Here is a 72,089-nt window from a genome sequence, read left to right as displayed (position 1 = left end):
ACAGGGAGCCCATCTGGCCCCGCAGCTTTACCTCTGCTCATTTTTTTTAGTTGATCTCTGATCTCCCCTTCTGAGATGCTAGTTAATAGGTACAGCCTGTCTGTCTCAGACAGGCGAGGGAGATCCCTCAGGTTCAACCATGTTTTGACTGCATCCAGTCTATGAGCAATGTCTTCCTTATATAGATCGTACAAAAAGGATCTAGCCTCCTCCCTGATCTCATCTTCTTCCTGCAACAGAACACCGGACCCTCTTTGGACCAGGCTCTTGATATGGTTCCTAACCCTATCTATTCTGGATTTCCAGGCCAGCAAAGAACCACATTTTTCGCCATAGGCGAAATGCTGTAGTTTACTGGCATTCCATTTATCCTTCACCGTTTTATCAATCCTGGCTTGGAGATCAGCTTGCAGAGAAATCAACTCCCTCTCTAATTGTGGCATAAGACTTCGGGAAGTCAGAGCTGCCTGTTGCAGTTCTTTCTCCTTTTCCTTAATTTTCCTAAGGCTATCTGTATCTACTTCTTTAACTATTCTACTTTTATTTAAGGGTGGGCGCTTTGCTCCGCTCCGTGCACGGAGTGTGCGTAGTACTGCCCACTTCACGCTGCGCAAAGTAGGCATAGCAGGGGCAGACTACGCACACCCCGCGGCGGAGCAGAGTTGCCCGCCACCCACCTCCCTCCCGCCCTCATTTTACAATTACTATAATCATTAGATAAAGAAAAAATTACTTACCTGCGCTGCCGCATCCCGGGGCTCCATCTGATGTTTCCTGGATAGCTTCCTCCTCACAAATGCGCATGCGCGGGCGCCCGCGCATGGGCATTCGTGAGGAAGAAGCTATCCGGGAAACATCAAGATGGAGCCCCGGGACGCGGCAGCTCGGGTAAGTAATTTTTTCTTTATCTAATGATTATAGTAATTGTAAAATGAGGGCGGGAGGGAGGCGGGCGGCGCGTAGTGGGGCTACGTGAAGTGTTTGAGACAACCACTTAACACTGCGCCCATCGGATCAAGAGTAGCTGAGAAGTAACCAATTGGGTGCTTAGTCTCCCCATTGACTTGCATTAGTACAGACAAAGTACACCCATCTCTTTCATGACGAAAGAGCCCAAACTCTTACATATAGTCTGGCATTCCAAGAGTGGGCGTGCTACAAAGCTGATTTTTGAGCTCCTCTAAGACTTACATACTTTCATCATCCTGTGGTACCGGGTCATTGTCTTCAACGTGCGTCAGCCTGATCAAAGGCTTCGTCAGAAAGGAAAAATGTGGGATCCATTGTGGGCAGTAGCCAACCATGCCCAAAAACATCCCCACTTTTTTGGGAGTTTGGAAACTTTATCTTAAGGACAGTCTCAATGCACTCATGGGACACTCTCCATGCTCCCTTCTCTATCTGATGTGGCTGGTACATGACCTCCTTCTGACAGTATTGTAATTTCTCAAGTTCTTTTTAAGTATCTGATTAAAGTCTGGGGGATTAACTGGAAAAGAATCACCTCAGGCTTCCGTACCATTGGATAGCATTGAATGACAATTTGTTTAATCTTTTGGAGATCTTGAGCGATCCGCCGCCTCTTTTTGGACTTCTACACTGCCGTGATTCTGGAGTTACAGGGACTCCATATAACTTCTTTCACAATGCCTTGTTCTATCATGCTCTCAATGACATGGGTGTTTCCTGCGATAGCCTCTGGGAACATTTTGTATGAGTGAGTCTGGGAGTAAACAGTGTTGGATCAGAGGGTAATCTTTAAGGGTTTAGCATCTTTGATTAATCAAATCTCGTCTCCCGTAAAATCCCAAACCTCTTCCTTGGATGTTTTCCTTAAATCTATTGGCAAATCTTCAGCTGTGAGAACCAGATATAGCCTGACGACAGGTTCCGGGGATTGTAATTTAAATTCAGCATTGGCCGCTTGGGTTTAAATTCTGACCATATCCTGCGAATAGTATATGACGCAGTTGAGTTTACAAAGGAGGTCTCGCTTCAGCAGGATTATGGGACTAGATACTGATGCTGTTCCCTGATCTCTCCTATTTTCACTGATAAAGGGGCAATAATTTGATTAGTGCTTGGCTGATTGGTGATGCTTATGACTTTGAGGTTTCCAGGAAATATCTTAAGCAAGTAGATATACAGACAGATTGTGGGCACAAAACACAACAATGACAAATGAATAAATTGGCAAGACAAATAACAAACACTAAACACAACACAGGAAGTTGTGTGTATTTATGACAAAAGTAGAAAAATATATTTGATTAATGAAACATGATATAGATTTAAATACATACTCTAAACATCGTAAGAATGTTCATCAGACATGCTCACACTCATACTTTCTAACATCATTTATTCATCATGCTTAATGTCCATATGCATTTTAGAGATACAATAAATATTTATATATTGAGTAATGCAGAATTGGGCACAATGTTCACAATGATCAATGATGCAAATTCATAAAAATGTGATGACCATGAGACATAATGCTGAAGGGCTTTTGATGTTGTACTCGCGTTTCGGCATAGTGCCTTCATCAGGAAGCCATCAGGGTAATGTCTGTGGACAAACAACAAAAGAAGGGATACCTTTCATCATGTAGTTTGCCTACAATTGGATACTTTATGCATACAGTGGAATTCTAATCTTCAATTAAAAATGGTTTGTGTACCATTATACACCTGCACCAACAGGTCCATAGGGAGTGCACTATATTACAGTTTTCATGGCAAGTGGACAAGTGTGAAAATGGCAATTAAAATGCTCATGGCAATTCATGCAAAGTGGTCTATCAGAACGAATTACTAGTGGATAGAGGTGCGGCAAAGTAATAGACTTATCGCTATCAAAAAGCTTTTCACGATGGGAACATTGCAGCATATGCTAGAAAATAGATACTAGTATATTGAGTGCACCCCATGCGAGGATTATGTTTGGCCAATAGTGCACAAGCGAACAAACAAGTGAAATTAGTGTCTGTCATGCTGGAATAAAGACAAAACTGGCACCTGTATTTGTATACAAAATTCCATAGTTCTAACTCACTGGTTTATGGAGACCAAAAGAAATGTCTGTACTGAGATCTGAATAAAAAGGAATGATGAATGAAGATAAGCCAGGTGGGCTGTAATGTGTGACTACATATGGAAGATTTGAAAACAAGCGGGCATACCAAAAGATGTAGAAGACAAATTAGTCAGTAAAAAGATTGCTGTCCTAGCGTTGTCTTGCAGGTTGGCAGCAAAACTACTAAAAATGTAACGAATACTTCGTAAACTATAAACCTTAGAATAATCTGGTTAAGGCCGCAAAAGAATACATATAAAAAATCTTACCGAAGTGTAAAAGATGCACCAACTTGTCTTTAGATTAAGCGGCACATGAGCAGTTCAAAGTTTGGTGAAAGGAACCTTGAAGGTGAAGATAATGAAATTCTCAATAACCTCTCCATCCACATATGGACCACTCTGATCCACTTCCAGGACTGTGCCAAGTAGGCACCATCATTGGCCCTGATTGAAATCTGAGGAAGTCTTGAACATCTTAGGAACTGGACCTCTGTGGGTCATTATTGGGTTCTGGGGTACCCTGTGGTTTGGTTGGGGATGGTGAGTACCCCCTTGCATCAGCAGCGTGGTAAACAAATTTGGCAAAAGTCCAGATTGTGGGACTTTTGGGGTTGCCATGGTGGTTGGAGGTATTGGAGGAAGCTCTCCCTGTCCTGCTGAACTCATTCCCTGACAATCCGCCACAGTCCAATCCGGGTTGTAACGGTACTCTGGCTTCAAATGCCCTAACCTGTTGCAAATGTGACACTGTGTAACCTTCTTCAGGGCGCTTATACCGGTTATTGTCTCATTTCCTCCACCTCTCCCTATTCATGCGACATTCCCATTATAGTTCAAAGAAACTCATTGCATCACTGCTACAAAACTGGGGTCTAACTGTAGTTCTTGGAATGGAATCCTAAATTCCATATCCACTCCATTCTGAGCTGTGTCTAGACTATCATGAAATTCTCCTTAATCCCTTTGCATTTGGCTTCTAATGTGTCACTGCAGTACTTTGTGTACTGTAAGATCTCATCCACTGGCTTGCTCTGCTAACAAAGGACACCCTGGATGATTTGGTTACTAATCTCTGGCCTTAGACCATACACAAAGGATGCTAGAAACGCTTCCATGTTCTCTTCCAGTGGATCATTCATCCCGCTGTGCTCTCAATACACCTGCATCAGTCTCTCAAATTAAGCATGCACTGACTCCTTCGGGTCTTGAGAGACTCTGAAAATGTTAGGCTAGTTCATCTCCTTTCGGGGAACTTTTGTTTTCAAGTGATTTTTGACCTCCACGTACTTGGTTTTAGCAATGGATGAAGGACATTTGTCCCTCCCACCCAAGGTGCTCCTTGTGTAGGCCAATCGACTCCCAAAGATCCTTTGAGACTGCCACCTCAAACAACACATCCAAGTCTTCCCACAGACCTTGGAGATGGAGATGGTCACAATATGCTCCATCTGAGTACACCATTTACCGGCAATCTTTCTGGAAGAGTATTTGTGAAATGGAAAACATCTGAATGAGACCATGGGACCTGTACATAGGATCCTTCCTGCACCTCCTGCAATGGAAACTCATTGGCCATTCTCTTCTGCTTTTCTGCAACATCCTCCTTCTCTCTTTTACTTTACCTTAACCTTCTCTTTCTTTGACCACAACTCCCTGAATTTCTCGGTATCACTCCATTCCCTAATATTTTCAATCAGTTCCCTAACCTGGGTCCTCAACCTCTTCAATTTAAATAACCATGGTTCCTTTATGGTTCCTTTTCAGTCATCGCCATTCTAGCATTCTTCCGCAACTTCTTTCGCTGGGTTATGTCCACTCCACATTTGTCTGCCACCTTCTCCATCTGTCCTTGTGCCTCCCTCGCCACTCTCACAGCTTCCTTGCTCACATAAAGCAGCTAATTCTCTCCATAATATCCTAGAAAGTCCATTTACATATTTCTCTTCACCATTTCTTCAAACTCTGTTCATTTGTGCAAGTAGTGAAAGATTTATTTGTTGTGAGGTCTGCCCTACACCTGGTGAATTACTTGTCAAGTCTGTGAAAGTGGTTTAGCTCCCCATCGAAACACTGACTGAGTTCCCCCCTTATAAAGGAACTAACGCCATCCCTCCAGGCCTCAGTGCTGAGTCCACAGGTATACTTGGGATCAGTTGATTTTGGATGGTACTGACGCACGCCTCAGCCGTGGGGATGATCAGAGTGCTTGCTGCAGGGGCGTAACACAGGCCCCCGCATCCCCCGCGGTGCGGGGGGCCTCCCAGCTGCAGGGGGCCCCCTCAGCACAGTGCTGGGGTCTGAGCGCTCCGGATAAATGTGGAAGATACCAGTCAATGGGAATCGGAACTTCCCATCCTTGGATGTATATTAGTGCCATTAGTTAAGCCACATGCACATGTGTAACCGTTTCTTCGCTGCCATTTCCCTGGTAGGAGTGTTTTCTATTTATATCTTTCTCCTTTTTTGACAAGGGAATCCCCATTCTAATAATCTCTCACTCGCTCCTTAGTCCAATTTCTCCCCCTTACTGCACCAACATTCTCCCAGTTTGTCTACCAATCCCAGTGCATCTCTGTCAAAGGTCACTCTATCACAGCATGACCACAGCGTTCCCTAGCCGATCATTGGGCGGTGCCCTTGTGACGCAATGTTCTGAGACTGCCTGAACACTTCTTAAACTCCTTTCTACAACTTTTTCATCATTTGCCTGCCTCAACTACACAAAAGATTCTGTAACAACAAGAATGCTACCTACTTTCGCTTACTCGAGAGCCCTAGACTTGTGAAGGTCACTATGCTCGGCGCGTCCAGTCCCCGTGCACTAGAGAGCAAATGACCACCAAGTTCTGTTAGTACATCCGTGCAGAAAAGGTATTAGGTCCCTAATATGGTATGACTGATAGTGTCTCACAGTACACCTCCATAGCAGGAAAATTCTACAGTTCAGTATTCTGACCTGTGGTACCTCTCTCACAAGTCAAAGAATATCATCAGAAACACAATAACTATTGCTCTGATAAATCTGACTATCAAAGCCAAATAATAATTAACCTCAAATCCCTTCCGCTGCCTTCCACCTCAATGCACCTATTACAATTCCCAACATACACTGTTCCACAACTAATTCATTGTCGCGCTTTGCATGCAATCCCTATTGATACTCACATGGTCGCTCTCCTCTAGTCACCTTGTCTTTGCTGGAAACAGGATTGGTTTGGGCCTTGGTCAATTTAGATGTCAGGGCAAACATCTGGATCATGAAGGTGCAGTACCTGGTTCTCTAGCCAATCAGTTCGAGTCGGCCCCTATCAGAACCATCACCTCTGCTACTAGATCTGTTGGTGTCCTCCCTGTACCAAGTGGCGTAACAAACCGTGAGGGGGCTCCCCGGCAAGAGATTTTGAAGGCTCCGCACACTCATATCAGTAGGGGCTTAGGGGGCTGCCTCCAGTATGGGTCAGCCTGGGCCCCCCGGCACCGGGGAGCTGCGGGTGGCCTTTGTTACGCTCCTGCCCGTACCCCAAATATCATACATGGAGCCCAACAGCAACTAGGACTGAGCACGGTGTAGTTTCAATAAGGACTTTGGTGCTCCCCGACTGGAGCTGTCAATCTGTTATCTCAGTAGCAGGTGAGACGCATTGAATAGCAGATAAGGGTAGTAGGCTCAAAGCTCTATATAAGTAAGTATAGCCAATTTACATAATATATCATTAAGGCAATTTAGCCGCAAAGCATATAAATCATAAGTACAGCAAACTGAGGAAAAATTTGAAGAAATCCGGCGTAGATTCGCGTTCAAAAAATGGTATAGGGGTTCTCTCTTCCCCTCAAAATCTACAATCTTTTATAAACCTTTAAACAAAGACATTCTACATGATAACAGGTTTCTCAGGCTATGCACCAATAGAAAACGGGCAACAAGAAACATTTTACAACAGGGTATTCTCATAGGAGCGTTGCACTGAAGGAATGTGCAGACATTCTCACAGTTTGTTTGGCAGTCCAATAGATATATTGTTTGCACAGAGCCAGGGACAGTGGAGGCGTCCTTAAAAAATAGCAAAAGAGGACCCAGAGAACGGTTTTCAGTTTGTTAGTGTGAGTTTTGCAAATCTGTACATGTAGCAGAGTAAACGACAACAAATGAGATGTGATCTAGATGATGTTAAAACAAGATGGAGTACACTGTAAACATAACTCGAGTTAGTATAAGCTAAAACTGCGATTCATTTAAGAAAAAGAAAATCAGCTCTCACAACAACAACGTCCACACGGTCTCCTCACGCGCTGAAACTACATGCACACTAGCAGTCATGCTAGAGAAGGGCACAAGACGTTGCATGTCTGCTCCCGAAGTCAACATACTTTTACTCCCTCAAACCTCCTTCCACTCATCAAGTGATGCAATACTGGGCACGCTAAGGGGACACAGCTTAACCCTTGTGGGCAGCCATATTCATAGTAATTACTGAATGAAGCGAGTTGTCGGCTTTCTGTATATTGCTTTCCTTCCTCTGTGACAACTGTTTTTTCCATCAATTTCTCTGGCTATGGTACACTCAAGCATCGATCTGGATCATTTAGGGATCTACCAAGTGCTATCCTGTTCACAAGGATTTATTTAATTGTGTTTTTTTTACCTTGTGACTTTAAAATGAGGGAATGGTAATATTAACCTTGAAGTCAAAAGTACAGTGCAGAAAATAACTTTATTATGTCCTTTCTCACTGAATATTTCGACTGTGTAATTCACGCTTTCAGTGGAATCGGTGGATTTCTGAGTGTAAAATATGCCCTTCTCAGACTTTCTTGTTGATTCAAGACTGATTTGCATATAGCTGGGTCTGAACTGGGGTGGTGAAGTGAGCTAAAGAACGATGATGGATTCAACCCAGATCTGTGATTGGGGGCGAATGTCTGAAAAGTTTCAGCGCTCCGTCCATCATCTCTTTGTGTTTGCTTTATTCTTGTTGACTCCACCTCAGCCCTCCCTTGGGACACCAAGAGATCCTCCTACTAAATGGCACAGGTGGAAGCATTCTTTTTGAAAAGATATAGATACTATTGATTATGAAGAACTTAAACAAGAAAACAAAAATAAAATACTTTTGCTTTCATTTGGACCACAAGATCTTAAAGTATACAACAGGATTTAAAAAAACCAAAAGAACAAGACCAGCTTCTGAAGGGATTTGTTCTGGATGAATATTACTCACTGTCTGTGTCCATCACAATAAATAGATTTAGAGGCAGAAATATGAAACATTTATACAATGAAGTGCAGCAAGGCAAGTTGCTGCACTGTGCTGCGTGAATGGGAGAGAGGTGAAAAGCGCCATATCTATCATGATAGGGCAATGTTCAGATCTCTCCCTGTGGTGGTGAACTAGAGGCTGCCTAGTGCCGATGCAGCAAGACAGCCTTGCACCATGGTGCAAGACAGCCTAGCACCATGGTGCAAGGGTACCTGCGTTATGGCTAGGATTGTTTTTATGCAGAAAGCAATACCTTCCTGCACAAAAAAATCTAAAGAGACATTTTCCTCTTTCTATGTGTCCTCTACGTATCTCTGCGGCAGTTGTACCAATTTCACACAATTCCAGTTTTACAAACCATAGTAAATCTGGAATTGCAGAAATCCATAGGTGGATGCACAGGAACGTCCATGTTCCACCCTTGGAATGCCCATCACTCAGAAATATAACTTAACGCAGTGCCAGCTGCTGCGTTGCGTTGCATTTCTTTACAAAGCCACGCACAGCTACGCAAATCAGGCCTTGAAAGACTTTGTAAATTCGAAATAAGTCTTTCCATAGCCCTGCATCGCCTTGCATGTCGCATGGGCGATGCGAAGGCTGAGTAAATCTAGGCCTTAATTTGTTTAGTAGAAAACACCGTAAATTGGAACCTGATGATGAATATTTTAATCACTAAAGAAACTTGTGATTACATGAAAGTTTGGGGCACGGCATAATGAATTAACTAGTCACGAGACAATAATGCATGTGAACAATGTATATGTTCTGGAAAGATTAAACCTCATGGTGATTTCCCGCCATATTGAGGGAGTGGTCGTGGTACACAAGCCGACCCTTTCTAATAAATACAGTAAAGCTGCATTATCAATTTCAGGTGGATCAAAAGAAGTCGCTTGTAGGGTTAAACAAATGAAGAATTCAAAAACTCTAAGTGCATCAGCCCCAGCCCAAAATGAACTTAAAGCAAGCAAACAAATCACAAAGAAAAAGGAAACAATAAAATTACGTTTAGCACTAAAAGATGCTGTAGATGTGGGAGTCATGATCATCTTGTGTCGAGCAAAATTTGCCAGGCATTAAATCAGAAGTGCTGGGAGGATCATAGTGTGGTATGGACTGGAAGGTAGTGAAGCTATCACTAGTGGTGTGTTGAAAGTACATTAGATTCACAGTAGTAATGGAATGGGTTTTAAAAAGGTTGGCCTATAACGAATTTGTTGGATACAAGTTTTTGTAGCTTCTGGGTAATGTGTGATGAACTCTCTGTTGTGGTGAACAGTTAATGCGAGGTAATGGAGTGGCTCCTCCCAAAGGGGTGAGAAATAGAATAATGGAATTGTGTCGTGAATGTTGCCGGGGCATTATCAGAAGCAAGAGAAATGTTAAGGGATCTTTTTGGTTGCCAGGAATGGATGTAGAAGTTGAGTGGTTTGTGAGTGAGTGTTTAGAATGGGTGAACGCAGACAAGTCATAAGTCACACTTAAATGCTAACTCCAAGCATGGGGTGGGAGGTGGCTGTTATGGTCCTTTATAGAATGGGTAGTGTATGAGGAAAGTAGAATGGATGATATTGTCTTGAGAGAAGGTTTACAAAGACCAGTAATTACTGCCAATGGTGTTAAATTTAAGGCAAGAGAAGCAGTGATGGTTTTCCAGACAGCATCATGGTATAAACTATGAGCTCACTTCTTTATATCGCCCAGAAAGAAATGGTGAGATGGAGAAATTCTCTTCTTAATATCGCCCAGAAAGAAATGGTGAGATGGAGAGATTCTCTTCTTTATATCACCCAGAAAGAAATGGTGAGGTGGAGAGATTCTCTTCTTTATAACACCCAGAAAGAAATGGTGAGGTGGAGAGATTCTCTTCTTTATATCACCCAGAAAGAAATGGTGAGATGGAGAGATTCTCTTATTTATGTCACCCAGAAAGAAATGGTGAGGTGGAGAGATTTAATCGTATAATTAAAGGGATTTTGCAAATGGTGAGGAGTAGGATACCAGGAGAAAATAGAAGAAAAGGTCTGGATGTATAATATCATACCTACAGTAACTGGGTACAGTTCATTTCACTAAGGACATCCTTTCACTAAGAACACTCAGGGTTGGCTGTCAGGTGTAAGGTTACGAGAGTGTCCCCCTACTGTGGTGAGGGACAACGTTAAAATATAATTGGGGATTTATAAAAAAAATGTCATTAATGTGTGAATCCAAAAAGGTCCAATTTGAATGTGGAGAAATGGTGTGTGTAAACAAGCATTGGCATAGCCAATAGGTCTCGCCTTTGGGACCTTAGTGTTTAGGCAAGCAGCACATAATTCCCCACAGGGCAAATTTCGCTAATGGAACTAGTGCTTATGTAAAGTGCTTTGATACCTTTATTTGCACTATATAAACATGCAAAACGATGCACTCTGTAGAGTGATTAAATAAAACATGTTTGGATGTGAGGGCGATTTGGCTGGTGATATTGGGTTATTGGGTGAGCAGAAAGAGGGAGTGAAAACGAAAGCACAAGAACTTTGTGGAATGCTTAAAGCAACAAACCTCACAGTCACTTTCCTGCGTAAGTAACTGCATGCCAAAGATAAGTAGGATGGCTTTGAAGAGAAACAAGCTTTGAGGTGCTTGAATCCACCCACCCTGCTGCTGCATGCTGACCAATGAGGAGCTGCTATAAAAGAGCAACAAATGCTTTTTAAAGATGCATCAATGTCCAGATGAGCCTCAAATGCTTTATCTGTAGATCACAATCCGTGTATCTTTTTACTGGCAATAAGGCATCAGGCTATAACATTTTGAGCATATGTTACAATAAACAGCTTTTCCAAAAAGTAAGTTGTCATTAAAATCTTTAAACACATACCAACTCTTCCCCAACAACAAAAAATCCTAAGCAGCACAGATAAATTAACTAAACAGAATGTAGCAAAATGTATTACATGCAAAATATAGAGTGTACAGCTAGTTTATTTTTCTGCAATCTAGGCTACCAAAACCACACTTATTTCAGATTAACATTAGTTATGATTTTAAAGACATATTAACCAGGGAACAGATAATGTGGCAGAAGCAGCCAAATCAGCAACTAAGACAAGCAACGCAATATTTGTATGATTTTTTGACTTGATGTATGCTGAAATAATAGCCAAACAGAAATGAAGTTGCTGGCTGTAGTGCACTCGAATAAACTGTATGCAGGTATATGTTTAAACATATTAATAAACTTTCCAAAGATGAGTTAACTACCTGTGACACAAAGGTAGTGTGTGCTACTTTGGTAACAGAATGCATCTTTTATCAAGACCGGTACGACATTAAATAGTGTTGGATTGGGCTTTGATTTATAGTCAACATCTCTAGTTGATGAAAAGAACAATGGCTCAAAAACACAGTAAACCATTACAACGATGTCGACAAAGCAAAAATATTGGGAATGTTAAGAGACAAAACAAAAGGGAATGAGGCAAATATAAGGCTGGTAGCAGTGTGAAAACAAAGGCATGGCACAGGCTGGAGCGGTGGTGGCTATCGGCTGTAAAACACCATGTGTTCATCTTTGCGGAAGCTCACAAAGGAATTTATCACTCTGGCTCTAATTAACAAAATCCAAGTAAATGGCTCTAATTACCAAAATCCAAGTAAATGTTAATGACCGGCACCAAGAACGCCGCTCTTACATTGTCCGTGCTTCAGTCTTCATGAGAGGGAGTAAACCATTTATTTACTTGTCGAGGGGAACAACAAACTTTAAAAGTGGAAAAGGGTGATCTAAATCCGATCTCCAAGGAACCATTGTTCCTTGTTGTGCAGGAAACGTTTGTGTATGTGTTGGTTAAGTAAAATTTTGTAACAAAACCGTGATTTAAAAATAAACATCAAACTGTGGCCCGTCTGTTCTTTGGTTTAAGCGATACCTAGGCTTCTTTGTCCCGGGAGCCGATATGCTGCTCTTTGCCACGCCTATCCCTCCTGTGGCTACCACATTTTTTGATCATGGCTCCTGGACCATTTGTGACCTTCCTCTGACCAGGAGAAACGCGAGAGGCTCATGAACACTGGCCACCAGCCACAGCTGTGCAAATGTTGTCAAAGTAAATAAATAGCTGGTGGACGAGTCCCGCACAGTAAAAGCAAAGGTGCGCTGCTGCCAAGCTTAAAGATCAGCAAAACACACAAGATGATGAACGGAATGTTGCACATTGGCAAAACATTCACCCCCAGTCGCAGATCTGGGTTTAATCCATCGTTATTTTGCTCACCACACCACCCCAGTTCAGACATGGCCATATGCAAATCAGTCTTGACCCTGTGCCTCATGGGAACAGTCCAGCCCGAACTGCCAAGCCATGTCTACCCTGGACCGGAATCAAGCATAAACCATGGATTTGAGCCCAGATCTTTGTGCTGGGGTAAATGTATGACATTGTTCTGCATTCTGTCCATCAACTGTTGTTTTTGCAAGCTTAAAGTTTAAGCACACAAATAGATCGCAGTGTGAGGAGCGAAAGGAATAGAGAACTAAACGCACAGCCCACACGCAAGTAGTGCTAAAACAAAAGTGCAGACGGACTCGCACAGCAAAAGAAAAGGTGCGCGGCTGCCAAGCTTAAAGATGAAGCACACACATAGATCGCGGTGTGAGGAGCGAAAGAAATAGAGAAATAAACGCACAGCCCACACGCTAGAAATGCACAACCCACACGTAAGTACTGCTAAAAAAAAATACAGATAGTAATTATGAAACCCACCGTCTCCCACCGCCAGTAAAAGATCCAGTCCCAGTGCGCGTGGCCTAAAGAGGACAGGGTGGCAACAAAGAGGGACTAAAGAGCCTCCGGTACAATCAATGAAGTATGTTCAGAATAATCACAGACGACAAACGACGCACGCCAATGAAAATTGCAGGCGGAGCTGAGACACGACTTCTGGAACCGTATTGATTCCAAGAAGCACTTGCATTGCGAGTGCAGCGCATGCGCGCTGCTAACGCCAGGCGAGACCTAAAAACGCAGGAATAATAAGGAAAGGCGGTAGAAGATTTTTCTCATCATTAGAAGTTAAGAAAGTTTTCTTAAATTCTCCCAAACTTAGTGATGCCATGTGCAGCATATGAGCAGAATTGCGTAGTGTAGAAATGTGAAGGAAAGGAAAGTGGAAGGCAGTATAAAGGAAAATTATAACTGGTTGAGTTATGATGAGACTAGTGAGGGTGAAGAGGGAAGAGGCAGGATGGATGACCATGTAGAGAATGTGGCAGGTGGCATAGTGAGTGAATACAGAGGAGATGTTTCACAAAAGTACAATTGGATGTAATATCATGCGACCATCTCTTGATTTTGTATCTTAAGTTTTCCTTTGCGTTTATAGGGCTATACATTTTATGAGAAGCATTTCTTTTGTGTTCAAGTATTTTTTTTTATAATCCAGTTCATGTCTCTTTTGTTGTTGAAAGTATAGCATTGTAGTTTATATTTGTCCTTTAATAGGGATGGGGTTTAAATTCCAAGTTGATGTCATTTTTGTAATGCGAGCACTCGCATATTCTCTTCAGTGTGGAATGTAAATGGGGATTTGAGTGCAAGCAGAGAAGGCTGACGAAGATGGAGAAATGCTAGCACTGCTCAGGATTTAATAAAACAACAAAGTAACCTTTCTGCGTGGAAATCCTTTGTTGAGACTGCAGTCCACTTAATTACTCACTGGCACTGCTATTTGCCTGTTGCCAGGACCAGAAAAGAAAACAAACATCTGTTAGTAGGAATTCTATATTCTTCATATGTCCCAGGTAGATATACAATCAATAAATGTTATCCTGATACCAGTGCTTAATTTGAGCCAGTGGTTTCCGGTGTTCGGCACCGGCACTTAATTGTCAATACTGGTGCTTGTGACAGTCTGCCACAAGGGGGCTCTGACTGGACAATTCAGAGATGACCACAACAACAGTTAATTATTAATTCAATATACATTAAAAATGACTTTTACTCCTGCTCTGCTCAAAAGTGATGATGAAGAGAGCAGGCCTGAATTGCCTTGATTTGTTTGGGCCTTAGGAATTTAAAGTTTTATCATAAGCATAAGCAAGCTTTACGTTCTGCACAGCACAGAACCACATTAAGTTCCAGTTTGAGAGACATGTTATACAATCCACATATCAGCCATGGTAACATATTAAGGGGCAGATTCATCAAACTTTCATGTAGCACAGCAAGCCACCTAGCTGCTCTGCATGCAAGGGAAAGGGCAGGAATTTGCCGTATTTAACTTCATACTGCACATTTCTGTCATTTTCTTTCGCTGGCGCCCTTTTGGGTGCCTAGTGCCAATGCAGGACCCTTGCACCTGATAAGGGTGCCTGCATTGTAGGCAGGATTGTTTTTGTGCAGGAAGGGGCACCTTCCTGCACATAAATAATCCTCAGAGATATTTTCCTCTATCTTAGTGTGCTGCAGAATGCAGGACACTTAGAAAGAGGAAACAATGAGGAGCTATAAAGATATTCCTCCTCACTGTGCCTCCCCTGGGGAGGTGCAGAATTTTGATGCATTCCCAGGTTTACCAGTGTTGGTAAATCTGGGAATGCACCAAAATCCATGTGTGGATGCAGAGGAACAAACATGGTGCACCCATGGAACGCCTCCCGGGGGTTGAGTACCGCAATGCATCGATTTCTGCTGTGTTGAGTTACTCTAAATTCATCAAGTCAAAAAGGGCCACCTAAGGTGACCTTGCACGGGTTGATAAATCTGATTTAGTAGTTGTGTGGCCCTGGCGCCCCCTTGTGTGGAGAAAGGGTGATGCAACTCATTGATTAATCTGCCCCTCTGGGTGTAGCACTTATAGACAGTGTGGAAGAAGAGTTAAAGTCAACAGGGAAAGAATGCCACAGGCAGTGCTCTCTGCTGCTGTCTAATTTCAAAGCATAACACAAGCGTGTGAGACACATTTCTCAATTCAAAGATTAACACTATGTCATAACGTAAGGCCAAATACTGCCAAGGGCTGTTACAGTATCACTTCACAGCCATTTTGGGTGCTGTGCTGAAGACCTCCAGGCCTCCAAACGAACATGCCGAAAACTGGAGAAGAAATGTCTCAGCGAACGAACACCGGACAGCCACGCAGCCCACAATAACACCACTCGCAGGCACCATCAACTCATGAGAACCTGCCAAGAGGGCCTCATTCAAAGACCGCCTAGATAACAACGCACACAACAGCAAAGATCTTTTCAACATCGTGAAAGAACTCTCTAACCCTAGCTCCAACACCAACGACATCCCGCCCTCGCAAGACCTCTGCGACTCGCTGGCCAACTTCTTCCACCGCAAGATCGGCCACATCCACAACAGCTTCAACGCCACGACCGCACCCACCTACCACCGCCACCACGACCACCACCCACACCAACTGCCTGCTCTCCTGGACCAGCATCAACGACGAGGACACCAGCGAGATCATGAACACCATCCACTCCGGATCACCGCTAGACCCATGCCCTCACCACGTCTTCAACAAGGCCTGCCCAGCCATCGCACCCCATCTCCGGAAAGTAATCAACATCTCCTTCGAGACAGCAACCTACCCGAAAAGCTGGAAGCACGCCGACATCAAAGCCTTACTCAAGAAACCCAAGGCAGACCCCAAGGACCTGAAGAACTTCCGAACCATCTCCCTGCTCCCGTTCCCGGCGAAGGTCACCGAGAAAATCGTCAACAAACAACTGACCCGCTACCTCAAGAAGAACAGCATCCTGGACCCATCCCAGTCCGGGTTGCACAGCAACCACAGCACCGAAACCGCCCTCATTGCCGCCACCGATGACATCAGGTCCCTCCTTGACAACGGAGAAACAGCGACCCTCATCCTCCTGGACCTGTCAGCTGCCTTTGACACGGTCTGCCACAACACACTACGCACATGCCTCCACACCGCCGGAATCCAAGAGAAGGCCCTGGACTGGACCACATCCTTCCTCTCCGGCAGAACCCAGAACATCCGCCTCCCCCCCTTCCGCTCCAGGGCCACCAAGATCATCTGCGGTGTACCCCAGGGCTTTTCCCTCAGCCCGACGCTGTTCAACATCTACATGGCAACCCACGCCCACATCACCCGACAGCACAACCTCAACATCATCTCCTACGCCGACGACACTCAACTGATCCTCTCTCTCACCAAAGACCCTCACACCACCAAAACCAACCTCCACGAAGGCATGAAGGCCGTCGCCGAATGGATGAGGAACAGCCGACTGAACTCGGACAAGACGGAGGTCTTCATCCTCGGAAACACCCCTTCGGCCTGGGACGACTCCTGGTGGCCGACCGCACTGGGAACCGCCCCAACACCCACCGACCACGCATGCAACCTGGGGGTCATCCTCGACTCCACCCTCTCCAGGACTAAACAGGTCAACGCCATCTCCTCATCCTGCTTCAACACCCTCTGAATGCTCCGCAGGATCCTTAAGTGGATCCCCACTGAAACTCGAAGAACAGTCACCCAGGCCCTCGTCACCAGCAGGCTGGACTACGGAAACACCCTCTACGCAGGAACGTCGGCCAAGCTCCTGTGTCGACTGCAACGCATCCAGAACGCCTCAGCATGTCTGATCCTCGACATCCCCCGCCTCAGCCACATCAAACCCCACCTGAGAGACCTGCACTGGCTCCCCGTCAACCAGAGGATAACCTTCAAGCTCCTCATCCACGCACACAAAGCTCTCCACAACACCGGCCCAGCATACCTCAACAGACGCCTCAGCTTCTACACCCCCACCTTTCAGCTCCGCTCCGCCGCCCTCGCCCTCGCCACAGTCCCCCACATCTGAAGAACAACCGCCGGCAGCAGATCCTTCTTCCACCTCGCCGCCAAGACCTGGAACACCCTTCCCACCAACCTACGGCAGACCCAAGACCTACTGGCCTTCAGAAGACTCCTCAAGACCTGGCTCTTCGATCAGTAGCAGCACTTCCTCCCTCCCCCCCAGCGCCTTGAGACCCTCACGGGTATGTAGTGCACTTTATATGTATCTTGATTGATTGATTGATTGTGTGAAACTCTGGGCCAAAGTGTTTATTTGTACTTACAAGTTACATAAAATGTTCAAATACCTAGGTAATACTAAACCCAATAAGGAGCTGTTCATGTTTCCAGGTGACCATTCAGGCCCTTCCAACAGACGCTAGTGCAGTCAAGGAAAATTCCTTACAAGCAATATTATACACAACATAATTTTTGAAAATAAGATTATACACATAAAGAAACATTCGTACCTTATATAGTCTGTTCCTTTTCATTTTTGACTTGACAATATTTTTGACACAATATTCTTGCAACTCGATATTTTTTAAATGATATTTGTGTCATTCACCGAAAGATCCTATAAGGTATCTAACTTTGCTTCAAGGTAGGCACACATGCTACATAAATGGTGCAGTCCTCACTTAGAGATTTCCAGGCTTTAACTGAAGAGTATCAAGAGGGAGTAGACTGTACCTCTATTCTTTCTATTAAAGAATATCATGTCAGATTTGTGCCGAAGCTTCTTCATTGGGCTCATCAATAGAGCAAGAAGGCATATCTAGATGAGGGCCTGGAGGACCCAGCATTCACAAAAAGCCCTGCAAAGCCATCTCCCATGCAACAGCTGGAATGCCTTGCTAAAGAAATCCATAGAGCATTGCAAATTGCTGGTGCTAATTCAGCCTCCCTGTAGAGGTAGAGGTAGGGGAATGGGGTTTGGGCATTCTTTTGGTACGCCATCCACTAGAGGGGGCTGGCTAGCTCTTTGGAGGCAAGGATTGTTGCTAGGTATGCTACATCTCTCCCTCTGCACCTATAGTTCAGAAATCATGACTATGAATAGACAATGGGAAGATCTCGTAACAACCTTGCAGACAACAGTGACGGACACCTGGGTACTTCAGACATTCAAATCCTTTTGCCTTACCTGGTTCCAGGAGTCTCCAGAAGGTTTCTTCTCAAAGAGGTAGTTGTTCCTCAATAATGTTTCTGGTGCAGAAACCTTATAGAGACTTTTGTTCTATCTTATATTTGAAAAGGGTAAATAATTTGGTACCAACGATCCAAGACGGTCAGAATGCAGAACATACTTACTTTCATTTTTCCCAGGCTTTTCTAGTCTTTCTGGGCCTGTTAGATGCCTTTTTGCACTTTTTGGCTCATCCAGATATTCAGAGATTCCAGTTTCGAGCACCGGCTTCCAGCCTAGCTCCGTTTGAACTGTATTTACTAAAATGTTGATGCCTCTGGTGGGAAAGTATTATTCTCAAGAGATATTAGTTTCCCCACACTTGGATGACTGATTAGTCTTTGCTTCTTCTTTTCCACAGGATGTGGAAGCTGGCGATCTCGTCTGCAAACCCCCCTATGTGTCATTGACCCTTACTCAACCCTCTAGGTGTCATTGACCCTTACTCAACCAAGACAAGTCCCATTTGCTGCCAGTACAGTCCTTAATGTTCATAGGAGCCCTTTTCAGGCCAGATTTGGGGCCTGCATTTCGTCCCCCAGAGACAGGTGAAGCTGTATACCCATCTAAAGTCAGTCCCTTTTCGGTGTAACAAACCTCCTGCTGGACAGTAAGGGGAGCATGGCGGCTTCCTTTTTGTCAGTTCAATGAGCTTGTCTTCACTTGTACCCTTTAGTGAATCATCTGTCTATTTCGGATGCCAAGTTGGAGAGCTATGAGTTGATGGTCCTGGAGTCCCTTGCAATTTTGCAGAAACTACAGTGGTGTTTAGGCCCAGTCCATTTATCTAGGGGCTCCTGCGTGCTCCTCCACCATCTCTGGTACTGACAACAGATGCCAGCAGCAAAGGGTGGAGAGCCAATCTAGGAGATCAAATGGTTCAGGGTCATGGGGCATAGGATGAATGGGGAACCACCTCCATCTGGAAGAGGTTCACAGCAGTTTAAAAGACACTTGTGTCATTTTTCCACCCGATATGGAATTAGGAGCTGCAGATCGAAACAGACAACCAGGTCCCTTGCCCTTACATAAATAAAATAAACACATTTGGGCAGTTCAAGGGTTTGGGAAGGGAATCTCTTGCCTGCATCAGCAATCTGCCTACCAAGGATTAAAAATGGATGTACAGACAGGTTCAGTCAGATTTTCCCGTCATCATTGTCTCTGTGTCTTTGCCCCAGTGTGTTTCTATCCATCTAAGAGTGGTTTGGGACACCATGGATCCATATCTTTGCCTCCCCAGTGCTGTATTCTGCCCGTTTTCTGCTTTTTCATTCAATCTCCAGAGGCATTCAGGTAGATGTGAGGACCATTCAGTTGCCCAGGGATTCTAGGTACGGTTTCGCCCCTTTTCCTCATGTGAACCATGTCTTTCCAAAGATCAGAGACGATTACGCAGAGAGTCTGCTCATTGCTTCCTCTTGGATTTGAAGACCTTTGTTTCCGCATCATCAACAATTTGAAAATCCCACTATATATATGGGGCAAGAGGAATAAAACAACTGCTGCCAGCTACTCAAATGACGATAGAAGCCTGGAAAGCGGCGGAACGCCAAATGAAATGGGACAGGAAATACACAAGAGAAACACCACTATGGGAAGGGACGTGACTGCCAGAAATAGCCAAATTGCAGGGTTGCAGATCCTGGGATATTATAGGAATCTCCAGACTCGGGAACATATTAGAGAAAGGTTCCCTGATCTCATTCAACTCACTACAACGCGACTATCAGCTGAACAACACTCAAAAATATAAATATCTCCAATTCCAGCATGCATGGAAGGCAGGGAAACTAGACACATCCGAAATCCCAGCATTCGCACCACTAAAGGGTAGACTACTGCAGGGCGAAATTCCAGAGAAATCCATCACCTGGACATACAAAACCCTTATCAATAGCATGCCAGATAACCTGAGAGCTCTTAGAGTGCGGTAGGAAGCAACTATAGGCGAGATGGGAGCGGCATTGATGCACCCAAGGGAGGTAGCCACTAAATAGAGGCTATGCCTAATACAAAGATCTTACATAGGGCCTATTTTGATAGGGTGCGCTTGCACAAAATAGGCAGGCCAGAGACACCAGAATGTATCCGTTGTAAGACAGAAAATGGAGCGTATATCCATACATTATGGGAATGCCACCCAATAAAACTATACTGGACCCAAATAATAAAGGAGATGGGGAGGGTAGTGGAGACACAAATACCATGGGATCCCAAATACGTCCTGTTAGGCATCCCCGCTTAAGTGGATCTCCCATGATATATAACTCTTGCTGTGCAATCTAGGGCTTATTGTAGCCAAGAGAGATATAGCCAAAAACTGGGGGGGCTCACTCACCCCCCCCCCCATGGAAGATTGGCGGAAACGTATGGATCTGTACATGGGGGCAGAAAAGGTGGTATATCAAGCAAGAGGGTGCCTAAAGAAGTTTATAAAGATCTGGGGTCCCTGGTTGAGCTACTATGGGTTAGAACTGGGGAGCGGGACAGTTGATTTTGGGCCAGACCTGGGATCACTAGAAGGACAAGATGCAAGCTCCTCTGTTCCCCGCGACACATGCCAGAAATCAGTTTGAATTTCCAAATCCTGGAATGTGTGACAGGCAAGTTGAAAACTAATCCTGTTGTTATTGCCGTCAGCCAGATGTAAATTCTGATACCCTATGTTTTCTCTTCATCAACAGCATGAAAATGGGTTTAAGTAATATTTTCAAGAAAAATGTATCAATAAAAACAGCAACAAAAAACAATTTGAAAATCAACTTCCTTGGAACTCTCCTGTTTGCCTGTCTTTGTTCAGGGCCTCTGACCTATCAGAAACATCCAATCAGTGATAGGTGCAATGATTAGACCTGTACAGAGCCCACTTAGTTCATTTAAGATTGCTAGGAGGCACTACAGTATTCCAAAGGGATTAGATTGGATGCTCTGGAGGACAGGGAGATGGAAGGTTACCCAGATACGCAAAGATTAGACCGTTGACGTGCTACTGAACATCACATTTCCAGGTTTGAGCAACACTTCCAGGGCAATAGTGGCAGTCAAAATAAAAGGCCACTTTCCTGTGCATTCTGTGGTTTGCATTTTTGCATGGGTATTCCGCTGCTGTCTCAGTTTGCACCTGATCGATCGTCATTCCTCCACGTTTGTTTTGTTTTCTTTTATCAGTTCCCTCGGTTTCCTTCCACCTTCCCTACGCCATACCTTGTTGTTGTGTTCCCTTTTGAGTGGGTTCCATTCCACTTCTGCTTATTACCATCCATTAGAGGGTTGCTAGTTTCCCACATTTCTGTGGACGCTGGAAATTCTCCTGGTTTTTTCAGCATTCATCAGCTGCTTGTCCCTTGTTGGAGACCAATAAGCAATATTTCAGTGGTTTGCTTTATGACTGTAAAGGTCACTAGAAACTTCAGTAATCCAATTCTCCTCTGCAGCAGGATGAAGATAGTGTAAAGGCCTGCCTTTCCTACACTGACATCTTACCTGATGTGAGAGACATCACAACTGAACCTGCACCGAATAAAGTTTATTCTTTCTCTCTCCACCTTAGCCTCGGTTTTACCTGGGTTTGTTTCTGCGATAGCAAGTTTCTTCTATCAGTTCAGAGAATCAGGGAGGGTGATGGACGCTAATTGAATTCATGGCTGACATTTTGGAAACCTGACACATCTCTTCAACAACTAACTCAGGGTGTCTGGCACGTTCCTCTGCAGACGTTGATCTTTTCATCTGTTGCAGGGATTCTGCTTATACACAGAACTATGCACAGGAAACCAGGACCTCAGTGAATTGTGGTGTACCAAAAACTCACCTCAGAACCCAGAACCCCTTATCCGCCCAGCATCAGTGTCCCATTCGTTATCCGAGTTTTATCTCGGCGGTCCCAATGTATAGACAACCCAGAACAAGCGACTTAGGGTATTCTCAGGAATGGTGGGAATCAGAAATACCTGTTCGTAATTATTCTCATATCAGTCCACAACAGAATAAACAGAGACACGGTAAAGTTTAAAGAGTTTATTTTATAAACCTCGTGTCCTAAGATGCAGTACTTTGGCTAACATAAGCAGACAAATGATTAAGATCAAAACCATCAGCATAGTTACAATGCCATAGAAAATGAAAGGAGTAATCATAATAAAATGACAGTGGATAACAGCCACCTTCCTTTCGCTAGTAAGCTACTATTATTATTATTAGACTAATAAAAGGTCTCTAGGCTTGAATGGGGAACCCCATACCGTAAAGATCAGCTTAGTGGAATCACATCACAGGATCAGCTAGACTCTGCTCCTGGGAAAGCTCTTCTTCCGAATGTGTCTAAAGCATGTTGCCTGCAATATTAAAAGCACTCGACTTTCAGGTATTTGCAGCTGCGTGCGTGTTATGGCTAAATAGTGGGCCGATCAACCTGAAACCAACAACATGCACCGTCTAGCGACCCAGACTGTTTCTTTACACAATGTTCAGACCAAGGTCGCTACTCACTGTTAGGCATGTGAACAACAGACAGTTCTCATGTGAAGCAAAGGCGAGCAAGCATTTCTCAATTAAGAACATGTAACTACAGTGTTGTGTGCAAAAGCAGCAAAAGCGGCAAGATGGCTTTCTAACATCTAACGCGGTTGTGCTAACTTAGCATTGTACGTATATATATAGCAGTCTTCACTTCACATCCAGATTTCTGAAAGACAGAGTACTCTCACGAAGTATGCAACACACTGGAAACATTTTGACTCTTGGTGTTTTTCTTGTAGTTTTCATCAGGCCATTTCTTATGATAGGTCTAAGAATATAGAACCATTATGAGATGGGTTTCTATTAGACCTCACTGTTTCTGCTGTGCTCAGCTAGTGCCCATCATCAGAGCTCCTAGGGGTTATAGTCTTGCCCCTTTTGATGTTTTGCCCTACCATCTTCTGAAACGCTTAACAGAGGCTCTCCCCACCTAGGGAGAGCCCTCGATATGCCGAGTAGCCAGGGGCCAGCGGGTCGGACGGGGAGTGGTCGTCCCGTCCTTCCAGCTACTGAGGGCGCTGATTGGTTGTCGTGCCCGCTGTCCCGGAAAAACTAAAGTACTTCAGGTGCGGCTGCTGTTGATCCCACCCTTATTTAAGTGCCCATGGACTGCTCAGTCTCGTGTGCTTACTTTGATGTGTTTAGTAGCTTTTTAGATCTCGCCTGAGCCAGCACATGCGCTGCTTGGCGAGACATTTAGTGTGTGGGTTTTCAAAGTGCAACCACACGCTTTTGGCAGGCATAGAGTGTGCGGTAACGCGCACAATGACGAACAGAGGCGCCATATGGCTTTCCTCTCTCATCATGGTGCGCGCACATCGCACACCACTCGCCAGCCTGCTTTTGCCGTTGCACGCATTCCTCGTGGCACCCTTTCCTTTCACTTGCTCTTCCAAGCGCCTCGTTCTACCCCTCCCCACCACAGTGCGAGTCCCTGCGATAACTTTTGCTTGATCGCGTTCACTTTCGCTTTTGCGGCCTGATTCCATTTCTTTTATAGTCCTCTGTTTAGCTCTATCACACGTGGTTTACGTTTCCGCTTACACTCACTTTTTAACTTGGACCGATTACCGAGTTCCGTGTTTCCCATAAGGATGTACCCGAAACGCATTCACTCTACTTGCAGGTATGCACCGTCCGTTGCACGCGTGTCTATGCTTTGAGCCTATCTTTTGTTGTTTCCAAGCACTTAGCTTTGAGAAAGTCACTTCGCTGACTTTCTTATCATTTTTTCAATCAGCCTTTCATATTCTGTCACAAGACTTGTCTGGTTCTACGTGCACTTAGTTTCTGAGTTTAACTTCCGTTCTTTCCGAGCACTTAGGTTTGAGCATGTCACTTCGCTGACTTTCTTACTGCCTCTTCAATCAGTTTTCCTCATTCTGTCACGATAGTCTGGTTCTGCTTGCACTTATTTCCTTACTGTGGTTTAACGCTTTTAATCTGATACCAACACCTCGTGCACTCCTTATAGTGACGCCGATCTATAGCATTAGAACACGGATCAACAGCACTGCTTTCATTTTTTTTCCTCTTCATTTATTAGGCTGAAAGGATGCAACAACGGAGCACTTCTGAACTTCACACAGGTTTCTCCAACACCGCTGTTCAGCGAGATATATCACGTTTAACTGCTGGCATGTTTCACATTTCTTGAATGCAGCATGACATGAACAGATGTTTCCACCATATCGGAAGTGTGTTGAGTTAGTTGATCACTATTAATTTTTTCATGTGGTGCTGCCATGATTGGTAGCCCAGCTTCCTTTTGCGCTTCATTTCACAGAGATTAACCGTGCCCCTGATGAAGGGCCAATCCTGCCCGAAATACATTGGATCTGATACATTGTGATACCAGGATGCATGTATTATGTTAATCCTTCATTAATTAAATTATCGAGATTGATTTTTGGTTTGGAATCTATTTAACGTGATAAATCCATTCATTTGGACATATTAAGCGGTGCAATATGGGGTTGTCTCCCTGGTGGGGAGACGCTTTTTCTTCATTTGTCTTCACGCGCCCGTGGACCAGTGGGCGATACCCTTTATGCACGCAGATCTTGGTTAACATTTAAAACAGAATACAAAGGCGTGCAAGTACCACTCTTCTCATTTCATAAATTATTTGTGCAACACTTCAAACGGGTAAAGCAGTAAATACACCACACAAAAAAGATTCCACACAGGATTAGAATGACTCACTCTCACTGACTGACTCACTCTCGCTGACTGACTCACTCTCGCTGACTGACTATCTTACTGACTCACTTTCACTCACTGACTAACTGACTCACTCTCTCACTCTCATTCACTCTCACTGACTGACTCACTCTCTCACTCTCACTGACTAACTCACTCGCACTGACTGACTCACTCAGTGACTGACTGACTCTCTCACTGACTGTCACTCTCTCACTGACTGACTGACTCTCTCACTGACTCTCACTGACTGACTGACTCTCTCACTGACTCTCACTCTCTCACTGACTGACTGACTCTCTCACTGACTCTCACTCTCACTGACTGACTGACTCTCTCACTGACTGCATTGGCATAGCCAATAGGTCTCGCCTTTGCACTGTCTCGCTTTTGGGACCTTATAAGTGTTTAGCCATGCAACAGCTGGTGTTGTTGCACTAAGGATATTGTGTTGCATAACCGAATACTTATAAGGTCCCAAAAGCGAGACCTATTGGCTATGACAATGCTTGTTAGAATGGGCATTTAGAAAGAGATCAGGACATCGTTGAGCACTTCATTACTTGGATGACTTCCTCTTCTTGGGAGCACCTGGCACAGATGACTGTGGGAGTGCTTTGCAGTGCTTCCAATCAATCAATCAATCAATCAATCAGAACATTTGTAAAGCGCACTTCTCACCTGTGACGGTCTCAAGGGGCTGGGGGGGATGGGTGCTGCTACTGCTCGAATAGCCAGGACTTCAGTAGCCTCCTGAAGGTTACTAGGTCCTGGGTCTGACTTAGGAGGATGAAGATGGTGTTCCAGGTTTTGGCGGCGAGGTGGGAGAACGATCTGCCGCTGGTGGTTGCTCTTCAGATGCGGGGGACGGTGGCAAGGGCGAGGTCGGCGGAGCAGAGCTGGCGGTTTGGGGTGTAGAAGGTGAGTCGTCTGTTGAGGTATGCGGGTCCGGTGTTGTGGAGTGCCTTGTGTGCATGCGTGAGGAGCTTGAAGGTGATCCTCTTGTTGACGGGAAGCCAGTGCAGGTCTCTCAAGTGGGGTGTGATGTGGCTCTGGCGAGGTATGTCGAGGATCAAGCGTGCAGAGGCGTTCTGTATGCGTTGTAGTCGTTTCAGGAGTTTGGCAGAGGCTCCTGCGTAGAGGGCGTTTCTGTAGTCCAGCCTGCTGCTGACAAGGACCTGGGTGACTGTTCTTCTTGTTTCAGTGGGGATCCACCTGTAGATCTTGCGGAGTTGAAGCAGGAGGACGAGACGGCGTTGACTTGCTTGGTCATGGAGAGTGTTGAGTTGAGGATGAACCCCAGGTTGCGTGCGTGGCCGGTGGGTGTCGGTGCTGCTCCCAGTGCAGTCGGCCACCAGGAGTCGTCTCAGGCCGAGGGGGTGGAGCCGAGGATGAGGACCTCCGTCTTGTCCGAGTTCAGCTTCAGACGGCTGTTCGTCATCGACTCGTCGACGGCTTTCATTCCTTCATAGAGGTTTGTTTTTGGCGTTGAGTGGGTCCTTGGTGAGGGAGAGGATCAGCTGGGTGTCGTCGGCATAAGAGATGATGTTGAGGTCATGCAGTCGGTGATGTGGGCGAGCGGTGCCATGTAGAAGTTGAATAATGTCGGGCTGAGGGATGATCCTTGGGGTATGCCGCAGATGATCGGTGGCTTCGGAACGGAAAGGGGGAGGCGGATGCTCTGGGTTCTGCTGCAGAGGAAGGAGGTGGTCCATTCCAGAGCATTGTCTCGGATCCCTGCGTTGTCGAGGCGTGTACGTAGAGTGCGGTGGCAGACAGTGTCGAAGGCGGCTGATAGGCCCAGGAGGATGAGGGCCACGGTTTCACCGTCCAGAAGGGCCTTGATGTAATCGGTGGCGGCGATGAGGGCAGTTTCTGTACTGTGGTTGCTGCGGAACCCGGACTGGGACGGGTCTAGGATGCTGTTCTCCTCAAGGTAGCTGGTCAGTTGTCTGTTGACGGTCTTCTCGATGACCTTCTCCGGGAACGGGAGCAGGGAGATGGGCCGGAAGTTCTTGATGTCCCTCAGATCCGCCTTGTGTTTTTTGAGTAAGACGTTGATCTCGGTGTGCTTCCAGCTCTCCGGGAAGGTTGCAGTCTCAAAGGAGATGTTGATTGCCTTGCGGAGATGGGGTGCGATGGTGGCACTGGCTTTGTTGAAGATGGGGTGTGGTCATGGGTCTGACGGAGAGCCGGAGTGGATGGTGTTCATGATTTTGATGGTATCGTCGTCGTTTATGTCGGTCCAGGTGAGCAGGGGATCGATGTGGGTGGTGTCCGTGTGGTCAGAGGTCTCGGTGGCTGTCGGGGCGGTCAGGTTGTTGAAGCTGTCGTGGATGTCTATGATCTTGCGATGGAAGAAGGTGGCAAGGGATTCGTACAGATCTTGCGATGCTGGGATGTCGTTGGTGTTGGAGCTGGGGTTGGAGAGTTCCTTCACGATGTTGAAGAGCTCTTTGCTGTTGTGCACATTGTTGTCTAGACGGTCCTTGAAGGAGGCCCTTTTGGCGGATCTGATGAGGTGATGGTGTCTACGGATGGCGTTCTTGTAGGCTGCGTAGCTGTCGGGCGTCTGTTCGCGGTGCCATTTCTTCACTAGTTTTCGATAGGTTTGCTTGGAGGCCTGGAGGTCCGCGGTTTACCAGCTGACTTTCTCGTTGGTGCGACTGTTGGAGGGTTTCTTGACCGGGCGAGAGTGTTGGCGCAGTCATCGATCCACTGTCTGAGGTTGCGGGCGGTAGTGTCGGTGTCGTCGATGGGTGAGCTTCAGGCAAGGGTGGCGTTTAGCTGGTCTTCGGTGACTTTGCTCTGTTGAGTGCGGTGGTGCGTGGTGGATTTCCGGAAGGTGAAGTGGATGCAGCGATGTTTGGTCCAGTGGAGTTCGGTGGTGTGGCTAAAGGTGACGTGGGAGCTTGCGGAGAAGATGGGGTCAAGCGTGTGGCCGGCGGAGAGGGTGGGTGTTGTGACGAGTTGTCTGAGTCCGAGTTTGGCGAGGTTGTCAATCAGGGTAGTGGAGTTGGTGTCGTTGTTGTTCTCGAGGTGGAAGTTCAGGTCCTCGAGGAGGATGTAGTCTGTGGAGGCAAAGTCGTGCGTGCTGACGAAATCGGCGATGGAGTCGCTGAACTGTGGCCGGGGGCCGGGGGGGGGGGTCTGTAGACGAGGGTTCCTCTGAGGGTGGTGTTGGGATCAGTGTGGATCTGGAAATGTAGGTGTTCGGCGGTGCTGAGGGTGTCGTCGGTGCTGGTCGAGACTCTGAGGGTGTTTCTGTGGACGATGGCGATTCCTCCTCCTGTTCCGTTGGTGCGGTCCCTGCGGGTGATCTTGTAGCCATCAAGGAAGGCTATGGCAATGTCGGGTGCCGAGGAGGTGTTCATCCAGGTCTCCGTCAGGAAGGCGACGCCTGGGGAGGTGGAGTTGAGTAGGTCCCTGAGTTCGATGGAGTGTTTGCGGGTGGACGGGTGTTGAGTAGAATGCATCTGAGGTGGTTGCGTCCTTTCTCGGTGGGCGGTTTGGCAGCTCAGAGGCTGGTGACGCTGCAGCTCCGGCAGGAGAAGGGTCCTTGGGTGCGCTTCGGGGCGGCCAGGAAGCAGGTGTGTGATCATTCGGTGTTGAGTGCGTGGAGGGTGCTGGCATCGTAGCGGTGTCGGGTGTCGTGCAGTTCGCGGGGCCAGGGGGTCTGGCGCTGGGCGCGGTCCAGGCGCGGATGGGCGCAGACGGGCTTCCCTTAGGTGCGCCTTTGGCGTGCCAGCGGTGCGCCTGTTGCACGACCGCACAGCGACCGCCATAGAAGGGAAGGAGGGAGCGGGAGCGGGGCGGTGGATGGGCGAACAGGGGGGCGGGGCCACAGCAGCAGGAAAATGAGAGGGTAGAGTGGCAGAGGATACAGAAGTCAAAAAAGGGTACAATAATAATACAACAGTGCAAAAAAGGAATAAAAGGCGAAATATAACTAATAACAATACAGCAGCAGGAGCACAATTACAGCAAGGCCAACAGGGGGAAAAGGGGCAGATCGAGTACAGAGAGCTTGCGACCTACCACTGGCCACCAGGGATGAGGTGCAGGTAGTAGCCTGCGGGTGGAGGCGGGCCTCGAACTTCCAGCAAGCGGCAGCAGCGGGCTCAGGGACATGGACACACAGGTGGTGCTGTGTGGCGTGGGGGATGACCTTCTTGAGAAACAGGGTCAAGGGTCGCTCTCCTCACTGCGCAGTGCCGCCATATAAGGGGAGGAGGGAGGGAGGAGCAGCTGGGAGGCGGGAGCGGGGCGGCGAATGGGCGAGCAGGGTGGCGGGGCCGCAGGACACGTCGCGGCGGGAAAATGAGAGGGTAGAGCGGGCGGAGGATACAGAAGGCAAAAAAGGGTACAATATCAATACAGTAGTGCAAAAAAGGAATAAAAGGCGAAATATAACTAACAACAATACAGGAGAAGGAGCACAATTACAGCAAGGCCGACAGGGGAAAAAGGGACAGATCGAGCGCAGAGAGCTTACCGCCTAACACTGGCCACCAGGGATGAGGCGCAGGTAGTAGCCTGCGGGTGGAGGCGGGCCTCGAACTTCCAGCAAGTGGCAGCAGCGGGCTCAGGGACACGGACACACAGGTGGTGCTGTGCGACGTGGGGGGAGACCTGCCTGAGAAACAGGGTCAAGGGTCGCTCCAGGAATTGCTGGGAGGTTTGGGATGACACTGGCGCAAGCAAAGACCTGTGGACCAACAACCACAATAGAATTCTTGGGCATAGATTTGGATTCCATGGCAGGGGTATCCAGGCTTCCACAAGAGGAGGTAAGAGGTTTCTCAAAGGCACAGGAAGAATGCCTTAGGGCTCAAAATATAACGTGCATCAGCTACAGGTGGTGGTGGGGCAGCTGAATTTTGCACTCCATATTATACCCATGGGCTGCTCATTTTCTAAGTCTATTATACAGGCCATGTCAGGTCTTAAGTCAAAGCATCATCATACAAGGCTGACAAGTGATGTCCGCCAAGACATGAGAATATGGGACGCATTTTTGAGGGACTTTAATGGGACAGTGGTATGGCCAAGCCCTGCTAAGACCAATGAAGAGTTGGGTCTATTGCCAGATGCCGCAGGCAGTACAGGCTTTGGGGCCATTCTGGGGCCAGATTGATGCACAGAAAATGGCCAGTTGAATGGATTGAGTCTGACCTTGTAGCGAACATTGGTTTTCTTGAGCTTTTTTCCATCTTAGTAGCACTCACGATATGGCCAGAACCGTTTCGCAACCAGTCAGCGGTATTCTGGTCAGATAATATGACGGTGGTGGAGTGCATAAATCAACAGGATGCCAGGTGTAAAATGATCTTACGATTACTGAAAGAGATTGTTTTGATATGCCTGAGATTGAATGTTAATTTCAGATCAAAACACGTGCCTGGTGTACTGAACAATGCAGCAGATGCTTTATCTCGTTTCAAGATGCAGGCATTCAGGTATCACCGCCCAGAAGCAGCGGAGCTCCCCTCACCAGTCCCGGAACATCTATGGGAGCTAGGTGCCCCAGGTTACCAGGCCTTGTTTCGGCCAGCTTAGCGCCCAGGACAAGGTGCTCCTATGAGGGAGCATATGGCACTTATCACAGGTTTCAGGAAGTACAAGGGACGGGAGTTGGTTCTCCCAGGAGTCAGTAATTTAATTCCTGGGGTACCTGAGAGGGGAAGGGAGACCTGTCTCCTATGCCAAACACCATATCGTGGTAATTTCATTTTTTGCAAAAATGTTGGGGTACGCAAATGGGACAAAAGCATTCCTGGTGCAAAGGGCTCTGAGGGTATGGCAGCATTTGGAAGGGTGTATATCAGACTCCAGGAGCCCCATAGACACTGCAAAATTGGCAAAGATCATGGCATCTCTTAAAATGGCATGTAGATCATCGAATGCAGTTCACCTTTTTAGGGCTTTATTCGCCCTGGAGTTTTATGAGGCATTAAAGGTAAGTGATTTGGTGGCAAAGAACAAAAAGGATTGGAAGGGGGGGCTTACAGGTTGCAGACATACAATGGCCAAATGGCTCCCTAGCGATCACCATTACCCTTTCTAAAACTGACCAAGGGGGTAGAGGGGACCACATATTGCTACACAGAGACCCGGGGAGGGGCTGTTGTCCACTGGGGAATTTGGAATCCTTTTTGGCTCACCATGTACAGGGTGCAGGAGGACCTCTGTTGTTACATCAAGATGGGATACCACTCACAAGGTTCCAATTCACTAGGGTACTCAAGGGGGCGTTGGGGGCTGCAGGTTTGGATCCTGATAAATAAGGTTTGCATTCATTTCATATTGGCGCAGCAACCACTGCCGCAAGTATAGGGTTGGTCGGACAGACAGTTCAAAGGATAGGCCAGTGAAAGTCTGATTGCTACAAGTGCTGTGTGAGATTGAACATGCCGTGAGTACCACCTTGTTTTGTGTTAGTGCCTTACCTTATTCTTCTATCAATGCAGGTGGTGGAGAGGTTAGGGGGATCCAGCCATTGGATGCTTCATTGCCTGGGGTCTACGCTGGAGCAAGAGATGTCACAGATGTGCTGGTGTTGGACCATTCCTATGTGAGGCGTGCATAGAGTTTTTATCTAGCAGGCAACTACCTGGCACGAGCAAGGAAGGATGGATATCAGCTGACTTTCTGTGGTCAGGGAGGGCTCACTGGAGAACTGCATTGGACAGAATGTTGCCCCAGAGGCTTACGCTTCCATGGGTTATAATTGTACATATTGGAGGCAATGACCCGATGGAGCTAGGTCGGAGACAATTGTTTGAAATAATTGTTTCGGAAATGTGTTGGCTGGTAAAGAAATTCCCAGAGGCCACAATGGCGTGGCCCAATATTGTCCCAAGGTCGGAGTGGAGAGGTGGTAAGTCAGTAAGGCCATTAATGAGTTGTTAAAAAGGTTGAATCGGAAATAGGGTAAGTTGTTCAGGACTGATCAGTTGTCAGCCATACCTCAGGGGTGCATCAAAGGGGAACGTTTTCTATTACAAGATGAAGTGCACCTGTCTAAAGAAGGTAACACACTGTTTCTGGAAAATCTGCTGGCCTGGCTAGGCCAGCGTCCACCTTCGGTCAGGGGTGGGCCAGATAGTCGGTGAACTATGCTGGCCAGTGGCGGGTGACGTCAAGATTGGGGGGACACAGATGGCCCTTTAGGGCATCCTCTTTTACCAAATTTAACATCTGCATCCATGAACCTTTCAAGGGATGCTGCAACCAGGTTGGAAGGAGGGGGCGGGCGCTGGGGTTTCTGGGCGGTCGCTAAAGCGCTCCTTTACCTATCAACCTCCCGTGCAGGCGCATTTGGGCACAACCTGGCACTGGCCCGTGGGGGACGACAAACCTGGGTGTAGGGGGTGACCGCTGTAGGTTTCCTAAGGAACTGCACATTGCCGGTTGAAACGTTCAATGAACATTGTCTCTGCCACGGATTAGATTCATTGGTATCCTGAAGGATCTTTTCAGACCGTTGGGTCATTTATCGAATTTTTGTATCACATCAAAGTCATACAGCAGCTCCGGGCTTGTTTTCCCCAAAAAATGGCTTAAATTGAATGAGAGGAGACAGGTCAACTGAGGCAGTTGCCTCACTTAACATCACAGGACTTCTGGCCATCTACATATGGTCTCAATTAGAGAATTTCGAAATTGTACTCATTGGTGAGCCGTCACTTGTGTCTTGGTCCTGAAGAGAACCCCTTTGCTCAAACAAATTGTGGGTTCGAAACGCGTAGACCTTTTTCTTCTGCTATACCAAACACTGGTTCAAGTTGTTGTTTTTTTTGCATTGTGTAAAGAATTATGTGTTAAACTTTAGAACGTATTACCAACAGTAGGATTTATGCACATCAAATTAAGTTGGCTAACCCTTTTCCGTGTTTGGTGAGGTCTTTGGTCCATTCAAACTGTTAATATAGGTAACCAAGGATTGAATATATGAGTGTGTGTGTTTTGATGAATGAGGAGTGGTGTATGAATGATTCAGTTTGTATGTAAATGGTGAGATTTGCCAAATTGGCAGCTAGTCATTGTCGTCAATACTTTAGTACGTGATTTTTGTAAAAATTCATCATGGTGTTTTCTATTTTATGTGCGTTCAAATCATCCATGGATAAAAATTCAAATGAACAAAAAAGAAGTTCTTCTAATAAATACTATTAATTAGTACTGACGTGGTGTGTTTGAAGTTCCCCCGCGTGTTCTTTATTATTCAAACTGTTTATCAGTATTGGTAATCAATTTGTTTTTTATGTAGGTTTCCTAAGGGCATCCGGGCCCCCGCACAAGAATTTGCTGATGTTGGAGACCTCCTCGTAGGGAGGGGAGAGGGAAAGCGGGCTCCTCCCATAAGGAGGGCGCCCGAGGGGGTAAAAGAAGTGACAGAGCCAGTCTTGATCTCACTCGGAATGATTACGGAATAATTTTTGCTCGTTACCCAGGAACAGACTAGTTATGGTTAGGTTATTCCCATGTACTAGAGTCTCTGTTAAGGCTAGGTCCCAAAATGTAACCTGGAATGTAAATAATGTGGTTACTGTGTAAAAAGTTATAAAGTGTGTTTTATTGAGTGTGAAATGATGATAAATGCGGCCATGGGTCTTACGACCCCTAACCAAAGGAAATAGAGAAATGGACTTGTTGCAATGTTGTGTCACGGGGTTTGGGTAATGCTAAGTATACACATTCCTGGGACATCGGCGACTCTCTGGCCAAATCTTTTTGAGGAATCCCAGATATATAGTCTCTGTTTCTGTCTTTGGATCTTCCTTTGGTGCTTCACATCCTGCCGGCGGATAGGTTTGAACAATTACAGTCTATTTCTTTAATGTTTTTGGTGGCCATCTCTGATCATAGATTGGGTGGTATTGGAACATTGCTCTCTCATGATCCTTTTATAAAGGTTGTTTTCATTACAAAGTGCTTTGGGGAACAGACTGTTCCTATCTGCCTAAGATTCTTTCTTCTTTTCATCTTTCTTATGATTTTGTTGTTTCTCGTTTTGTTACTCCTCCTTCTTTGTGCTGGAGGTTTTTTGGCATTCCCTTGACCTCCATAATATGTTATCTATCTGTCTAGATTGGACGTATTCATTTTCCAAGGTAGATTCTCTTTTTGTCATTTTTTGTTTGTATTGATATTGAAAGATGCAACTTTCTGGTGGTGTAGCCCCCACATGCACTGAGGTGGCCATAGGCGTAACATAGGCCCTCCGCAGCCCCCTGAGCACAGAACCCTGGCCTGAGACCTCTTGACTGAGTCTGGAAGGAGGCCCTCCCTGCACTTTGCAAGGGGACCCCCTCAAGTTTTATTACGCAATTGGAGGTGGCAGATAATTTCCACTACCAGCGTTGTTACTAGGAAGCATGCAAGTGCGCATACTCCTGGCTTTTTTTTTATTTTTTATTTAGAGTGCATGGAAATAGAGCCTTGCTTCCTTGCTTTGTTAAATTCAGGGTTGGACTGGCATTAGCGGTCATTGGGTGTTTTACTGACAGGCTGGAAGGGTGGGGGCCGGTTTTGCAGAAGTGGGGGCCAGTTTTGTTACCGGGGAATGGTTTTGCAGCGGTGCTGCAATATCGGCCCCCAGTAACAATAGAAGCAGTGCTTCAATCTTGCCCCCCCCCCCCGAACTGCAACGGGGGCTGGTTCGACAAAATTGCCATGGGTGCTTTGGGTTCCCAGTCCGGCCCTGGTTAAATATGCCATCACACTTGCTTCAGTAGTATGTTCTAAATGTAGAAGGTGGTTGGTGGCAGTGCTGCAAACAGTAAAAATGTTATTCTGGAATCCCAAAAATTTGGGGTGGCCGCAGATAGGGGGCAGAGTCACAAGGGGATGATTCGTGAGGAGTGGAGTCTGGTTTACTCAGTTGCTCATAGACTGCATTTTAAAGTAACTTATGGGGTTAAGGCAGCTGCTGCTGAGATATTTGACTGCCCATCAAGTTGCAGTACATAATAACAGTAATCTAGCTATAGGTACAATGGTCTTGCTAGAGAAATGTGTGTGTAGACCAGTCACAGGTTTGACTAATCACAAAATAACAGGCAGTTAATGTGTAGTGGGCTGGCCCCACGTGTGCAGGATGAACAAGTAGACGCTGTAGACGTGGCCAGGTAGGAGTAGATGAAGTTTATTGAGATCTTAGGTGTAGAAGTAGTAAACCCAGAACAGGCACCAGATCAGGCTCCACAATAGGCCCCAGGATAGACCCCACCAGGAGCAGCATCCTAGCTGCTCAGCCCATCTTCCCAACTGTCTCAGTCCCACACAGGCATCCAAGCATTCCACCCACACTAACATTCTACGCGGAACACTAACACTGGCTGAGCAGCTAGTTACAGAATGAAGGGAACATATTAACATAACCTGAGGATACTACATATCCTCTTCCTTTACACTGAAAATTAATAAAACCTAAAATAAACCCAAACCAATAAGCAAACAAATAAATACAGTAATGTACAATAGATATGATGAGTCCATAAACCCAGGTATGCATGAAGAAATACATAACGAGAGGGAAAACAGACACACTAAGGAGAAGAGAAAGATGCAAGCATAGATCAACACACTAACACCATCCCCTTCCCTTAAAACTGAACAAAGAAAAATTTAAGAAGTGAAATAAGAGCTCACATACGACAAATGAATATGATACCCAGAGTAAAATCCTATGGGTAGAACGACACCCAAGGAAGTACTTCTCACGTGAGAAGGCTGTGGCGACAAACCAATACGCCACCCCTCATGTGAGGGACACTATGGGACTAAAACCCACGTGAAAAAAAACATTGATTGGGACTGACACCCACATTTTTACATAATGCGTCACATGGGACTAAAACTCACTGACTTGTGCAGCATGAAAAACCAACATGCAGCACCGTGTCGCATTAAAAGATGGCTACCCACACACAAGACAGCGAATACGTAAATGAAGAGACTAAAACCCAACACAAACGTAAAAGGTGGGACTAAAACCCCCTTTAAACTTAGTAAATAGGACTGGCACCCATTACTAATTACATAGGTGGGACTCTAAGCCCCTATAAATAGGTGGGACTCCAATCCCCTATAACAGAGTAAATGGGACTGACACCCAAACTCATAATAACAAAGGTGGGACAAAAACCCCCTTTAAAAAAAAAAAAATGGGGCTAAAACCCATTCCCATATACATTACTGTGAACGTGGAGTGATGGGACTTAAAACCCACTCCCATCCCTAAGCAGGGATAAAACTATCTAAAGAGGAAATGGGACTAAAACCCACTCCTATCCCTTAGACAGGGATCGAACATCTGAAATAAGGGTCATGGGACTAAAAACCCACCCCTATCCCTTAGGCAGGGATACAAAATTTGAAACGAGAAACTGCGTAAATAAGAGACATGGGACTAGTACCCACTCCCATGACAACAAAACAAGAACATGTACAAAGCGATACAACAACGTTGGTGATACAGCAATCACAATACACTGTAGAAAGAAATCGCACTAATCTGTGAAATTAAACATTTTTCCGAAAAATTAATTCTCTTGTGAAATAAAACATTTTTGCGTTAAATTCATTCACTTTTGAAATAAAACATTTTCGTGTTAATTCTTTAAAACATGGCCCACAACTCGTATTTCAAAAGTCAATGGTGTGCCTGTCACCGCAACAATGAGGGACAGGTGTTCCAAGTATCAAGTTTCCAAGTATCTGTGTCCAGTTCTTGAACCAGAGAGAACTTTAAACCAACACCACGTTTTGAAAATGCCAATAGCTGCGCTTACGTCGAAAACACAATACTGTCCAACACTTCATGGGTAAATTACCTGTGAACTGTGAGTAGACTAAGAAAAACAATATCATGGCTGCCAACCGTACATGCTATCTCTTTATTCCATGCGAACATGCGCGTAATATTTCCCATCGCGGCATTCTTGTCAAAGAGTAACTTTATTGAAAACGCTGAACTTGAAGAAGAAAAAACGTGGTTGGCATGGTTGGCAGATTGTAAAATGCCGGACGAAAGAAACAGAACACTTCACTAATTCCAAAATGGAGGCACGCCGCTTGACGCTGTCCCGGAAGGCTCCGGGCAACACCAAGCATAAATACGTCTATAGGCAGCAATGCGTGCAATCGAAAGAAAAAGACGTCATGGAGATCAGAAGCTGCTTCGCGCGACACACTGACCAGGTGAGATGCACGAGCCACATTTGAATTTTTAAATAAACGCAACAGTAATTTCTCACCAGTCATGCAGTATAGAAAATATATTTTCCTCACACAGATAGCTTTATGCGGCAGATTAGTCGAAAAGAGGCAATATGAGGTCACATATTCTTACGGTACAACACTCGCTTCCAAAAAAAACTTTCCGTACATCGCTGGCTTCTTATAAACTTGGCAGATTTTTTTCCGCATCCATTTTGATGACATTGTACCAGTCACAAAAAAAAACGAAACTTCAATAACAGTTGATTAGGGCACGAAGTAGCAGACGGAGATTTCCACAAGTCCAAACACACGAAGCTGTAGAACACACTTTCAGAGCCCATGGGATATTAAAGTCTATAGCTTCAGCACAGCCACAAATTTAAAACTGGATTATTTATGCCAAAGAGAACATTTCAACCCCGCACTGGTGGGCAAAGTCACAAACAGCCACAGATTACCTTGTTACTTGCCGCTCCAAATCCCTTGGTTGTGGCACAATAGACGTTTTTGTGGCATAATTTCTTTTCCAGATGTAGACTGGCTTGTAACTGTATTTTCTTTTGAAGTAGATGATGAGATGAAGACACAGCATGCCTGGGCTGGGCTGTCCGGTGTGATGGACACTGGTGGGGCAGACAGGCATACTTGACAAATTTCTTTGACTTCAGCTGCGACACTAAACCGGTTTCTTTCCTTTTCTTTAAATCTCAGTCCCACACAGGCATCCAAGCATTCCACCCACACTAACATTCTACGCGGAACACTAACACTGGCTGAGCAGCTAGTTACAGAATGAAGGGAACATATTAACATGACCTGAGGATACTACATAATGTCCCTGATGCAAAGTACAGTGTGTGCCTACTTCCTTAACCATTATATTAAAATATATAATATTTTTCCTTAATAAAGTGCCAGATCAAAGCAAGCGGCTTGGAAAGTTGGTCTATGACCTACATGTAAGACATTCCAGCTTACATTAATACGCAGTAAGTGGATAACTTGTAGGAAAAATGCATTGACAGACCAGATGCTTCACCGAACACTGTCCCAATTTTTCTTCATTTTTCCACAAGTTGAAAAAGACAGCACTTTTGGTGCAACAGCAGACATGGTATGAATATAATGTGAAATTGTGATTCCAAACGCATTTTTTCCTTTAAATCACCATATGTTCTGCACAAAATAAGGAAGTATAAATGAGGCTGTGGATGTGTTAATATTGGTAAACACAATGTCAATGTACCCCATGATATATGTACGTATAACAACGTACACGAATTGCTGTTATCTGAGCCACCCGATATGACCTCCCCATCAATCCCAAGTCAGAAATACGTTGTCAGGCAGACCGTGCAACCTGGGCCTCAAGCAACTGATTGACAGATCACAGGTGGGGGGACACCCAACCCTTAGACAAACGCGCCAACAGAAAAACCCAGATAAATCTCACAGATAGACAGTAACACCACAATGGTCTTAGGAGATTGGCCCCAATAAAAAATGTTTGGCTGGAGGGGTGTGCGTTCCCAAAACAGCATAAAAACAAATGCCATTCAAAGTTAGGAAAACTCAGCCAATCAGAGCACAGCATACACACTACAGACAGTGATCAAGCGCTTCCCATGCCAGATATCTCGACACGTACCCACGGGCCCCACATTGTGTCCACATAAGGTCGAGACCCACCTGCACTTCTTATCAAATGACCAGTTTTATGGCCGTGTGACTAGGCCCAGATTTCTGTCTCCAAAGGAATGTACAATTTTTTTATGATGCTTCATGTAATGTATAAAAAGACGGCCAAAACCAATGTGCTTTGAGACATTCTTTGGACCCCGACTCTGTTGCCTGGTCTCCAGGCTACTGCCCTTAATTAAACCAACTCTTCCTGTTTTGCCACACACATCTTGTCTTTTTTCATTTTTTCACGGTAAATTCATCTTCGAGCAACAGATGTTGCCTTCAATACTGTTGTCCTGTTCTTTTTCATTGTATATTTTCTGTTTTTTCTTTCAGCTTAGGTATGTTTTTACATAAGTACTGGGATAAGGAACATGGACGAGCTGGTAATGCTTGGCTTATTTACCAGTAATCCTCATTCCTCCATGTCCTCGTGCCAATCCTACATTCCCTCCCCTCCCTTCCTGTTAAGAGGTGTCTTACTGAATAGAGTATGAAAATAAAAATTTGCTTTACTTAAAAGCAGTGGCGGCCGGTAAGTTTAGAAGGGAGGGGGGGTGGACGGGATGCACACGCATACATACACACTCGAAGCCATGCATTCACATGCGCGCACACAAACACATTCATTCACAACACTAATTACCAAACATTCATACATACACGCACGCACGCACCAAACATCAATTAAAAATAAAACACACACTTACGTGCAGCTTTGCCTCGGATGTCTGAGGAGGCTTGGGACTGTTGCCTTCCCTCATTGGCTGACCTTAGGGAAGGCAGCAGTCTCAACGTCATCACAAAGTGGGATGGGGTCAGTAAAACTGCTGACCTCACCCCACTCTGTGATGAAGTGGCACTGATTGACACTTAACCCTGGGCGCTTTGGGGCTTACAACTGAAGCACCCAGGTGCGAGGCAATCAGTGACGCTACCCCCTCGTCACTGAGGGAAGGGCCTGAGGGACCTTTGCGGAGCTGAGGAGGTCACGATCACAGGAGCTGTGACTTCCTCAGCCCAGCAAAGTTCTGCTCAGGCAGCCAGGAGCCTGTGCATTTAGTGCATGTCTGGCTCTTGGCTGCCTGACCTGAAAATGAACAGTATCTGTCAGGCTGACTTTTGTTCAGCCTGACAGACACTATGCATGAGGCACTGGCATAACCAAACTTGAGGGAGCCCCCCTGCAGGGCACGTGGGGGCCCCATCTGGACTCAATCATGGGCTCTCCAGACAGAATAATGTGCTGAGGGGGCCTCTGGAGCTTCGCTCCCCCGCACACGGCAGGGGCTGCGGGGGATTGTGTTACGCAACTGGCAAAAGGTGGAGGGGTGTGGCCCCTCAGCCCCAATGGAGTGGCCGCTTAAACGTTTTTTGAATATCAGAAAGAGATATGGACTAATCCCATGTTTAAGGGAAAATAATAGGAAAGTGTAATAGAGGTTTAGCCATATTGGAACAGATTTGTATTTTATATAGTAGAGGTGACAGCTGTAATCCATGTTGAGGTTATTAGCAGCACACTACACCAGCAGTATTGAGCTGAATATGCTGGACCAGCAGGAATTCTCACATGGGGCACTGAAGTACTTGAGAAAGCACATCTGCTAGTCCCTGAAAGAATACTCCAAGACAGCTTTGCCTGCTGTAAAGTGGTGCCATTCCATGAGTGGCAGCTTCAGCAATTCCTGACTTTTCAGCCAAAAGCAGGGTGTATTCAGGGATGTGCAGTCTTCCTTTCTTCATTTCTGTGGATCAGAGTGTTTTCCCTGTGTGGCACAGGAGTTACTACATTTTGATATATATAAAAATGTAATTTCGTTTTGAATGCTTGCATGGATTTACAATGCTGTTTATTTCTAAGTGTACCTTTTATAGTTAGAACTTGACAAGTATGTGCTAATCTATTTTATTTACTCTTCATACATCTTCATGCCTTAAGTTTTTGTATTTCAGGTCACCTGAGAGGATGAACATGATGTTTATTGAATGCTTAGTGTATGTATTTTGTAGGTTTTATTATATACAAATAAATAATATATTGTAAGTATGCATATTTAAACAGATATCGGTTTAAAAATTGTTACCTGAATGCTATTTTTAACTTTCTTTCATCATATTTCCAGGGGCGGCTCCTCTGCAATGGCGGAAAAGCGTCGCCCACTGATCAAAGCCAACAGCTAATAAATAAAATTATATTTTATTATTGTTTTATTTTTAAGCAGCTGGCTCCGCCAGCGTGTGCAGTGAGGGGCAGGGCCAGGGCATGAGAGGGGAGAGGAGGAGTGCTATGTGCACTTTCTAAGTGAGTATTTGTGTTTGGCCGGCCGTCTCAGGCCGACCAAAACACACATGCGTACTTAGGTTTTTCTAACCCAGCTGCATTGCACAGTCTCCCCGACCTGAGTTGAGTATCTTTCCAGCCCGCTCAGGCCAATCCCCGCTCTGCTCTCCTAGCAGGAGAGCAGCGTGGTGATTGGACAAGTAGCCAGTGTGTCTGCTGGGACCGGGAAGAACCAGCATGGAGGTGCGACGCGGGAGGCAGCCAGAAGCAGGTAACATTAACCTTTTATTATTATTTAACTCCCTCCACCAGCGCTTTCCTCCCATGCTGGCCCCAGTAGCCCCTCCCCCCGCCTCACCACTTTATTTATGTGGCAGCCGACGCTGAGTATTTCACTATGGTAGCGGGAGAGGTATGGCGCAGCATCCAGAGCGGCTGACTCCGGAGCACTGGGCTCGCGGTTCAATCCCCGGTGCTGGCAGCAGCTGAGCTCAGCATCTTGGAGCTCTGGGCAGTAGCTCACTTAATGTCCGCGACGTCCCCCAGCGCCTTGAAACCCTCAAGGGCGATATGTTCGAGCTTTACAAATAGGAATTATTATTATGATAGCAATATTAAACTGCTCAGATGGTTAGGTTTTCAAGCCCTCCCTTAAGCAAAAGAGCAAATGGGGGTGCTATGTGCTTTCCTTTGACAGCCAGTAGTTACACACTGCATTCAGTACGTTTTTCGCTAAGTTACACTTACACACAAAAAACACAAATGCACACCCACATACAACACAGGAGGACACTCATAGAGATGAATGAAAACACATATACAAACGCCCGCGCGCAATATTGATATTGATTCATTTAGTACAGCGCGTTAATGCCATAGGCCTCTTGGCGATGAGTCTACACCAAGGATAATAGAGGTTCAAAGAGCTGCCATTGAACCGAAGTCCTAAAGCTGATCAAATGTTTGCAACTTACCTTGAGGCCGAGTCCAGCGTCTCTGCTCCTGCTCTCCTGCCTCCGACTCTGACATAACAGAAAGCAGGCATCCAGGCTTCCTCCCCTAAGCCAATCACAACGCTGCAATGCAGCATTATGATTGGTCTGCGCGCCGTCACATAGCGCTCAGCCGGGGGCTGGAGGGGTGGCCAAGTTCTCCATGCAGGCTGTAATTCGGCTTGCATGGAGAACGGGGAAAGTGCGCATGACTGGTTTGGGTGGCCCGAGAGGGCCAACCAAACAGTCATTGCGCACTTAGGAGTGGGTAAACCACTTCTCCCCTGCCCTGCTCCGGTGAGCAGAGCAGCCCCGCCCACCTGCAAAGCAGCAGGACACGAAGTATAAAATGATAATAGCTCCAAGTTATTATCCTTTTATGCTTCTCACTGCTTAAAAGCAGTGGGGCGACGCGCCTTCGCCGCAGCGGAGGAGCCACCCCTGAATTTTTGAGAAAATACCCAAGTTGTAAGATGTTTTCTAAAGCTGGATAAGCTAGGTTGACCCCATAGCTGTTCAGGCAGATTGTTCCAGAGTTGTGCTATAGTATGGGCGAAGTCTTAGAGTTGGCAGGGCGCAAGTTTCTTCTGGGGAGTACCACGGGGGGAGCAATGGTGCATAAAATCACCTTGATAGACACAGACCAAAAGCAGAGACAGATAAGCAAACGCTAACATGTACAGTCAGACGTAAACAAGCACGTAGCTGCGTGAATGCATCAGAGAAACACGTGCGAACTCACACTCCGAAACACAGACACACACTCACTCAGACATAAACCCATCTCAGATCTAAGACGCTGCTTAAATCATCTTCAACTGCAGAGCAGGGGCGCAGTAAACAGTTATCCTCACCATGCCCTGCACATTGCTCTCACTGACCTATTTCTTGCCACGTGCCCACGGTGAGGCAGCGGTGCCATAAGCCCTTGTAATTACTGCTTGGTATCCGCGCAGGCCGCCTGCCCACGGCGCCAGCATCAGTCACTTTGCTTCGAGAAAGACGGGAGGAGGGGCACTCTGTGGCCAGTTGCAGGTTTTTGGCGCCCTTTCAAAGGTTAATTACACATTCGCTCTGACTGGAGCCTCCAAGGCACGCAGGCCAGACTATTTTGGACACGGAGGGCCGTTCACGCGATGGCTTTTACTCACGACACGTTTGTAAGAAAAACAAAAGAGCCTAAAGGGACAAAGAAAGCAGAACATTAAAAATATCCACTTTGGTAAGTGCGCAGCAGCACCCAGGGAGGCTTCAGTCACATGCGTGTCAATTGGCCAAGCCCAAGGCAAGTGTAAGTAGTGGTTAAGGTGTGTGGCATGATGTTACCACCGGAGACAGTTCGGGTTGGCATTTGGCCTGCAGAGCTGCCCCTAGAAGAAGCGATGCCACCTGCGCACCACTGAAAATCTATGCCCTGCTTTCAAAAATTATAATTAGCTCAAAAGAACTAGATACACTGTCGACTGGATCTTCCCCACCAATCTGAGAGCAGGGTTCAGCTGAAACCACGAGGATCTGCTGGGGAATGCTGCACGTGCCTGGATAAAGCATTTACAATGCAATGGTCTCTGCATTGGTAAAGTTAGAGCTATTGGCATTGCTCATAGCATTATTAATTTTTATTTTTTACGCATTTAAAGAAACGGTATTGTTATTTACAATGTCAATAGCTTAATCACTCTCAAATACATAGTTGAATTAGCAGACTGAAGTGGATGACCCTCCAATGCCCACCTTCTGCAAAACAGAACCAAAGAAGAAAGCAGGTAAAAGACAACACGGGCAGACGCAAAATTCACTTCCACAATAGTGCTAGCTACACACCGCCACAGGTTTACGCACTGAGGGCAGGAGTGATGGAATCCATGGAAAATCTCCAATGTAGAAGTCTGATGAAGCAATGGATGAGGGCGCACGACTTACTCCTCACTGGTTCTCTGATTAACTCTTTACATTCACCTACTGAAATCAGACAGGGAGGTTTGTTGCGCCATTCGTTACAAGGAAGGCACATTTTAAATCCAGGGACGTTAAGCACCAATTGCTTGGGTCTTTTCGCTTCCATTGTACACTTTCGATTAATGCTTCACTTCTACAGCGCAACAGCGACATTATTCGCAAAGTGCGCGATCAAACAGTGCAGCAGATTTCCTCCGCTAGCATATTGTTCTACATGTGCATTTTTGAGCAGGGAGTTTCAGGATATCATAAAACAAACAACGGGATAAATTCTGCAACTTATTCAAGGAAATGTTTGTTTTAGCTCACGTTTAATTAACTTTTCTGGGAAAAGGCTCTTGCTTTCTGGTTGACAATTTTTTTTTATGTACAGTAAACTTACAACCTGAGCTGTACAAAGCAAATGTGCATAAGAATTCAATGAACAATATTACAAACTGTTAACCTCTTCTGAGAATCACAGGGAAGGAGAAAAACTTGCGGATTGATAAGATGGGCCCAGTTCAAGACGATTTCACCCTTTGCATTACTTCTTGTACAAGGAAGTTCAAGGGTTGGTATCAAATATGTCAACATGAGCTAACGTGACTGCCCACGCCCATCTCCTTCAATCATCCAATCAGATTTACACAGAGTCTTACTGTCTCTGGTCTCAGCGCTGAGAGGGCTGCTGGACATACTGGCATTGACTGCACCCTGCACTGCTGAGACCGGAAGCATTTATGGTAAAGGCCTGGCCCACCACCACTGTGAAAAAGCCGGGACATTCTGTCTTTCGCTCTGCTGCTGTCGGTTTGAGGCTGCACTTTAGCGGTCTCTTTCCCTGCCCTGTCAGTTTTGCGGAGGGTGCGGCACATAGGGAGGGGTCGTTTTTGCTGGAGATCAGCACATGTCTTTTCTCTGTGACTGTTCAAAGGAACGATCAGATGAACAGTACTGCGTGCAGAGTGGGCAATCCAAGTACATAAACACAGCAAATGGTAAAAGAGTGGGTGGGGGCATACACCACAAGTGCGGTATGGCATACCGAAGCAGGGCTACTGCGGAAGGGAAATCAAGTTCGTCTATATATGTCACTCCCTGCACTATCAGAGGGGATGTTTCGGAGGATTCGGGGAGCCGCTGGTGTCCTTGGTTTGGGCACAGTCTTCATGCCCTGGCCTCTCGCCCTTCTGAGGCCAGTTGTAGCAGTGGCAGTTCATTGTCAGCCGCGGTGCCTGCGGGCGCTTGGGGTGGGCACAATCGGGTGGTGGGGGGGTGCCTTTGGGGTGTTAAGGGTGGGCGGTTGTTTATGCCAGTCAGGTATGCACGAGTGCTGGGAGATGCCAGAGCGGCAATTTGGGGTGCCATTCAGAGAGGATAGATGTGGTTGCTGGGCTCTGCCTACTAGCATGTGGCCATCTGTGAGGAATTGGAGGTGCTGCGGAGGGTTCAATCAGTGAGGTCAGCGGGTGGGGTGTAGAGCAGAGCGTCACTTTCTAAAGTGGGAGAGCATGAAACGTGGCGGAAGGAGCTCGGACAGGTGGGTCAGGAGAGTAAGGGCACCCTATTGCCCGGGCCCCAGAGGGCCCCACTGCTTTGGAAACGTATCCACAGCAGACCAGCGGTGTGACCTTGTGCCGCGGACGGCTCTCACAGGAACGTGGGTGGGGTCCAGGTACAGTTGGGCAATAAGTGTAATGGATGGCTCAGAGTGCCTTCGCTTGCGCAGGACAATAGGGGGCAGGTTTGACGCTCTTGAGGTGTTTATTCTGGGTCTGGCACAATGGTGGTTTGAGCAAGTTAGTGACATGCCGGGCTCCAGGGGCGGATGAGGTGACAGGAGGTCCAAGTGGGGAAGAGCGCGTTCTTTCATTAGTAGCTAAGGAGATGTGTGTCGGTTTATGGGTTGGTCACAATAAAATGGTGTTAAAGATACACAGAGTTTAGGGCCCTATACAAAAGCGGTGGCCAGTGGAGGAGTAGAAGCCACGCGAGTAGGACAGCACACGGGGGATGGGTAGCGCTGGGAGGATCAGGAGTCATGATAGAGGATACTGATTAGGGTTTCGACGGAGGCAAAAGCGCGCCAGGGGGAAAAGTAATTTAGGCAGCTAAGGAAGAGGTAGCGAGGGGTCTGGTTACAGGGTTAATGGGGTTTGGGAGGGGGCAAGGCCGTCCAAATAAAGGAATTTCGTTTTGGGAGTGTGCAGTTCATCATTGGACAGTCGGGTGCTTTCAACAGAAGTGTTTAGCCCCCGCCCGGGTGAAAGATTGCTGGAGTAACGGGGATTTGGTGGTACATTGCATTGTAAATGCTTGTTTTAGGAGGGGGGGGAGCTGCTACGGGGGAAGTTAGACCCGATCGGGGGAATATAATGCGGTCTGCATTGCAGAGGTGCGGATCGGATCGCTATTGTGAAAACCGCCCGTGCAAGACGAGGCAGGGGCTCGAAATGAGGGCGCTACGAGACACCTAGAGCTCTCATTCATACTCAAGGCAACAGGCCCAGTCCACTGTATACTGGCTCCCAGTCCCTGTGCAGGAATATAAATCTATGCGGACAGTAATGCTCCTCGGATGCTCACCTCGTTGTTGAATACTTTGACGGCCTCCATGTTGCTCTTTGAGTTGGTGCCGCTGCGAAATCAGAGCGGGGATAGGGGTGTTGTGGTGTATGTCACTGTTGAGGCTCCACTCCGCCCCAGCCTTTGCAGTTGCTCAAGTGACGCGCCCTAGACCTGCCCCGCCTCCTTCTCCTCCGTGATCCCGGCATGGGCCTCCCGGTTTGATCTAAGAGTGCGGGCCCAGCAGACCTTGGGATCTGTTCTACGCCGAGTGCTGGACAGTGAGGCGCGCGCACACCAGCAGCAAATGCAGCAGCGGCAGCAACGACGACAACAGGCAAAATGGCGGCAGTGCAGCAGCGCCCCCTAGCCGACGGGTGGCCGAGCACAGCAAGCTGCAACCAGACACTCATGGACATAGAAAGAAGACTGTACTCCCGTTGAAACAGAAAAAAGCCAACACGTTGTAAGCAGCCGGAGTTCCTACTTCAATTGAGGGTGTTGTTATAACAGTGTTGCGGAAGGCCAGGAAGTAACCCCGTTCTGTGTTTTAACATGTAAAAAGCAACCAGTAACTATCGTTTACGCAGCTGGCCTGAGAAAACGGGCTGTAGTGGGGGAGAGGGGCTCCTACAAATCAAAACGGGATGGGGGCCGCCTGCAAATTAAACACAAAAAGAAAAAAAAGTATCCTTACGGGGAAAAGTTGACAGGAAATAAAATATTTAAAGGGCAGGAGCCGAGAGCAGGGGGAGAGGACAAGCACACCACCGCCTTTCTCCGAGGCAGAGCAAAAATGCCTCGGAGAAACGCATCGTCGTTTTCGGATTCGGGGGCGTGTTTTGCTGTTGTCTCCTCCCTGAGACTTCTCGCAAAAAACACGCCCCCCGATCCGAAAAGGACGGGGCATAATCGCAGTGACTGGACCTCTTCTCCAGTGGCTGGCCAGCATTTAAGAGGCCAGCCAATGGAGAACAGGAGAGAAGAGGGGCGGGTGCAAGCCCCTCTTCTCAAAGTCATTAAATCTCGCGAGCGAGACTGCGCAAGCGCAGCCTTCGCTAGCCGAGACCTAAAAACACAGGAAATAAAGACACGGGCCCACGTTCCGAGCCGGCCCTTAATGTAAATTGGGGGAACGGGCAAAGTAGTTTCTAGCCAAATGGCTATTACTGGGCGTGTGATAAGTACCACATGCGGGTCCTGTGACGATTCTTCCAACTCAGAGCCAGGGGCATTTAATGGCCCCAACTCAGAGCACTGAAGTTACAAAATGGCAAGCAAGAAACTCGCGTGGGACTCTGATTTCATCGTGATATTCTTCACAGAGGCCTGTAAAGGATTCCCTGTAATGATGCTAAAATACTACCTGCCATTAGTGAGACGGAAATACCAGGAGCAGGATGGCCACACCACAATTACTAAAGGCCCTGGAATGGAAACTAAGGCGTGCTGGGGTCAGCTCACTGTGCCTCCATGTTAGGCCGTCACTTACAGTGAATAGAAATGTCCACAAACGGGGGTTTGACGCTTACATGGGCCATAAGGAAATGATACCAGACGATGTCATGAAATGAGTAGTCACAGCTTTTACAATCTGGAACAGTTTTGGGATTTCCGCACATCAGTTGTTTACAGTCGTTTGTTTCTGTATGGTTAGACCTAGAAGAGACTTGGTAAGTGTCACATAACGCAAGAGATTAAAAGGGTTCTGATCTCAAGGTACAGATCTTTGTCGTTTGGTATGCATATGGACGAGTGTGGCAAATATTTTTTTTTTATAGTGGTAGGTTGTGCTTTGACTAGCCTATGCATATTTATACAGAGACAGGATGACGCAATGTCGAACGGCCTCTGATACACAATTATCAAGCAACAATTGGTAGTGGTATGCAGATTGAGGCCATACAAAGAATAATTACTGTGAGTCAACGGAACAAGAACTAGATACAAAGTGGTGTACCCAACAGGACCGTGGACGGCCGGTATTATGATGCAACCCATCCAGTGCACAGAAATGGTTGCAATTTCAAAATAACCAGTCACTGCTCGCTAGAACCGTAAACCCTTGTCACTGTATAAGACCTGCCGGTAAATCAAATGCAGGCAGTTTAAAATAAACCAGTCCTCCGGAGATGTCGTACAGTAGAAAGGAGACGGGAAACTTTCATCCTCCACAGGTAGCAATATTGAGTGAGTTGACACGCTGACAGATATTTCCTATGGCAATGTGCTTCTCCAATGTTGTACACTAGTGTGGCTGCTGTTCAGCATGGCTAAAAGTTAGTGGCGTGGAGACTCCCAGAGTGGAGTGGGGAGAGTAGAGTATCATAGACTGGATTTGCTGGAATAGAGTGTCATAGAGGGGAGTTGGGGGAGTAGAGTTTCATAGAGTTGAGTAGAGGAGAGTAGAGGTTAGTGGTTCAGTGGCAGAGAATGTCATAGAGTGCAGTGCCATAGATTGCAGTGGCGTAGAGTGGAGTGGGATGGAAAGGACTGAGTTAGTGGGGTGGATTAGATCGGAGTAGATTGGGGTGGATTGGATTGGGGTAGAGTAGGTTGGATTGAGTGGAGTGGGGTGGATTGAAGTGTGTGGACTGGATGGGGTGGATTGGATTGGAGTGAATTGAAATGGGTTGAGGTGGATTGGATTAGGGTAGATTAAATTGGTTTGGGGTGGGTTGGATTGAATTGGGATGGGTGGGGTGTATAGGGTTGGGGGTAGGTTGGATTGGATTAGAGTAGTGTGGTTTGGAGTGGGGTGAATTAGAGTGGAGTGGAGGAGGTGGACTGGATTGGAGTGGGGTAGATTGGACTGAAATGGGGTGGATTGGATTGTAGTGGGGTGGATTGGAGTGTGGTGGGCTGTATGGATTGCATTGAGTGGGTAGATTGAACTGGGTGGGGTGTGTTGGATTGGATTTGGGTAGAGTGGGGTGGATTGGAGTAAAGTGGGGAGGATTGGAGTGGAGTGGCTGGATTGTAGTGGGGTTGACTGGATGGGTTGGATTAGAATGAAGTAGGGTGGATTGAAGTGGGGTGGGCTGGGGTGGATTGGATTGGGGTGGGACGTACTGGAGTGAGTTGGATAGGACTGGAATGGGGTGGACTGGAGTGGGGTGAAACGGAGTAAGGTGGATTGGAGTGGGTGGAATAGAGTGGGGCAAATTGGGGTGAGGTGAATTGGACTAGAGTTGGGTGGGGTGAATTGGAGATATAGTAGATAGTGGATTAGGATAGAGTGGGGTGGATTGGATTGTGGTGGAATGTATTGGGGTAGGGTGAACTGAATTGGGGAGGGATAGGGTGTGTTGGGTTGGATAGAGGTGGGTGGGATTGGGGTGGGGTGGATTGAAGTAGGGTGGGGTGGGGTGTTCTGGAGTGGGTGGTTTGAAGTAGGGTGGGTGGGGTGCTTTGGAGTGGGGTAGATTGTATTGGGCTGGGGTAGATTTGATAGGAGTGGGGTGGTTTGGATTCGGGTGAGGAGGATTGTATTGGGGTGAGGCAGAATGGATTGGAGTGGGGTGGATTGGAGTAGGGCGGATTGTTTTGGATTACAGTGGGTGGATTCTTTTGCATTGAAGTGTGGCAGATTGTTTTTGAATGGAGTGGGACTATGTGGAGTGGGCATATTGGAGTGAGGCACATTGCTTCAGATTGAAGTGGGACTGATTGGAGTGGAGCAGATTGTTTTGGATTGGAGTGGGGCAGATGGGAGGGCAGATTGTTTTGGATAGAAGTGGGGCACATTGGAGTGGGACAGGTTGTTTTGGATTGAATTGGGGCAGATTGTTGTGAATTGGAGTGGGGCAGATTGCTTTAGAGTGGAGTGGGACAGAATATTTTGGATTGAGTGGGGGCAGATAGTTTTGGAATGGAGGGGGGCAGATTGGAGTGGGCTGGATTGGGGTGGATTGGATTGGTGTGAGGTGCATTGGAGTGGGATGGATAGTTATGGATTGGAGTGGGATGAATTGGGATGGACTGGGTGTATTGGGATGACATGGATTGGATTGGGTGGATTGGAGAAGTACACATTGTTTTGGATTGGGTGGGGCAGATTGGAGTGGGGGAGATTGTTTTGGATTGGAGTAGGAAAGATTTGAGTGGGATGGATTGGAGTGGGGCTGAATGTTTTGGATTGGAGTGGGCAGTTTGGAGGAGGAAGATTGTTTTGGATTGGAGTGGGGCAGATTGGAGTGGGATAGATCAGAGTAGCACAGACTGTTTTAGATTGGAGTGGGATTGATTGGAATGGGACAGATTTGAGTTGGGCGGATTGGAGAGGGGCAGATTGTTTTGGATTGGATTAAGGCATATTGGAATGGGGTTGATTGGAGTAGGCAGGTGGTTTGGGATTGGAGTGGGGTAGATTGGGGTGGGGCAAAATGTTTTTGATTGAGTTGCGCAGATTGTTGTGAAATGGAGTGGGACAGACTAAAGTGGGACAGATTGTTTTAGATTGTAATGAGGTAGATTGCTTTGGCTTGGAGTGGGGCAGATTGTTTTGAATTTGATTGGGGCAGAAGGTTTTGGATTGGAGTGAGGCAGATTGTTGGAGTGGGACAGCTTGTTGGTGTGGGGGCAATTTGGAGTGGGGTGGATTGGAGAGGGGTGGAGTGGGGCAGATTGGAGTGGGGCAAAACATTTTGTATTGGAGTGCGACGGATTAGAGTGGGTCAGATTGGAGAAGGGCAGACTGGACTGGCGCATATTGGAGTGGGGTAGATTGGAGTGGGGCAGATTGTTTTGGATTGGAATAGGGAAGATTGATTTGGGTTTGAGTGGGGCAGACTGTTCTGGATTGAAGTGGAGCAGATTGGAGTGGTGCAGTTTGAAGTGGAGAAGACTGTTTAAGACTGCAGTGGGGCAGATTGTTTTGGATTGGAGTGGGGCAGACTGTTTGGGATTAGAGTGGGGCAGATTGTTTTGGCATGGAGTTAGGCAGACTGATGGAGTGGGGCAGATTGGAGTTGGCACATTTTTTGTATTGAAGTGGGGCAGAATAGAGTGGGGCAGATTGGAGTGGATTGTTTTGGACTGGAATGGGGCAGATAGATTTGGATTAGAGCGGGGCAGATTTTTTTTGGATTGGAGCCCTGAGAATTGGATAGGGTCTGATTGGAGTGGGGTGGGTTGGAAGGATTGGAGTGGATTGGAGTGGATTGGATTGAAGTAGGGTGGATTGCATTGGCCTAGGGTAGACTGCATTGAGTGGGATATATTGGAGAGGGGTAGATTGTTTTGGATTAAAGTGGGGCAGATTGTTTTGGATTGGAGTGGGGCAGATTTCTTTGGAATGGAGTAGGACGGATTGTTTTTGAATTGAGTGAGGCAAATTGGATTGGAGTGGGATGGAGTGGGGTGGATTGAGGAGTTAGTGGGGTGATTGGATTGGAGTGGGATAGCTTGGATTTGCCTGGATTGGAGAGGGGTGGATTGTGGTGGATTGGTTTGGGATGATTTGGAATGGAGTGGGTGGATTGGTTTGCGGTGAGGTGAGGTGCATTGGATTGGAGTGGAGCAGATTGGTGTGGGATGTACTGGAGTGGGGCAGATTGTTTTAGATTATCTGATTTTGGTTACACTGATTGCTTTTTGGAGGACGAGTCTACCTCCTTAACCTCTACCCTCCCCCTTTGTTTTGTAATATTTAGATTGTAATGAGGCAGATTGTTTTGGATTGGAGTGTGGCAGATTGTTTTGGATTTGACTGGGGCAGATTGTTTTGGATTGGAGTGGGGCAGATTGTTGAAGTGGGACAGATTGTTGGAGTGAGGCAGATTGGAGTGGGGTGGATTGCAGAGGGGTTGAGTGGGGCAGATTGGAGTTGGGCAGATTGATTTGGGTTGGAGTGGGGCATACTGTTTTGGATTGAAGTGGAACAGATAGGAGTGGGGCAGATTGGATTGTGGCAGTTTGAAGTGGGGAAGATTGTTTTAGATTGCATTGGGGCAGATTGTTTAGAATTGGAGTGGGGCAGATTGTTTTGGATTGGAGAGGGCAGATTGTTGGAGTGGGGCAGATTGAAGTGGGCACATTGTTTTGGATTAAAATGGGGCAGATTGGAGTGGGGCCAATTACAGTGGGGCGGATTAGAGTTGGGCAGATTAGAGTGGGGCCGATTGGAGTGGATTGTTTTGGATTGGAGTGGGACAGATTATTTTGTATTGGAGTGGGGCGGATTGCTGGAGTGGGGCAGTTTGTTTTGTATTAGAGTGGGGCAGATTGTTTTGGATTGGAGTGTGGTGAATTGGAGTGGGGTGGGCTGGGAGAATTGGAGTGTGGTGGATTGGAGTAGGGCGGATTCGATTGGTCTAGGGTGCACTGGATTGAGTGTGGAAGATTGGAGTGGGGCAGATTGTTTTGGATTGGAGTGGGGAAAATTGATTTGGATTGGAGTGGGACAGATTGTTTTGAATTGAGTGGGGAAAATTGTTTTGTAGTGGAGTGCGGCAGATTGGTGTTGGGCAGATTAAAATGGGGCAGATTGTTTTGGATTGGAATGGGATGGGTTGGATTGGAGTGGGGTGGATTGAGAAGTGAGTGGGGTGGATTGGATCAGGGTAAAATGGGTTGGATTTGAGTGGGGTGGATTGAATTGGGCTTGATTGGAGTGGATTGGATTTGTGTGAGGTTGATTGGAGTGGGGTGGATTGTGGTGGATTGGTTTGGGATGATTTGGGATGGATTGGGTGGATTGGAGTGAGGAGGATTGGATTGGAGTGGGGTGGATTGGAGTGGGGCAGATTGTTTTGGATTGTTTTGGATTGGAGTGGGGCAAATTGTTTTGGACTGGAGTGGGGTAGATTGTTGAAGTGGGCAGATTGGAATGGTTTAGATTGTGAAGATTGTTTTGGAATGAAGTGGGGTGAATTGGAGTGGGTAGGTTGTGAGGATAGGAGTGGATTGGGTTGAGGTGAGTGGTTTCAATTGAAGTAGGGTGGATTAGATTGGTCCAGGGTGAACTGGATTAAGTGGGGTGTATTGTTTTGGACTGGAGTGGGGCAGATTGTTTTGGATTGGAATGGGGCCGAATGCTCTGGATTGAAGTGGGGCAGATTGTTTTGTATTGGAGTGGGGCAGATTTCTTTGGAATGGAGTAAAACGGATTGTTTTTGAATTGAGTGAGGCAAATTGGATTGGAGTGGGATGGAGTGGGGTGGATTGAGGAGTTAGTGGGGTGATTGGATTGGAGTGGGATAGATTGGATTTGCCTGGATTGAAGAGGGGTGGATTGTGGTGGATTGGTTTGGGATGATTTGGAATGGAGTGGGTGGATTGGTTTGCGGTGAGGTGAGGTGGATTGGATTGGAGCAGATTGGAGTGGGATGTACTGGAGTGGGGCAGATTGTTTTAGATTATCTGATTTTGGTTACACTGATTGCTTTTTGGAGGACGAGTCTACCTCCTTAACCTCCACCCTCCCCCTTTGTTTTGTAATATTTAGATTGTAATGAGGCAGATTGTTTTGGATTGGAGTGTGGCAGATTGTTTCGGATTTGACTGGGGCAGATTGTTTTGGATTGGAGTGGGGCAGATTGTTGGAGTGGGACAGATTGTTGGAGTGAGGCAGATTGGAGTGGGGTGGATTGCAGAGGGGTTGAGTGGGGCAAATTGGAGTTGGGCAGATTGATTTGGGTTGGAAGGGGGCATACTGTTTTGGATTGAAGTGGAACAGATAGGAGTGGGGCAGATTGGATTGTGGCAGTTTGAAGTGGGGAAGATTGTTTTAGATTGCATTGGGGCAGATTGTTTAGAATTGGAGTGGGGCAGATTGTTTTGGATTGGAGAGGGCAGATTGTTGGAGTGGGGCAGATTGAAGTGGGCACATTGCTTTGGATTAAAATGGGGCAGATTGGAGTGGGGCCAATTACAGTGGGGCGGATTAGAGTTGGGCAGATTAGAGTGGGGCCGATTGGAGTGGATTGTTTTGGATTGGAGTGGGACAGATTATTTTGGATTGGAGTGGGGCGGATTGCTGGAGTGGGGCAGTTTGTTTTGTATTAGAGTGGGGCAGATTGTTTTGGATTGGAGTGTGGTGAATTGGAGTGGGGTGGGCTGGGAGAATTGGAGTGTGGTGGATTGGAGTAGGGCGGATTCGATTGGTCTAGGGTGCACTGGATTGAGTGTGGAAGATTGGAGTGGGGCAGATTGTTTTGGATTGGAGTGGGGCAAATTGATTTGGATTGGAGTGGGACAAATTGTTTTGAATTGAGTGGGGAAAATTGTTTTGGATTGGAGTGCGGCAGATTGGTGTTGGGCAGATTAAAATGGGGCAGATTGTTTTGGATTGGAATGGGATGGGTTGGATTGGAGTGGGGTGGATTGAGAAGTGAGTGGGGTGGATTGGATCAGGGTAAAATGGATTGGGTTTGAGTGGGGTGGATTGAATTGGGCTTGATTGGAGTGGATTGGATTTGTGTGAGGTTGATTGGAGTGGGGTGGATTGTGGTGGATTGGTTTGGGATGATTTGGGATGGAGTGGGTGGATTGGAGTGAGGAGGATTGGATTGGAGTGGGGTGGATTGGAGTGGGGCAGATTGTTTTGGATTGTTTTGGATTGGAGTGGGGCAAATTGTTTTGGACTGGAGTGCGGTAGATTGTTGAAGTGGGCAGATTGGAATGGTTTAGATTGTGAAGATTGTTTTGGAATGAAGTGGGGTGAATTGGAGTGGGTAGGTTGTGAGGATAGGAGTGGATTGGGTTGAGGTGAGTGGTTTCAAGTGAAGTAGGGTGGATTAGATTGGTCCAGGGTGAACTGGATTAAGTGGGGTGTATTGTTTTGGACTGGAGTGGGGCAGATTGTTTTGGATTGGAATGGGGCCGAATGCTCTGGATTGAAGTGGGGCAGATTGTTTTGTATTGGAGTGGGGAAGACTGTTGTGGGGCAAATTGTTCTGGATTGGAGTGGGTGGATTGGATTGGAGTGGGGTGGATTGAGAAGGGAGTGGAGTGGATTGGGGTAACGTGGATTGGATTGGAGCAGGTTGGATGGAGGATTGGATTGTTATGAGGTGGATCGGAGTGGGGTGGATTGTGGTGGATTGGATTGGGATGACTTGGGATAGAGTGGGTGAACTGGAGTGAGGTGGATTGGCTTTGAGTGGGTTGGATTGGAGTGGGGGTGAATTGGAATGGGACAGATTGTTTTGGATTGGAGTAGGGTGGATTGGAGTGGGGTGGATTGGAGTGGGGCAGATTGTTTTGGATTGGAGTGGGGCAAAATGTTTTGGACTGGAGTGGGGTAGATTGTTGAAGTGGGCAGATTGGAATGGTTTAGATTGTGAAGATTGTTTTGGAATGAAGTGGGGTGAATTGGAGTGGATATGTTGTGAGGATAGGAGTGGATTGGGTTGAGGTGAGTGGTTTCAATTGAAGTAGGGTGGATTAGATTGGTGCAGGGTGAACTGGATTAAGTGGGGTGTATTGTTGTGGACTAGAGTGGGGCAGATTGTTTTGGATTAGAGCGGGCAGATTTTTTTGGATTGGAGCCCGGAGAATTGGATAGGGGGCTGATTGGAGTGGGGTGGGTTGGAAGGATTGGAGTGGATTGGAGTGGATTGGATTTAAGTAGGGTGGATTGCATTGGCCTAGGGTAGACTGCATTGAGTGGGATATATTGGAGTGGGGCAGATTGTTTTGGATTGGAGTGGGGCAGATGTCTTTAGAATGGAGTAGGACAGATTGTTTTTGAATTGAGTGAGGCAAATTGGATTGGACTGGGATGGAGTGGGGTGGATTTAGGAGTTAGTGGGGTGGATTGGAGTTGGATAGATTGGATTTGCCTGGATTGGAGAGGGGTGGATTGTGGTGGATTGGTTTGGGATGATTTGGAATGGAGTGGGTGGATTGGCGTGCGGTGAGGTGAGGTGGATTGGATTGGAGTGGAGCAGATTGGAGTGGGATGGACTGGAGTGGGGCAGATTGTTTTAGATTATCTGATTTTGGTTACACTGATTGCTTTTTGGAGGACGAGTCTACCTCCTTAACCTCTACCCTCCCCCTTTGTTTTGTAATATTTAGATTGTAACGAGGCAGATTGTTTTGGATTGGAGTGTGGCAGATTGTTTTGGATTTGACTGGGGCAGATTGTTTTGGATTGGAGTGGGGCAGATTGTTGGAGTGGGACAGATTGTTGGAGTGAGGCAGATTGGAGTGGGGTGGATTGCAGAGGGGTTGAGTGAGGCAGATTGGAGTTGGGCAGATTCATTTGGGTTGGAGTGGGGCATACTGTTTTGGATTGAAGTGGAACAGATAGGAGTGGGGCAGATTTGATTGTGGCAGTTTGAAGTGGGGGAGATTGTTTTAGATTGCATTGGGGCAGATTGTTTAGAATTGGAGTGGGGCAGATTGTTTTGGATTGGAGAGGGCAGATTGTTGGAGTGGGGCAGATTGAAGTGGGCACATTGTTTTGGATTAAAATGGGGCAGATTGGAGTGGGGCCAATTACAGTGGGGCGGATTAGAGTTGGGCAGATTAGAGTGGGGCCGATTGGAGTGGATTGTTTTGGATTGGAGTGGGACAGATTATTTTGGATTGGAGTGGGGCGGGTTGCTGGAGTGGGGCAGTTTGTTTTGTATTAGAGTGGGGCAGATTGTTTTGGATTGGAGTGTGGTAAATTGGAGTGGGGTGGGCTGGGAGAATTGGAGTGTGGTGGATTGGAGTTGGGCGGATTAGATTGGTCTAGGGTGCACTGGATTGAGTGTGGCAGATTGGAGTGGGGCAGATTGTTTTGGATTGGAGTGGGGCAAATTGATTTGGATTGGAGTGGGACAAATTGTTTTGAATTGAGTGGGGAAAATTGTTTTGGATTGGAGTGCGGCAGATTGGTGTTGGGCAGATTAAAATGGGGCAGATTGTTTTGGATTGGAAAGGAATGGGTTGGATTGGAGTGAGGTGGATTGAGAAGTGAGTGGGGTGGATTGGATCAGGGTAAAATGGATTGGATTTGAGTGGGGTGGATTGAATTGGGCTTGATTGGAGTGGATTGGGTTTGTGTGAGGTTGATTGGAGTGGGGTGGATTGTGGTGGATTGGTTTGGGATGATTTGGGATGGAGTGGGTTGATTGGAGTGAGGAGGATTGGATTGGAGTGGGGTGGATTGGAGTGGGGAAGATTGTTTTAGATTGTTTTGGATTTGAGTGGGGCAAATTGTTTTGGACTGGAGTTGGGTAGATTGTTGAAGTGGGCAGATTGGAATGGTTTAGATTGTGAAGATTGTTTTGGAATGAAGTGGGGTGAATTGGAGTGGGTAGGTTGTGAGGATAGGAGTGGATTGGGTTGAGGTGAGTGGTTTCAATTGAAGTAGGGTGGATTAGATTGGTCCAGGGTGAACTGGATTTAGTGGGGTGTATTGTTTTGGAGTGGAGTGGGGCAGATTGTTTTGGATTGGAATGGTGCCGAATGGTCTGGATTGAAGTGGGGCAGATTGTTTCGGATCGAGTGGGGCAGATTGTTTTGTATTGGAGTGGGGAAGACTGTTGTGGGGCAAATTGTTCTGGATTGGAGTGGGTGGATTGGAGTGGGGTGGATTGAGAAGGGAGTGGATTGGGGTAAAGTGGATTGGATTGGAGCGGGTTGGATGGAGGATTGGATTGGTATGAGGTGGATCGGAGTGGGGTGGATTGTGGTGGATTGGATTGGGATGACTTGGGATAGAGTGGGTGAACTGGAGTGAGGTGGATTGGATTTGAGTGGGTTGGATTGGAGTGGGGTGAATTGGAATGGGACAGATTGTTTTGGATTGGAGTAGGGTGGATTGGAGTGGGGTGGATTGGAGTGGGGCAGATCGTTTTGGATTGTTTTGGATTGGTGTGGGGCAAATTGTTTTGGACTGGAGTGGGGTAGATTGTTGAAGTGGGCAGATTGGAATGGTTTAGATTGTGAAGATTGTTTTGGAATGAAGTGGGGTGAATTGGAGTGGGTAGGTTGTGAGGATAGGAGTGGATTGGGTTGAGGTGAGTGGTTTCAATTGAAGTAGGGTGGATTAGATTGGTCCAGGATGAGCTGGATTAAGTGGGGTGTATTGTTGTGGACTGGAGTGGGGCAGATTGTTTTGGATTAGAGCGGGGCAGATTTTTTTGGATTGGAGCGCGGAGAATTGGATAGGGGCTGATTGGAGTGGGGTGGGTTGGAAGGATTGGAGTGGATTGGAGTGGATTGGATTGAAGTAGGGTGGATTGCATTGGCCTAGGGTAGACTGCATTGAGTGGGATATATTGGAGTGGGGCAGATTGTTTTGGATTGGAGTGGGGCAGATTTCTTTGGAATGGAGTAGGACAGATTGTTTTTGAATTGAGTGAGGCAAATTGGATTGGAGTGGGATGGAGTGGGGTGGATTGAGGAGTTAGTGGGGTGGATTGGATTGGAGTGGGATAGATTGGATTTGCCTGGATTGGAGAGGGGTGGATTGTGGTGGATTGGTGTGGGATGATTTGGAATGGAGTGGGTGGATTGGCGTGCGGTGAGGTGAGGTGGATTGGATTGGAGTGGGATGGACTGGAGTGGGGCAGATTGTTTTAGATTATCTGATTTTGGTTACACTGATTGCTTTTTGGAGGACGAGTCTACCTCCTCAACCTCTACTGGATGGAGGATTGGATTGGTATGAGGTGGATCGGAGTGGGGTGGATTGTGGTGGATTGGATTGGGATGACTTGGGATAGAGTGGGTGAACTGGAGTGAGGTGGATTGGATTTGAGTGGGTTGGATTGGAGTGGGGTGAATTGGAATGGGGCAGATCGTTTTGGATTGTTTTGGATTGGTGTGGGGCAAATTGTTTTGGACTGGAGTGGGGTAGATTGTTGAAGTGGGCAGATTGGAATGGTTTAGATTGTGAAGATTGTTTTGGAATGAAGTGGGGTGAATTGGAGTGGGTAGGTTGTGAGGATATGAGTGGATTGGGTTGAGGTGAGTGGTTTCAATTGAAGTAGGGTGGATTAGATTGGTCCAGGGTGAACTGGATTTAGTGGGGTGTATTGTTTTGGAGTGGAGTGGGGCAGATTGTTTTGGATTGGAATGGGGCCGAATGCTCTGGATTGAAGTGGGGCAGATTGTTTCGGATCGAGTGGGGCAGATTGTTTTGTATTGGAGTGGGGAAGACTGTTGTGGGGCAAATTGTTCTGGATTGGAGTGGGTGGATTGGATTGGAGCGGGTTGGATAGAGGATTGGATTGGTATGAGGTGGATCGGAGTGGGGTGGATTGTGGTGGATTGGATTGGGATGACTTGGGATAGAGTGGGTGAACTGGAGTGAGGTGGATTGGATTTGAGTGGGTTGGATTGGAGTGGGGTGAATTGGAATGGGACAGATTGTTTTGGATTGGAGTAGGGTGGATTAGAGTGGGGTGGATTGGAGTGGGGCAGATTGTTTTGGATTGTTTTGGATTGGAGTGGGGCAAATTGTTTTGGACTGGAATGGGGTAGATTGTTGAAGTGGGCAGATTGGAATGGTTTAGATTGTGAAGATTGTTTTGGAATGAAGTGGGGTGAATTGGAGTGGGTAGGTTGTGAGGATAGGAGTGGATTGGGTTGAGGTGAGTGGTTTCAATTGAAGTAGGGTGGATTAGATTGGTCCAGGGTGAGTGGGATTAAGTGGGGTGTATTGTTGTGGACTGGAGTGGGGCAGATTGTTTTGGATTAGAGCGGGGCAGATTTTTTTGGATTGGAGCGTGGACAATTGGATAGGGGCTGATTGGAGTGGGGTGGGTTGGAATGATTGGAGTGGATTGGAGTGGATTGGATTGAAGTAGGGTGGATTGCATTGGCCTAGGGTAGACTGCATTGAGTGGGATATATTGGAGTGGGGCAGATTGTTTTGGATTGGAGTGGGGCAGATTTCTTTGGAATGGAGTAGGACAGATTGTTTTTGAATTGAGTGAGGCAAATTGGATTGGAGTTGGATGGAGTGGGGTGGATTGAGGAGTTAGTGGGGTGGATTGGATTGGAGTGGGATAGATTGGATTTGCCTGGATTGGAGAGGGGTGGATTGTGGTGGATTGGTTTGGGATGATTTGGAATGGAGTGGGTGGATTGGCGTGCGGTGAGGTGAGGTGGATTGGATTGGAGTGGAGCAAATTGGAGTGGGATGGACTGGAGTGGGGCAGATTGTTTTAGATTATCTGATTTTGGTTACACTGATTGCTTTTTGGAGGACGAGTCTACCTCCTTAACCTCTACCCTCCCCCTTTGTTTTGTAATATTTAGATTGTAATGAGGCAGATTGTTTTGGATTGGAGTGTGGCAGATTGTTTTGGATTTGACTGGGGAAGATTGTTTTGGATTGGAGTGGGGCAGATTGTTGGAGTGGGAAAGTTTGTTGGAGTGAGGCAGATTGGAGTGGGGTGGATTGCAGAGGGGTTGAGTGGGGCAGATTGGAGTTGGGCAGATTGATTTGGGTTGGAGTGGGGCGGATTGCTGGAGTGGGGCAGTTTGTTTTGTATTAGAGTGGGGCAGATTGTTTTGGATTGGAGTGTGGTAAATTGGAGTGGGGTGAGCTGGGAGAATTGGAGTGTGGTGGATTGGAGTAGGGCGGATTCGATTGGTCTAGGGTGCACTGGATTGAGTGTGGCAGATTGGAGTGGGGCAGATTGTTTTGGATTGGAGTGGGGCAAATTGATTTGGATTGAGTGGGAAAATTGTTTTGGATTGGAGTGCGGCAGATTGGTGTTGGGCAGATTAAAATGGGGCATATTGTTTTGGATTGGAATTGGATGGGTTGGATTGGAGTGAGGTGGATCGAGAAGTGAGTGGGATGGATTGGATCAGGGTAAAATGGATTGGATTTGAGTGGGGTGGATTGAATTGGGCTTGACTGGAGTGGATTGGATTTGTGTGAGGTTGATTGGAGTGGGGTGGATTGTGGTGGATTGGTTTGGGATGATTTGGGATGGAGTGGGTGGATTGGAGTGAGGAGGATTGGATTGGAGTGGGGTGGATTGGAGTGGGGAAGATTGTTTTGGATTGTTTTGGATTGGAGTGGGGCAAATTGTTTTGGACTGGAGTGGGGTAGATTGTTGAAGTGGGCAGATTGGAATGGTTTAGATTGTGAAGATTGTTTTGGAATGAAGTGGGGTGAATTGGAGTGGGTAGGTTGTGAGGATAGGAGTGGATTGGGTTGAGGTGAGTGGTTTCAATTGAAGTAGGGTGGATTAGATTGGTCCAGGGTGAACTGGATTTAGTGGGGTGTATTGTTTTGGACTGGAGTGGGGCAGATTGTTTTGGATTGGAATGGGGCCGAATGCTCTGGATTGAAGTGGGGCAGATTGTTTCGGATCGAGTGGGGCAGATTGTTTTGTATTGGAGTGGGGAAGACTGTTGTGGGGCAAATTGTTCTGGATTGGAGTGGGTGGATTGGATTGGAGTAGGGTGGATTGAGAAGGGAGTGGAGTGGATTGGGGTAAAGTGGATTGGAGCGGGTTGGATGGAGGATTGGATTGGTATGAGGTGGATCGGAGTGGGGTGGATTGTGGTGGATTGGATTGGGATGACTTGGGATAGAGTGGGTGAACTCGAGTGAGGTGGATTGGATTTGAGTGGGTTGGATTGGAGTGGGTTGAATTGGAATGGGACAGATTGTTTTGGATTGGAGTAGGGTGGATTGGAGTGGGGTGGATTGGAGTGGGGCAGATTGTTTTGGATTGTTTTGGATTTGAGTGGGGCAAATTGTTTTGGACTGGAGTGGGGTAGATTGTTGAAGTGGGCAGATTGGAATGGTTTAGATTGTGAAGATTGTTTTGGAATGAAGTGGGGTGAAGTGGAGTGGGTAGGTTGTGAGGATAGGAGTGGATTGGGTTGAGGTGAGTGGTTTCAATTGAAGTAGGGTGGATTAGATTGGTCCAGGGTGAGCTGGATTAAGTGCGGTGTATTATTGTGGACTGGAGTGGGGCAGATTGTTTTGGATTAGAGCGGGGCAGATTTTTTTGGATTGGAGCGCGGAGAATTGAATAGGGGCTGATTGGAGTGGGGTGGGTTGGAAGGATTGGAGTGGATTGGAGTGGATTGGATTGAAGTACGGTGGATTGCATTGGCCTAGGGTAGACTGCATTGAGTGGGATATATTGGAGTGGGGCAGATTGTTTTGGATTGGAGTGGGGCAGATTTCTTTGGAATGGAGTAAGACAGATTGTTTTTGAATTGAGTGAGGCAAATTGGATTGGAGTGGGATGGAGTGGGGTGGATTTAGGAGTTAGTGGGACGAGTCTAACTCCTTAACCTCTACCCCCCCCCCCCCTTTGTTTTGTAATATTTAGATTGTAATGAGGCAGATTGTTTTGGTTTGGAGTGTGGCAGATTGTTTTGGATTTGACTGGGGCAGATTGTTTTGGATTGGAGTGGGGCAGATTGTTCCAGCGGGTTGGATGGAAGATTGGATTGGTATGAGGTGGATCGGAGTGGGGTGGATTGTGGTGGATTGGATTGGGATGACTTGGGATAGATTGGGTAAACTGGAGTGAGGTGGATTGGATTTGAGTAGGTTGGATTGGAGTGGGGTGAATTGGAATGGGACAGATTGTTTTGGATTGGAGTAGGGTGGATTGGAGTGGGGTGGATTAGAGTGGGTCAGAGTGTTTTGTATCGGAGTGGGGTAGATTGGAGTTGGGTTATTGGAGTGGGTGGATTGTTTTGGATTGGAGTGGTGCAGATTGGAGTAGGGCAGATTGGGGTGGGGCAAATTTTTTTTTATTGAGTGGGGCAGATTCGTTAGGAATTGAGTGGGGCAGATTGTTTTGGATTGGTGCAGGATACACTGGAGTGTGGCAGACTGTTTTGAAGTGGGCGGAGTGGGGCAGATTGAACTGGGCAGATTGTTTTATATTGCAGTTGGGAAAATTGTTTTGGATTGTAGTGGGGTAGATTGTTATGGATTGGAGTGGGGCAGATTGTTTTGGATTGGGCTGGGGCAGATTGTTGGAGTGGGGCAGGTTGTTTTGAATTAGAGTTGGAAGATTGTTTTAGAATGAAGTGGGGCAAATTGGGGTGGGGCAGATTCAAGTGGATGGGTTGGGAGGATTGGAGTGTTGTGGATTGGAGTGGATTGGATTAGGGTGAGTTGATTGAATTAAGATAGGGTGAATTAGAATGGTCTAGGGTGGACTGGATTGAGTGAGACAGTTTTTTTGGATTGGAGAGGGGCACATTAGAGTGGGGCACATTGTTTTTGATTGGAGTGGGGCAGATTGTTGTGGATTGGAGTGGGGCAGTTTGCTTTCGATTGGAGTGGGACAGACTGTTTTGGATTGAGTGGGGCAAATTGTTTTCGATGGGAATGGGGCAGATTGCAGTGGGGCAGATTGTTCTGGATTGGAGTGGATGGATTGGAGTGGGCTGGATTGAGGAGGGAGTGTGGTGGATTGAGGTAAAGTGGATTGGATTGGAGTGGGACAGATTGGATTGGAGTAAATCGGAATGGTGTGAGTTGGATTGGAGTGGGGTGGATTCGAGTGGATTGGAGTGGGATAAATTGGGATAGAGTGGGTGAATTGGGATGAGGTGGATTGGATTGGAGTGGGGTGAATTGAAGTGATGTGAATTGGAATGGGGCAGATTTTTTGGATTGGAGTGGGGTAGACTTTTGGATTAGGGTGGGAAGGATTTAAATGGATTGGATTGGAGCAGGGCTGATTGTTTTGGATTCGAGTGGCGCAGATTGGAGAGGGCAGATTGGAGTGGGAAGATTGTTTTGGATCGGAGTGGGGCAGATTGGAGTGGGACGGAATAGAGTGGGTCAGATTTGTTTGGATTGGAATGGGGTGGATTGGAGTGGGGCAGACTGGAGTGGGGCAGACTGGAGTGGGGCAGACTGGAGTGGGGCAGATTGGAGAGGGGCAGATTGTATTGGATTGGGGTAGGGCAGATTGGAATGGGGTGGATTGCAGTGGGCAGATTGTTTTAGATTGTAGTGAGGTAGATTGGAGTAGGGCAGATTGGGGTGGGGCAAATTGTTTTGCACTGATTGGGGCATATTGTTTTGGAGTGGAGTGGGGCAGATTGTTTCAGATTGGTGCGGGGTATCTGGAGTGTGGCAGACTGTTTTGGATTGAAGTGGGCAGATTGTAGCGAGGCAGATTGTTTTGGATTGAGTGTGGCAGATTGTTTTGAATTGGAGTGGGGCAGATTGTTTTGGATTCGAGTGGAGCAGATTGTTGGAGTGGGGAAACAACCTTTACTGCACGTTTTCACACCACAATACCATCACAACACGGTCGTTACATCGACCGCGTTGTTACCACGCAGTACTTTTACAACTCAAGTCGTTACAATGACTTGCGCTAAATGGCGCTCTAGACTAAGGAATAGTATGATTTACTATTCCAACACCTTCCCTAGTGTTGCTCACACTGGAGTTGGAATAGTAAATCATACTATTCCTAAGTCCAGCGTGCCATCTAGTGCAAGTCGTTCTAACGACTTGCGTTGTAAAGGCACTGCGTGGTAACGCAGTCGATGTAACGATCACGTTGTGATGGTATTGCGGTGTAAAACCGCGTAGTAAACGTATATATTCATGGGGTAGATTGGAGTGGGGAGGTATTTGAGTGGGGCAGATTGGAGTGGGGAAAAGTGTGTGCACCAGATACTAACCTATGTACATGTGCTTCTGTTGCTTCAGAAGATGGGATATTTATAAAGTATTCACCACAGCTTAATATCCAGTGGCAGTCGTCACTGGGCAGTTAAAATTAGGACGACTTTGCCATAGGAAATCGATTTCTTTTTTTGGGGTTTGTTAAAAACTTCAGCTCCCCTTGAGGAATCTTCACAAAACTTTCCCAAAAAAGTCTCATCCAAGGCAGCTACTTGCTTGAAAGTTTCGAGGTGATCCATCAACACGGGGCCGAGAAGAATAGTGTGTCCTGAAACACATTTTCTCCATGCAAATTTCCATAAGAAAATTAGACATGACTACAGCTGATTTAGACTAAATCTTGCAGAAAGCTAGATCTTGGTCCAGAAAGCATGCTTGTTGTGATTTGGTGTAAATCCATTCCATAGTTTTTGAGAAATCAAGGTTAAAAAATTCACACCACCACCAAAACACAACCTAAACTGCCTATTAATAAATGCTCAATCACTCTTTAAAAACAAGCACCACATCTCTGAGCTTTTCACTGACACATAACCTGACTTACTCTTCATAACTGAATTATGGCTAAGAGATGACATAGCTCCACTTTTGCATGAAGCCATTCATCCAGGCTATCAAACTATCACACAAAATTGCATAGGCAAAAGAGGAGATGGACTAGCTATATTGCTCAAAGTAACAATAATTGTCACCAAAGCTGATGACATTCCCATACAAGGTTGTGAGGCCCTCATCACCAAACACTACCCTGCACCAACTTTCTCCTGTAACATACTCCTTCTTTACAGACTATCACTTAGCAATGTTATATGCCCAGACACATTTCTAGACACAGATGCAAACCTTATGGTGCTACTCTCCAACTTATGCATCCTCAATCATCTCAACATATGGTTTGACAAACCCAATATGCAGCATCCCATTACTATCATCACTGGCTAGACACACTGAACCTACATTAGATCGTCCACAAGCACCTCACACACATGGATGGACACTTCTTAGATGTCATTTTGGCACCTACAGAACTAGTTACCTTCCAAAGGATTACTCCAGTCCCACGGTCAGACCACCATCTGATAGCTTTCCAACACAAAACACCACAAATCAACACATCTAAGGCCACCTTACATGCATCCATCTATCGACCATGGAACAAACTCAATTTTGAATACTTAGAAATGCAACCAACATCCAACACAGATCTAGACACAATAAATTCCATGTAAAAAAAATGAGTGGCTCCAGGAAGCTTTTGATATCCTAAAACCACCAAGAACAACAACACAGGACAAAAGAAACAAACACCTTGGAGGAATGCAGAACTAAAAATGATAAAATAACGAATTCCAAAGCTGCAACTCATCTGGCTCAAAACAAATAATAATCAAGACAAACTTCACCTAAGCAAACCTAACAAAATATACAAGTCAACAATTAAAAAAGCAAAAAAAGTTACCATTCAAATACAATCTAAAATGACTAAATGCGCATATAAACAATTTTATAAAATTCTTTCTGAATTTTGTAAACCTAAATGCGCAGAAGGAACTCATCCCATTACTGAAGAATCTACTGACATAGTGGCAAACCATTACACAACCAAAGCTGACAAGTTAAACTCTTCATTAAAAACATAGGAAAATCACCAGCTCCAACCCATTTCCAACAATCCTCTCCAAGGGTAGGCTAACCTAGCCTCTGCATTCCTAAAGACAAATATCACAAGGTGAATTTATGGATCTTGTCAAATCAAGCAGGCCAGCCGGTTGCCCTTCTGAACCTTGTCCACCACAAGTCTTCAAGAACATTCTTTCAACTACCTCTTCTGTCACACCAATAAAAATATCATCAAAAACTACAGGAATCTCTCCAGAAAACTTTAAAAAAGCATACATAAGCCCATTAATAAAGAAAACATATCTGGACACGCATGAACCAAACAACTACAGACTGATTACAAATAGACCTTTCCTGGGCAAACTGACAGAAAGAGCAGCATTAGCCCTGATGTCACAGTTCATTGAAGATAACTCCATACTTTCTGACTTCCAAGCAGGATTCCAGAAGAGGCACAGAATCTGCCCTCAGCTCAGACCTTTCAACTGCTTTTGACTCAATTAACCATGACAATCCAAAGACTCTTTGAAGCCGGCACAGAGGGGACTGCTCTCACCTGGATCATATCCTACCTTTTAAACATAACAAATGCCACCCATACTGCCCTTTCTCATCTAAACCGTACTTCACAACAACAGGGATCTCTCAAGGCTCTATCATCGCACCCATGCTTTTCAACATCTACATGAAGTCATTCATTACCTGCAATGATCAATTAATTTCAGCTCACAAGCTGCAGATGACACACAAATACTTCTTAAACTAGGAAGCCACAAATATATGAGTAACTCAAAAATCTTCAGTTGCCTCAGAGTCGTTGATCAGTGGATGACATGCAGTCATCTTAAGGGAATGCTTCCAAAACTGAAATACTCAAATGTGGCAACTGGAAAAAGTATGACCCACTCTGTGCCTGGCCTGACTATCTAGGACCACCTCCTAAAGTTTCTAAGTAAGAAGGGAAGTAAGAATCCTTGGAATTACCAAGGACTCCAGATTATTAATGAATGCCCAAGTGGACAAGTTAGCAAGATCAAGCTTTATTACTATGAAAACTCTGCGATGCATCTTCCCTCACCTAGGATTTCCTAACAAGGTCCAAGCTACTATCTGTCTAAACCTGATTACGCCAATAACCTCTACCATGGATCATCTTTATCAACTATGAAAGGACTACAACAAATTGAAAACTCTGCTGCCAGACTACTCCTACATGTAAAGCCTCAATCCCACATCTCCTCTGCCTTGATGGACGTACATTGGTTACTGGTTGCCAGAAGACCCACCTTCAAGCTGTTTTGTATCAGCCACCTAGCAAGACATGGAACAGGACCACTTTTCATCATGGATAAAATCCCCAAATACATACAACAAAAGAACCTCCGCTCCAGATGGGCGACTCGCCTCAAAACCTCAGCATACAAGAAAAAAAACATTGGTGGTACACCTTTCTCTATTCAAGCACCCAAACTATGGCATTCATTACCCCCAAACATAAGATCCATGGATAACTATCTCATCTTCAGAAGAATACTCAAGAGTTGCCTCTTTCCTACATGATCACCATTCTCAAACACAAATGCACAGCATATGCCTGTGCATGTAAACATGTATAACTTGATCATACGTATGTATGTTATATTTGTGCATTGCTTTGTCATCATCATCAAAATACTTTCTTTCGGTCAAATGACCATAAAAGTGCAAATGCAATAAATACATACAGTACATAAAAATAGCCAATGTTTTAAGTGCACATTCCCATTGCCAAAAAAATTTCCATTCAAGCATTTTATAACATCCTCTGATGGGGCAATGAAATTGAAACAACATAAACCCTCCAAAATCCTAAAAACTGGACTAAAGGGGTCCGCCATATTGGATGGCTAGTCCATACCTATCCAGGGCTAACTAAATCTTGAGACATGTTGTAGTGTAGTTCCTATTCACTTAAAGGCTCTGCGCATTGGAATAATATACACTATAGTTGTGGCAAAGGACTGAGGTCAGTATGCCTCTATCGCGTACATTAAACGTAATTACTGTGTGTGCCAGCTAACTCAGAGGCCACTAGAAACTACTTGAATAAACAAGAAGGGAGTAGTTTCTGGCAACCGCATAAACGTGACAACTTTGTTTCCCTTAGAATTGGAACATGTCTCAGAATAGTAAAAACAACAGATAACAGTTTCACTCAGTCAATCGTGCATGCTTAGTTTCTTCAGAGTTACACAGAAATAGATAGACGGCGTTTCAATAAAAAGGATTTATTGAACAGTCTTGTTTCTCGTGTAAGAGATATGAGCTGTTACAATCGCAAGACAGTATGCGAGATATAATACGTACAGCATAAGCAGTAAGAAGAAATAATATTGCACTAGCATAGTCTTCTAGCTATGACATATATTCATATACACATACATAAATAACATAGGCTAAAAAGTGGATACTCGTATGATTCTTCTAAATAGTTCTACCCCAGTGTACCTAACCTAAGTTTAGTACAAGGTAAGAAATAGGTGCTGTATTCTATAGTATGGTATGCTATAGTTTTGCATATGCCAAGAGTCCCTCTAGGTTCTAGTCAGCTCCATACCTTAGAATGAGAGATGTGGGAATCTCTTTCCGGGTCTCAAACTCTAACACCTAACAGGGAGTCAGGGAGTCAGAACACCGGAAGCTGGATTCTCTGCGAGCAGGGATGACAGCGTCTGGTCAGTGCATCAGACGGGGTCTCGAATTCCTTCCGAACTTGCCGTGGCGAGCCGCATCGAGCTGTGCAGCCGAGTCGTGGTTTGCCATGGTGAGGGAAGGTATATTCATACCCGGAAAGTGCTTAGAAATGTTAGCATTGACGTAAAGTCGGGCAGAGGAAGACGTCATGAATGAACCCCTAAGGAATAGTAATTCATGCATAATAGATGAGTTCTTGGAGAACTCAAAAATCCTAGCTAGGGAAAGTCCCAAAGGCTTAAGGGTCTGGTTTCTAAGAACTCGTTGTGTCGTTGGGTTGGACCGATGTAGGTGACCATGCCTGTATTTGGATAGCATGGCTAATGCCTAAATAAGGACTGGGATTCTATGCCTAAATAAGGGCAATGCGAATTGTGCCTATATAAGGACTTGATTTAGGAAAACCTATATACGGACAGTTTTGTACAGATGGAAAATGTCTCCTCTAGGAGTGTGAGTCTATTTATGTACATCAAGATTAAAAAGGATAAAGAAGTAGTTTATGGTTGACTCACTTTGTTGGACAGTACTCTTCGTAGGCCGTGGTCAAGTGGCAGTAATTCTAAAAACTAATTTTATGAAACATTTATGTGCACCTCAGTTAATACTTCTTTGTTTCTGCCATGACAATAAAGACATAGAATATATTCAGATAAAAAATATAAGACTAATTCTTCAATTTTTCCTTGGTAAAATCAAATCAAATCTTAATTGTTAAAAAACTCAGTTGAAAAAGGTGGGGATCTTTGGACCATTTGCAAAGAGTTTTCTAAGGTGCAATTATAGATTAAAAAGATCCAATTGGTCTCCTCACTCCTCTTCCAAAAATTCCTGCCCAATAGAGAGTTTTTCTATTAAAGAAGGCGAGCACACACCACACACTGGCCTGGACCTCCTCCAGAGAGCATGGCGATTTAGCTTAGGTGTGAGTACTATAGTTCCAAAAATAACTTGTGTACGCTAAAATCCAGTTAGTTAAACTACTCAGGTAAAAGACCGGATCTCTCTACCATTTTCAGAAAATGTCCTACAATGCAGTTATAATTAAACAGCAGAAAGTCCAATTAGTCTCCTCACTCCTCCACCCCAAATTCCTGCCCCATGAAAAACCTTTGTGCTATTATAACACGCAAGCACGCACCACGACTAGCCTTGGGCCTTCCCAAAAAGCACAATGGTTTGGCTTAGGTGTAAATACTAAAGGTCCAACTTGCGCATGCACAACATAGAAAACAGAAATCTTGAGACAGCAAATACAATCGGTTGTTGGGTATGCCTAAATGCTTCTGCACAATGAGAGGACCCCAGATTTCTAAACAGCTGTATCAGCCATCTAGATTTAGATTTTCTGGAGGGCAGAAGAAAAGTACATGAAGCTCTTATTCCCCAGCTTTCCCACAGGCCAGGCACCCTAAGGGAACGGTGCCTGCCCATTTGTTGGTAAGAGACTGCAAAGTGAGCGACCCATGCTTATATTGTACATACAGTTTCCTAGCTAGGGCTAGCTGGACCTAATGTAGGAAAGACTTGTTAGAAAGGCCAGCCTCAGGGACGGGCAGAATAGGTACCTGACCCCCCTGCGCCTCACCCTTCCGGGAGAAGTAGCCGAGCACTGGCCGGAGACCCCCTCAGGGCTGGGTCTCGTACCTAGGATCGTACACGCTGATTTAGTACCAGGCAACACAGAGACACCACACCGTAGATTCTGGAGTACGTATGCTTTATCTAGAGATATCAGGATCTTTATGATCCGCAGAGGCGTATGTACAAGTAGAGCAAGGGCTCACAAAGTCTCGGTTGGGGTAGGGGTAGCGGGACAGTCTTAGGCTCTGGGTCAATGCGGGAGCGTATCCGGCGCACGGCTCTCAATCCTCGAGCCGGGGGATACGAGACGATCTTTGGGGCCCAGCCGGACCGGAATGTCTCTTGAGTGGGTCCCAAATCTGCAGGGCTCGAGTCCGGGTGTCGGAGGTCGGACAATCTTTCAGGAGCCGCGAGTCACTCAGCAGGGCTCAGAGTTCTCTAGGGTGCAAGGTGAGCCGCGACCACGTCAGCAGGGCTCGGATGTTTTTAGGCAGAAGTCAGTCTCTGCCAGGGGGAGCCGTGACGCTGTCTGCAGGGCTCACCGAGGTTCCAAGAGTTCCGTCGGATTTTGGGAGGATGTTCTTCAGCCGCGACCACATCAGCAGGGCTTGTTCTGTTCCAGGATTCAACTGCCAAGGGTCTCAGGGCGCCCCTTGTTATAGGTCGACTCCTCTTTGATGTCCGGAGTTCTCACGGGCAGGGGTCTTAGCGCCTGGGGGTCGGTTGTTGGGGGTCCCTGCCCCGCGGCCCTTTGATCCTTTCAAAGCGGGGTCGGGAGGGATCCCAGACACGCAGCAGGCGTGGAGCCAGCC

The sequence above is a fragment of the Triturus cristatus genome, chromosome 3_1 (genome assembly GCF_964204655.1).
Source record: "Triturus cristatus chromosome 3_1, aTriCri1.1, whole genome shotgun sequence".
NCBI lineage: Eukaryota > Metazoa > Chordata > Amphibia > Caudata > Salamandridae > Triturus > Triturus cristatus.
Note: the sequence above shows the minus strand (reverse complement) of the source record.